The sequence below is a fragment of the Arctopsyche grandis genome, chromosome 2 (assembly GCF_051622035.1).
Source record: "Arctopsyche grandis isolate Sample6627 chromosome 2, ASM5162203v2, whole genome shotgun sequence".
In the NCBI taxonomy this organism is placed as follows: domain Eukaryota; kingdom Metazoa; phylum Arthropoda; class Insecta; order Trichoptera; family Hydropsychidae; genus Arctopsyche; species Arctopsyche grandis.
The window spans coordinates 13,713,198-13,785,286 of record NC_135356.1 but is presented as its reverse complement, the minus strand read 5'-3'; the positions used below and the strand labels follow the sequence as shown (position 1 = coordinate 13,785,286).

General features: G+C 32.6%; 2 protein-coding genes across 2 annotated transcripts; both read right to left on the bottom strand.

Annotated features, from left to right (window-relative positions):
- Positions 1 to 12,955: 12,955 nt before the first annotated feature.
- Positions 12,956 to 20,537, bottom strand: LOC143922280 (uncharacterized). Its single transcript, XM_077445505.1, has 2 exons — positions 20,526 to 20,537; positions 12,956 to 13,915 (listed from the first exon to the last, which is right to left on the bottom strand). The coding sequence occupies exons 1-2, from the start codon at positions 20,535 to 20,537 to the stop codon at positions 12,956 to 12,958; spliced, it is 972 nt and encodes a 323-aa protein (XP_077301631.1).
- Positions 20,538 to 62,402: 41,865 nt separating this feature from the next.
- Positions 62,403 to 66,285, bottom strand: LOC143922564 (uncharacterized). The gene is made up of 2 exons (XM_077445860.1): positions 66,111 to 66,285; positions 62,403 to 64,854 (listed from the first exon to the last, which is right to left on the bottom strand). Exons 1-2 carry the CDS (start codon positions 66,123 to 66,125, stop codon positions 62,566 to 62,568), a joined length of 2,304 nt encoding a protein of 767 aa, XP_077301986.1. The 5' UTR covers positions 66,126 to 66,285; the 3' UTR covers positions 62,403 to 62,565.
- Between the last annotated feature and the right edge of the window lie 5,804 nt (positions 66,286 to 72,089).

Below are 72,089 nucleotides of genomic sequence, written 5' to 3'. Positions count from 1 at the left end.
AAATCTTTTATTACATCAAATATCCGAAATTCACTACTATGATTCCAACTCCAATTTCATAGCTGTGTTTTTTTTTGTCATTTCGAATAAATGAATGTATATATATATGTATATACATTTGCCAATGTGGACAAGGGAAAAAAAGTCCGACCGATCACGATTTGGACATGCAAATTGATGTGTTTGATATTTTGTCGTTAAAAAAACCAAACTAAAATGTCATAGTAGGGCATTGTAAATGTTTTTCGAAAGTCTTTATCGTGATACGATATGTGAAAAAAAAAGTATTCATTTTCAAATTATCGAAGTTGTCTCTTTGGTTAATAAATGATTTGATAAATTAAAAAAAAGTATTTGCTGAAACTGTTTCTTAACGACTAGCACCATGTACGCCAACGTGTATATTATATATGTATTTGGGATCTACATACATACATACATATGTATGTATGTCATAGTCAAAGTATATTTTCAGTTGTAATTTATCCCAACTGGCGTTTTAGGTCATTCAAATTCAACTAGTAAATTATATATTTACAAGCTCAAATACACTTTTAACAATGTGCGCCAGTTGTAATATAATAGTTGAGTTTTGACAGTTCAGGTGTTTTTACGAATGCTTTAGATTTCAATAACGCGTTAGCATTTGGTTGGTATTACGAATAAAGGTAATGAGCACCGTATTAAGATAACTCTAAGAATGTGTTCAAAAAATTTAAATTCTAAATTTAAAAACTATAAATTTGACTTTTCAACTCAATTTACTAGTCGACTGTCGTACAATTTACTAGTCGACTTTCACCGAAACCTAACCTCTCCATTTAACCTGGTACCAACTTATAGTTGAACTGTATTTTCAGTTGTAATATATTTTGACTAGTTGTAATGTAATTCATATACATATGGATCAACTTACGTGGGTTAGACTTAATATATTCCAACTAGTCAAAATATGTATGTTACAACTGAAAATACACTTTAACTATAACAGTAGTTAGAACCAGGTTAGATGGAATATATTCCAACTAGTCAAAATATTTTACAACTAGAAGATACACTTCAACTTTAACTTATACACTCAGGTATCTTTTTTATGCGATAGATGCATTCCACGTGAAACCACATAAAAAAGACATGCAGAAAAATAATGGACGCATTCCATAATATTAAAGAAAATGTATGGATGCGTTTAAATATGCTGGTCATTAAAGTTTGGAAAGAAGGGAGGATATCACTCAAGTACCTCAAGTGTGCTCCGCATTGTACCAGCCATGGCCCAAGTTTGCACAAAACAAGGCCGGTTTGGCTTACCTTTCACCTTCCTCAACACGCACACGAATACATGACAACGTCACCTTACGACAAAATGCGAGAAATACATGAAAACAATTAAAATAACGGTGCAACGTTATATTAAAGACATCCAAAAATAATCTTTTATTTCTTTTTGTGAATTTTCATTGAATATAAACCGCTTAAAAAGAGACCTGTGAGTATATATCCATATGTATATGTATACCACATAAATTACCTTGAAAAGAATAACCTGAATTATTCCAGCATCTAAAAACTTAAAATATGATACAAATTCAAAAACGGACATACAATATATATGCACCAAGCCATCGATATGTTTGAATATACCAATATGCATAATTTTTGCATGAATGAAAATGGAAATTCACAAAATAAATATTACAATTATCAGTTCATAAAAATGTTGGAAGTCGCGCCGTGAGCACTGACAAGAACACACATACACGAAGGCACATATATACATACGCATGCTCATTTATACGAGGACGGCTGGGTGAGCGTGTATGCGTTGATTGAAAAGGTAGTGGAATAAGAAAGCGATGCGAATTTACTGCAAAGGTTGAACATGCTGAAACTACTAGCGACAATAACCTCGGGTGTGGTTCATGTATCAATTCCTTACCAAAACCACCCATTATAATATCAACGGGCACAACACTAGTTTACATACATACATACATATATTGCTTTCATTCACAACTTAATATAATCATTGGTCAGATGGTCTGAGTTGTTAATTATTTTATAATTTTTTTACAAATACGACGATTCATTTAGATTATTTTTAAATCAAAAGTCAACTACTAGCTAAATAAGTACACTGTTAGTATAATTAGATGAAGTCTCACGGTGCATTATAAATTGAAGAAGTGATAGTGGTTTGCGATAAAAGCGTACGTTGATGTCCACTGGACATGCCATTCACTGGCAACAGTAACTCACAACCAGCGACAGTTACCGTGTAATTACGTAATTTGTTAAACTGTTCGCTTTTTTTTCTCAATCAAATTGGTCAACATCAAATCTGACCGCGTCATTTATTTACGCATTTTAAATTCAAACTCGACATATCAAATTACGAACACTGACACGACGATTTTGAACTTCGACGACCGTTGCAATTACGGAAAGAAGAATTCTGCTCTCTTTTCGCTCGTATACATATGCATACATATATACCTACATACATATGAACGTGTAGTTAAATGTAAAATGTAAAAACCGAAGCCTTATATAATGACGTATGACTGCGGTGAAAGTCCACTGCCCACTACCGAATCCGATGCTAAACTCGTACGAAAATATGGTCACGAAAAAAAAACGGTGAGTAAAACTGACCATTACCGATGATCGAAGAGCAGTTCTGGTTGATTATAAAGTACAGATAAAAAAATCGCCATTTTTATTAAGACGGTGCCATATACGATTCAATCTACCCATTAATATCATTTCCGATTTGATTCCACTATGGAAATATTTATATGTATAATGAAATGAGAAACTATCATACGACATAATATTGAAAATAATTAATCTATCAACATTGAGAAGAATGAGAGGGGATTTTGTCGAAGTTTACAAGATTATAAATACCCACTTCATTATTGTCTTATGATTAATCTCAGACTCATAAAAATATATGTATTTTATTTATTTACTACAGATAAGCCATGGTGGCATAAAATATATATTCCAGGGCGTCACTTTAGGTAAGCATATTTATACATACATATGTATACGTGAAAAAACAAAGATATAAAAATGAAAATAAAATATCAATATGTTATTAAATATTAACAAAAATAACGCATAAAAATAGTGTATGGTAAAGAACAAAAATAAGAGACAAAATTTGTAAAACAAAATTAAATGTAAGAATATATTTACGATCTCAAACTAAACAATCCCTCAAACAGATATGAATATTGAAATGTGGGAACATGAGAGAGAGTATCCAATGTCTAATTGTATTCGTGGACGAACAATTAGACCCCAGATTAGGCTAACGGAACTCAGTAAGTGCCGAAACAAAGGATACGCCGGAGTTCTCATAGACCTGGGCGAGTGCGTGCGTAAGCAATAGACTTGACCTTTACGTGCCTAGACAATAGACACATTAATGGATCGAGGAAGCTGTGATGTGCAACTTGTCCTTTATATTATAAGGAGGTACACACTGTAGATCATATTATTCTGGAGTGAGCGGTCAATCCGTGTGGACTTCTTTAATCCTTGAATAAATGCTGTAAAGTGACTTTGGCCTTTCATTTGGATCCTGAACCCACCCCTACGCAACACATATTTTAGATTAGACAAATCCAAGTTTACAGCAATCTGGTTGAGGAGCTTGATGCCCCCTTACAACAGGCGGCCATAAAATTGGTACATGCCCCAGGAGAAGAGAAGAAACTGCTACATCTAATGTACATACCTGAGTTGGCTCGGAACATCGAAACTCAATTCTGTAGAATTTGAGGATTGCTCACTAAACCAACCAGTAATTTATAGAAATGTTTCCCTAAATATACTCTACGTCGTGCCTCGAAGAATTATAGCCTATTGCTCCCAGCAGATAAGCATTAGGATAGAGCCAAGGATAGCGTGACTATTCCAAAAATTCACTGTTTTCGATGTACCCTTATGTATAATACATATGTATTTATGTTTAAGAAAAGTATACGGCTTGTTGTCACATACATAAGTAACGTATTGACTAGTTATTTTTCTCGAAGAAATTACTACGACAGACAAATTGCTAAAGATTTGTATACGGACAAATTTATACGTGGATGGCCACCTTAAGGTACTTATTTATTATATGCAATGTATTTAATTATAAAAGAAAGTGTTGTTAAGGAATTATAACTTGTCGATTATGTTTATGCCGACTGAACATGGTTGTAATTAAATTATATGCAATAAATTCATTTTAATATGCAATAGATGGATTTTGAGCGTTTATTTCATTTATAATATTTACATTTTTTAAGCTAAGCATTCTCTTATAAGTTTGTAAGTAAAAAAGTCATATAATAATACAACTATGTCAGATACGTTGTAAAATTATATTTTAAATGCTCAAAACTAAGATCACCTTAACAAATTGAACTGCTACGACTTGTCTGCTGATTTATAGCCACCTTTAAAATGTGTATTATGATGAAACGCCAATTTAATCCGTTGATCCTACACTTTTTTCAGATTAGGCAATTTCGATTCTGACCCACAAAACTTGATACAATTATAATATTGTACAGGATATTACTTCAACTAGAAAAAAATCATTACAAATTCATTGAGCGTATTTATCATGTGACCTACTTACGCACATTTAAGTATTTACGAGCAGGTTGGGAAATTTCCATCACATTTTTACTTTTACACGCAACGTTTCGGAAGTCCAGCATCTTTCCGGAATCCATTTGGAGCAACAACATTTCTTTTAATTTCACCGACTCTTATCTCGACACGAGAGAGTATCAAAAAATAAAGCAGAAAAAAGCGCGTACGGAAAAAAGAGCCTCCAGAAGAAGCAACTGCCGGATAAATGTTCCTGTTGAAATACCTCCGACGTTTATTGACAGTCTTTTCAGTCTTACACAGCTGAAGTACCAAACGGGTACTACATAGACGTAAAAATAATCCAAAAGAAAATGGCCAAGGCTTCGCAAAATAGCATACCACAGAGCGGGGGCAAACTTTTTTTTTAGTATTCGGGTCATTCCAACGTTTGGGGTATAAACTCGAAACTTTCATAACACATAATCAAATTGGTACTCGGCATAGTAGGGTCCAAGACGTTTTGTCGAATCTGTCACTGTTTCCTAACTACATTCATATAGACAAATTACATATATAATATTAACATTTCTCATTTTAAATGAAATCTAGCAAAAGTATACTTAAACATAATATGAAGATTTCTTGTCAGTCGTTTCATTATTTTAGGTTTTGAAATACCATTCATATTATATATGTATATTAATATTATATATATATATATATATATATATATATATATATATATATATATATATATATATATATATATATATATATATATATATATATATATACATATATGCTTATGTATGTATATGTACGTTTACTAACCACACTCTGCACGTTCAAAAACCAAATTCGTCACATACATATGTACACATACATACATATATATCTAGTTTAAATGTTGGAAATTGTTAATGATTTTTATTTTATTATCAAAATTTATATAATTCTAGTGTTTTGTCCGTTGATATATCTATGTATGTATATCAACAGGCAGTTTTAAAAAGGAATTTATATATAGATGAGGTTGGTTTGAAGAATTGATTTATCTTGGTCATCCAAATGGTATAGCTTTTGAGTGGCAATATTGTATATATTTATGTAAATTATTTGAATCGATGTATCAAACGAAAACAAAACGAGAATTAAAAAATATTATCTAGTAGTCATCGAGAGTCTTTTGGGTGACTTGATATTTTTTATAAATTAGATATAAAATTTTGTTTATAAAAAATGAAACAAATCGTTAAATCAATTTTATAAAAATATTACAAAAAAAAATTTACCTGAGTTTAATTATTATTTCTCTAAAACGAAATACATTTAAAATGAAATTAGCGTTATTAAGGGAATCTTATTATTATTATTATTACAAGTGGCAAAATAACTTGGTCATAGGTTGTCGACTACTGCCCTACCTAGTAAATGACAATTGAGATATTGAGAAATTAATAAATATACATATGTATGTAGGTAAATATGTGTATACATATGTATATATTTACTTTCAGAAATAAATAAATATATCTACATACATTTATATATTTTCGAAAATTTAATAGTTTAATATAAAAAGCATACATAAAATAAAATTTTAAAAATCGTTTCTGAAGTAAGAAGAGGTTTGTTAAAAAGTACATATACCAGTTTTAAAACGTTCATTCCAATAATATAAAATTTCAACTGAGGTATTTTCGTCTCAATCGTAAGCTAGGGCGTGCGTAGTTCTACGCCCGTACATGGTGAACGAATCCGGTAATTTTTTTTTTAATTACACGGCAATAATCGTCGCAGGGCAATTTCCGAATCCGGATTAGCGCGGTCCGATTGGCGCATCCGGACGATTTCGAGAGTCGGGAAATTTGGGGCGCGCCTCGGCCCAGTTGCGATAAAGTCGAAAAAGTGAAAGTGATATAAAAATGCCGGTCGTGAAAGTGTCTGGTCTGAGATCGATCCGCGAATTTGACGCCCCTGGCCAGGGTTACGTTTCTGAGAACGGAAATTTTCGTCGGCGGAAACCTTTCGTCTCCTCAGAACCGGTACACACGACTGTAAAAATACCTCAATGTCGTAATACCGTACATACTACACGTACACATATGTGCAAAGGGTGATACAAAGTGTGTGCTCCAATCTGACCACTCGAGACTACAAACAATCCAAAATAAATCCACAAAACTATGATGTTCATATGAATAGTTAAAACTGTCATAAATCAAACTTCAATATATAATCAACATTTCCGATGCATTCTTTTTTTTTCAAGAAAAACTTCCGACATGACCGTTCAATCACCCGTTACATACATACGTATATACTTAAGTATACGGTAATGTTGTTTTCGATGCATCCTGTTCCAACCGGCTTTTAATTTTGGTTCGTAAAGTCTCACTTTTTTAAAAATTTTGAGATGAAGGATGTGTCAATTAAAATTTCGTTGACACATTGCCGACCGGAGCCTTAATTGCGCGCCCCGTTTACCGATTAGTATCCGGTGACGTAATAATAGACCGTCGTGATGTTTGAAAAAAGAAACTAAAAACGCTAAACGATGCAAAATTTCGTTCATGTACATATGTATATGCATGCTTACGAATTATGTATTACGTGTAATGCAAGCGAAATTCCTCGGTGATGGGTCATCCCGATGGTGTTTTTACGGTAATAAAAGCAACGATAGAAGTATTTACGAAATTTATAGTGCAACTTGAAAGCTTTCTAGTCGTAAATCTATTTTACTTTAAATAAAAAAGAAAGTTAAATACTTAATAAATATTAACAATGTATTTATGTACATATGTACAGTGGGCATACTTACGCATATACAATATGCATATGAGTATAATTTAAATTTTGAAAAATTGTATCGTCTATCTATCTGAAAAATCGGTTGAAATAAAATGATGATATTTTATTATTTTTATTTTATTTTACATGGATATACATAGAACAGGAAGCCCTAACAAGTAGACGCCAATGCGCCTTCCTAGACAATTAATGACAAAACATAGCAGCATTTTTATTACATGAATCGTATGTATTTCGAGAAGCTGAAGAACTCGAAAGACCATAGAGACAGATAAATTGGTACATATTGTACAAATTCAGATATTTGTGACATAACGGGTAGGATGATTTTTGCCAATTTGTTGAAGGAACCGTTTTAACAATGAAATCCGATAAATTGGCAAACTCTGATAATAAACAATTGACTTAGAGCCACAAATGTCCAAGTTTGACCAGCAGTATTAAAGATTAGCACGGGATTAAACCCGGTAAGCTCTCGGTGATAAACATAAACGTAACCACCGAGCCATACTGCATCTTTATAGAGCAATCCTTATATATGTAAGCATTTAATTATTGATTTTTAAAAGCATCGAATACACTAGGCTAAGGGCAAAAACACACTGAGTGGGAAGTGGTACGTGTTTTTTTAGATACCTTAACATGCGAAAAAAACGCAGCCCCCCTCCCCCCTAGTCTATATACATGATTCACAATCCCAAAAATCACCACCTGGAATGTTTTCGGTGATATTTTATCCTTGTATTTGTCCGTGCTTTACAGTGATCGATAACGGTGAATCCCATATTTGAAAAAATCTAGAAGAATCTTGTCGGTTGCATATGGATATGCATACACGTGCGACCTCCCAAACATATTCATTCTACACGTGCACAGCTGGAAGCTAAGGACACATGATGTCCCATACCACTCAGTGTGTTTTCTTCCTAAAACTAGAACCGTCATGAAGCTTTATATCGGCCTTGCGAAAGTTTAATTTTTTCCTTTTGTCGGTATTTACTTTATGTATATTCCTATATAGTTTGGCTTTTTTGATACCTTATTCAATTATTTTCATTGCGATCGGAAACTTCATAAAACAAATATTATTTTATAATTTTGTGAAAAGTATGAAGCCCACAATTGGGCTCTGGCAAAAATTTTTCTTGTTAATGTTGCACTCACGTGACTGATGTCTAATTGTGAGTATGTTTTAATTTTTATTGGATATAAAATATGTATAATATGTATATATGTGGCTTTGTCTTGATGACCTTGAATTTCATATGTATTCAATATATATAATATAAAAGTATATTTATATAATTAAATAAAAATAATATTCGATTATACCAATATTGTGTTTTGTCATATGGATAATTATAAGATTCAGATTGATCAACTCCAACGATATTATACTGTACATATATTTATTTATTTATATATGTAAAGAGCAGTGCGAATAAAAAGTTTGACTTGACGCCCCCCTCCCCCCACTCCCAATCTCAAAAATTATATTTAAACTTTTTTTACATACATATGTATAATATTATAATATGTAATAAAAATTTATTTACTGTTAAATTTTCAAATGACTCAAATAGAAGAGCATGATTACCAAAATGAATACGAATTGCAAATTACAAGTTTCTTTATATTAAAAAAATATTTTCCTTGCCATTAAAGAGGCAATATTTTACCTAAATCTATGAATTGTGTTACATTTTCTTAAAATAATTTCGACTATTTTAAGTTAACTGAAAAATTTTTCAGCTAGAATATTCAAGAAAACTACATAGTATGTACATATGTAGATGCTATCGTCATATTTTTTTAGTTGCAAATTAAATATATTTATTAATCGAAGGACTTCTACAAACGTATGTATGTATGTAAATGGTCTATTTTTTATTTGATATATTTTCAATCAAATGTGGGAAAAATATCTTTTCATTTATTATTTCACTTAAAATTTTGGGAATTTGTCGTAATTATTTTAAAATCGCATTTAATTTCGACACCCATGGTCCTCCTCCAGCCCCCCTTTACACGACTCTGTGTATGTATTTTTTTTTTTTTTTTTTTTTTTTTACATATATACCAGGAAGGCCTTACAGGTAAATCCCAATGCGCCTTCCTGGCCAATTACAAATACAAATGCAGCATTTTTATTATAAGTCGTTGAATTGCGAGACACTGAAAAAACTCGCAAATGAACGAGACATATATGAATTGTAAATAAATTTTTATTGTACATCAATCAAATTTCAAATAGTGGTGACATAGTAGGTAGGAAGGATTTTTAGCCAATTTTTTTTCCGGGAACCGTTTTAACAATGAAATCAGAGAAAATTGGCAAACTCTGATAGGAAACGATCAACCTGGAGTCACAAATCCAGGTCTGACCAACAGCATACTCTGAAAAATTCATTTTCATTCAGGGATAGAACCCTTCTTGACGGTAAGCAGAAGCTTAACGTCCGAACTATGCTGCTGGCTATTATATTATTTATATTATTTCCACTCCAGAAGGTAAACAGGAAATTATTATGCGAATTTTAGACATATAAGAAACAAATATTTGAATCATTCGTTACTTATATACGTACATTGAAACTGAACATATTAGTAACTAATAATTCTAAAAATATTATGTATCGAGTAGATTGATAGAAGCTTTTATCAGAAAATTACAGAACCACTTTTGTTGAGACGATTCTAGATGGTTTTCTTTGCTTAGCTAGACATTTTTATTTTTACAGATAAAATCTTGAAATCAATTTCGAACCACCGTTTACCGAAGCAATTACTTTGAAATTCGCTATACGTATCTATTTCAAATGACAATCTATCTAAATTTATCAAAATTTGAGTTGGCCAAGCCAATTATATAATCTTTGAATAGTAGTATGTAGTAAGGAACATAAATGAAACTTATAAAAAAAAATTAATATAATCTACAGATTAGACCAAATGTCAGAGCAGATTTTGTCAATATATTTGTTATAAAATAAGCCAATTTTAATGTTGGCATCCAATATAAATATTTTTTTTGGAGATTCATCTTGCATACTTTTTATAAAGGAAAACCAGTGAAAATATTGGAATTATATTTTCAAAGAGACCTGTCTATTATTTTGTGAATATTACTGAATTGAGATATATGAGATAGAATTTTTTACATATTAGTAGAAAATCATTTTAAAGTGTACATACATACATAGTTTCAATAGTATAGAGCTATAGCTCATACAATCAAACCAATCAATCAACAAAACAATAAAAATGAATGAACTTTTAGCATTCGGTTTGTTCCAGTAAAGATATCTAAGGACTTTCCCATTGAGAATATTTGTGCGGAAATTCGAAGCTTTGTTATGAAAAATGCAATCGAAAAAGAAACTTTCTTAAAATATATCATCTTATATATCTAAACAAAAACAAATTTCGATATATTCTCTGTGGAATATTATAGAAATTGATCCTTAAACCCAATTCTGAATTTTAGTTTTCCACGTTCTAGAACTTGCCTTTACAATATATGTATGTATAAACTATTGCAGTTTTATTGATCCACATTAATTAGAAGTAATATTTGGTAATCTTGAAAGTGTTTGAAAGACACTCTTTCTCAATTTTTCTATGTTGATATTTCGCTTAAGAATATCGCGAACCGTGCAAAAATACAAAGCTCCATAGAGTTGGTCAACCGTTACGGTCGCCTAATGACCAAATAATTACTTGCAAAAGGTCGCACTTTTACGATGGCCTCGATAGCGTAATGTATTCATAGATATTGATGGGAGGGGGGAGGCACAAAAAAAAATAAACACTAAATATTAATAAAAATTAATAAACGGGAGAATGTAAAGATGATGCGCGAGATAAGAGACGTTGCGAACCAGTAAAAGTTGTTTACCAGATGCCCCGGTTCCGCCAAAACAAGATCAAAAATTGCCACTCTATTGGTTACTCACGGTGTGTGCCAAAAACGAGACCGTTATTTCGTCATATTTACATACGTGTATGTGTTTTTTTTTGTTTTGTTTTTGTTTGTCGCTTCGAGAAGACAACGGTTGTCAATTAGAGGAATTTTAATTGATTTTTCATAGCACATACCTGCCGAACGTTATCTATTATGTTGCCATCATATTATGCCTTATTAAATTTAGCCGTCTGGATCAGATACTAATCACGTTTTAATCTTACAAATAACTTTTAGAAATATACACCTGGTGACAGCTCGAACAGGTGAAATTTAAAAAAAATCTTTAAAAAGGCTCAGAACCCTTTCAAAACCTACCTACGGTCTAAGTTAGGCTATCATGAAATTATATAATATATTAAATTTCAAATCTGTAGATTTGTATAATGTACAAACATATACACAAATATTAATTTTTGGTATGTACATACATACACACATATGTATGTACATATATTATAATTGATATATTTAACGGCTACCACTAATTTATGACATATTTTTGTAAGAAAAATTTCATTAACTTAAGAAAATTGATCCACTTAATTAAAATAATAATATTAATTTTCATTGTCCAAATATCAATAAAAAAATTATATTTTTTTAAAACCAAACTATGTATGTACATACATATGTATGGATAGACATAATGCAATCTTTCCATGTTGAAATGCCAAAAAAAGCTTTTAAAAAGTGGATATTTATATATTTATATCTCCATATACATATATTATATAATATGTACATATATATTATATTAATCTGTAATTGGACTCGGATGTTATATATGTATATATATTATATATTTACTCTTTGTTTTTATGCATTTCTACATCTTGTTGTCTGTTGATATTTCAATAAATAAAATAAATACATATACAAGCAATATACATATCAAACTTTTTTTACAACCATTGAATAAAATGCAATTTCCTATACATTGTTTATAATATATGTATATCAAAAAAAGGCAAAGAGAAACTGTTCTTGGATATTTCTTCAAATTTTTCAAATTATATCTACATATGTATGTACATACAATGTAACTATTTCATTAGAACAAATAAATTTTTTTTTTTTAAAAACATGTCTCAAGGTAAGATTTTTTATATATTCATACAAACATATGTAAAATACATACCTTTATATTTATCTATAAATTAAGAAAAAAAATGATTAAATAATTCGCAGACGCAATTAATATGAATTAAAATAAATTATTAAGTCGCTTATTTTCGCAAAGCAATTTTGGACTTATACATAAATTTCATTGTGTATTATATTATATTATATAAAATTTGTGTAATTTGTGTAATTGTTTGTAGTGCAAAAATTAAAATGGAACATTTTTTTTCATTTGAGAAATACTTCTCTTTTATTTTCGTACATTAAACATTTGTATAAAAAAATATAATTTCCAAAAAATAAACATAAATTATCTTTAAAGAGAAAAACTATACACTAGTAAATATTTACAAAATAGATGTATGATGTTTTTAATTTTTAATTCAAAAAAACAAAAACCTGGTGATGAGAATGAATGGCTTGGCGCGATGAAATGTGATTGTATACATTGACTTAGTGGATAGGTGATCCAGGAACGTGTCCAGGTGGTCCATATTGGCCAGCACCACCACCACCGATATCAAGCCCACCACCACCGGTACCACCGATTCCAGTACCACCGATGTGACCTTCGTCTCTTCCACCTCCGATTCCTCCCCCGATTCCTCCTCCGATTCCTCCTCCGATTCCTCCTCCGATTCCACCTCCGATTCCACCTCCGATTCCTCCTCCAATTCCACCGCCGATTCCTCCTCCGATTCCACCTCCGATTCCTCCTCCAATTCCACCACCGATTCCTCCGATTCCTCCTCCAATTCCACCTCCTTCCTTTTGGCTTCTGTACTTGATGAAGTAAACTTCTGGTTTTGAGGGTTGAGTAGGAGCTGGAGTTGGGATGATAATATCGGGTTGTTCTTCTGGTTTCTTGACCAAAACGTATACGAGGGTCTTCTCTTCGTTCTGTTGTTGCAGTGGGATGATTGGAGCGGTGGGTGCGGGTGGGGCAGGAGCCTTAATGAAGATGATCTTGTAATGCTTCTGGGCTGGTGCTACGGCTGGGATGTGTTGTTGTCTGTGCTCGACGGGTTCTGGAGGTGGGACGTGGACGTAGATGTGCTTCTGGATGATGGCAGATTGGTATCCTCCTCCGAAGCCGCTGGCGTATCCTCCACCGAAACCTCCATCTGAGAATCCTCCTCCACCGCCTCCTCCGCTGTGTCCTCCACCTCCGATGAAGCCTCCTCCAATACCTCCTCCGATACCTCCTCCGATACCTCCTCCACTCAGGATGTGACCGCCACCGCCTCCTCTTATTCCAATTCCTCCTCCGAGTCCACCAAGTCCTCCCCCAATTCCTCCTCCGATTCCACCACTATGGGGTGCTCCATAGCTGCCCGAGGGTTGAGGGTAGTCGTAGCCGATGGGGGGCTCCGGTCGCGCAGAGCACAACCCCACAACGGTCAAAGTCAATAGCTGTAAACAAAATTAACACCATCATATGTATACACAAACTAGTGGAAATTTACAGATACGCAGCTATGTATATACGTAAGATATATGTTTGTAATGTATATAAAGCAACGCATAACTTATGTAGAAATTCGCTACGATATGTAAGGACTACCAATTTTCAGTTCCATACGCACCTACTTTATTATAGAATACAAATTTTGTCAAGATAAGTCACTTCCATCCATTTAAAGATGGATGTTTTTCACACAAAAAATAGTTCACTATTGTCAATTTCTTAGAAAAACCATCCATTTTTGATCTCTTACTTTAAACACTAGTGGTGTGGTCTATTATTATTTTAAAAGCATTTTTCCAACGCTGATCTTTGGTTATACTCCTTGCTTAACTTTGTAAGCTCGATTCAGCTTATATACATATATGTAGATATAAAAAAATTTAGATCAGTTAAATGAACTAAAAAAAATTGTCTTTTTTTCCTTTCAATTTTTTTTATGGAACTATTTTCAATTTTCTTATAGAAACGATCTACATATGTACCATGCTATAAAGATATTCTCTATACTATTTTTTAATTAAAACCGTTTTCAGAATCAGTTTGTAATCGGATTTTTGACATTTTATAAACTATATGACATTTTATAAACTACAAACCCGTTTATATTTGACATTTTATAAACTACAAACCCGTCAGGCGAAATTATTATTTAAATCAATACTACTCAATTTTGGTCGCTTTTTTAATCGAATTAAAGTTTGAATACTAAACCGTCACATAACCATAAAAAACAGAAATTCAATCATATTATGTATACAATTTCCATAGATATTTCCCAAAAAAAAAAAACTATACAATTATTCTTTCTCCCGTTGACAAATCAACAGAACGTACACACTAATATGAACATATTTAAATCGAATTAATGAGAAGTTGTCCTTAAAACTTATATAGTCAAAAATCACATCTTCACTTGCGATATGTAATATATCCTTGAAACGAATCGAATTCGTAACACAGTTTCAGATGAAACAGATTAGAATTAGAGTCCTTTTCGGAAACACACGCGTTATCACAGATACACAACACTACAAAACCGAAGTATCCGAATCAGACGAAGACGCTGTAAGGACCCAAAACAAGGATATACATATGATACCGCGCAGAAACGATTCAAAAATCATCGCCAAAAGGACATACAAGTAAAAACAGAAAGATGTATACAGATACACAACGCAAGCGAACTTACCGCAAAAGGCTTCATTTCAGTAGTGAAAGTGGAGTGGCCAGATGCAGTTGCTCTGGTGAAGAAAGCAAGCAAACGGTGACTGATGAATCGAAGAAACGAGTGGCCGTTTAAGTAGCTCATCCCTATTGCCCCTTCTTTCACCGTTTCGCTATAGTCCTTTCTTTTTGCGGGCGGCTCACCGTTACCTCGACGCTGGACCGCAAAAAAAAGATGAAATAAAAAAAAAAAGAAAAAACATTCACAAGCACGCATACTCGAACCCAGAGGCGTGCACAGTTCGCCAAAATCATCTGAAGGCTCGTAACATCACTCACGGTTACGTTGCATCTCCGTAGACCACACATATCTCGTAGCTCGTAGATGTGTGGATTTATCTGCAATGAGATACATATATTCCGCTGAAAAACTAATAACTTATCTAATTGTATTGTTGGAATAGGATTCTGGGATGATAGTTAGGTGAATCGTCAGCGATTTGTAGAAGCTACATACATATATTGGATAAATAGTGTATGTTTACTCGTAACCCGAACATTTAATCAACGTTCATTATAGTGTTTTTCCAATACTGTACGAATGAAAAGGCCGTGTAACTTAAATGTTTTTCTTTATATATGTACATATGCATACACACATATGTGATTCTGAATGTAGCGGAAATTGCCATGTCAAATATTTATATTATTTTCCGTGTAGTGAAATTGTCTTGAGAAAGGTTTTTTTTATAATATTCACCTTATGTAGCGGAAATAATTAAGTATTTGAATGGTTTATGATTTTCGTAGGTAGTTGTTAATTTTGTCAATTTCGTATTTGCCATATTCCAATTCATTATTGTCGTATAAATCTGACAGAATACTAGATACATCTGGATTTCATAATCAACCAGAACTTGCCAGTGATGATTGCTCGTAATAATCCATAAAATCAAATATATTTTTCGATTGAGGTCTAGATTTGAAGCCACGACAATTCGACTTGTATATAATTGTTAAATCAGCGAACTGCGTTAGGTACATAAGCCTAACCAAATCGAAACTAATTGGTTTCCAAATAAATAATAGAAAGAGAAAAGATTTTTTATAATAACTACATATGTATGTAGATATTTAAATATTCTATTGTATGCATATTTTGCATAAGGTAAGAAATTTATTACATGACATATACATATTATATATGCTTGATGTTTCATTTTCTTATATAATATATTCTTTGGTCATATAAATTCGTTATTACATACATACATACTCGGACAATAGTTTTTCATATTTGTAGAAGTTTTTATGATAAATTTGAATAAATCAGTTTTTTTAACTTCATAAATCACAATATAATTCTAATCAAAGAAACATATAGTTGTATACATACATACATATGTATGCACATACGTTTATGTTAATTAAAAATTTAATAATTTATTTAAGTTTAAGTTTGGGCCATTTTGGTCCTAATGGAGTCCCTCGTGCACCACAATGGTCGAAAAAATACAGAGATGAGAAAAATAAAAATATATACATACCTATATACATATGTATATACACAAACAAAAATACATTTATACATAATCATAACAAAACAATAGCAAAAAAAGTAAAAATATCAAATAATAAAATACAAAGTAGTGAATGTCTTGCATCTTCAGTCAGCACCAATATACATATAAGAACCAGCCGCAAATATGTATATGTATAATATGTACATCCGTACTAGGACCAAATGGAAGAGACAGGATCAAAATTCCACTCGTACATCACATTCAATTATGAAAATAATGATGAGCGTAGACTATCACACAAATAGGCTAAAATAATCTCAGATAAACTACGCTCTGTGTTAATATTGTTGGATAAAAATCATGTTTCATTTCTTCATTACCGTTAAATTTTACTGAATGAGACTTCTTTGTAAATTTTAAGCTCATATGCATGTTAATAAACTGGATATTTATTTTAGCATCTTCGATTAGATCAGTATCCAATCATTATATCTTGCGAAGATGTTCTTTAAAATATTACAACATATTCATACATACATACAATGTATGTACATATACGCAAAATCATATAACTATGTACATATGCATATAACGTTGGATTTCAACAGTATCAAGTTTTCAGACTGCTTTCATACAATTCAAATGTATTGAATTGTATGAAAGATCAAGAAAGTTTTTATTCTTTCATCGTTCCAGTTTATTCTTTTAACATTAGACGAAAGTTTTTGCCAATTTAAGTTTTAAAGAAAACTCCAAACATATAGATCGTAAATCAGAGAACTGAACCATTGTACCATTTCAATTTGAAAAATACACATTTTTTTTATATATGTATGTGTGTAGATACAATACCATTACTATTTTCGTTATAGAAGAAATTTTACTTCATTTCGAAAGTAAAATTTTACCCATCGCTATTTTATCAATAAAAAACATAATTATTATCAAATTAACATTATTTTCTCATATTTCACTAGAATATGGCTTATAACTACGTATATAATACTTATATACGTATGTACGTTATTGGATTATTTATGATTTACATAGGTACTTTGCATGATTTTTCATTAAAAATTGCACACTTGCAATTTCACACGGTCGCAATTTCGGAACAGTTCTATTTTTTAATTGTATATTTTATGTACACAGATTGTTGCCACTCATTGTAAATTTGATAAAATAATTCTAAAAGTAGCACTTGATTGTTTGCTTTTACTTAACTGTAGTAGGCGATATGATGGTCATGAAAATGCTGTAAATTTTACGAAATACTTATAAAATATGTACATATTTTGAAGGCCAAACCAAAAATAGAAATTTTAATTTTATTAGAAATTCTACTATTTTATATATAACCATATAATAAGCGCCGTTGCCGAGGCAAATGGGAGTTGGTAATAAAAGCCTTCAAATGCTTTCAAAAACTGTCCATACTAACCCAGTAGTTGATTATTTAACCACTAAAAAAGAACGAATCAGTATACTAAATTCGGCGAACAGGGGTACATATAATAAAAACTGCAGAATCTCACAGTCGATAAACATATTTGCCAGGCATTGCCCGGCGTTTTTCTATAGAAGCCCTTTCATTCTAAAACTCCATATCTGAAAAGTCTACATTTATAGTCCTTTGCTGCAGGAAGACACTTAAGTAAAATGCACATGCTGTTCCTTTCACCCCATCTCGGCCAATAAATAGCATTTCGCACGTACAATGTTCTATTGTCTACACAAAATGCTATTGGCCGAGAGGCGGTGTAAGGGACAGCATGTGGGTTTTTCCCAAGTGACTTCCTTCAGCGGATCAACTATAGTAGCCATTGATTTTAAAACTGTGTAAATGTATTAATCTTTATAAATATTCACATTGTATATGTTTATACATACATACACTCTAGCAGAATAACCCAGCGTCGCTCGGGTAGTTAAATATTTTACATTGTGGGAAATTTTACCGAATTCAGTGTATATAACAAATATAAAGTATAGGATCATGACATCACGATCGTCTCATTTTACTATATAATGATAATTAATTGGTTATATAAAGAACCTCATACATTTTTCAATCGTTAATGATAAATATTTTCATATCATTGTACAGACATGTTGATTATGATTTAAATTTAATTGCGAAAATCAAATACCGCGTGATATATGTATGTACATATGTAAATATGTAACATACCACAGATCGACATTCGCCGGTCAAGATTACGTATGAGAGTTTTATTAATACGAATCGCTTTATCTTTTTTATTGTTATGATTTCATGTATTTCTCTCGGAGCACGGGAAAAAACGCAAACTTCTGAATAAAACACGAGAACGAACCGAATCGGACAAAATACGAGAAACCCGAAAACACGATTTACACACACAATACTTGGGTAGATTTTCTATTTTTTCGTGGAAATTTTTCCCGTTGAGAAAATATGTTGCCGGCGGTCGTAAATTTTTTTAATCAAACTTCGAATTAACACAACTAGGCTTCTCGGGGTGGGGGGGGGGTGGGGGGGGAGGGAAACTTTTGAATCTTGAGGGCATTCGAATCGCGTATAAAAGAGCGAGTCGTAGTTTCGAACATAAATCACACGGTCCATTTTGCTTCTTTTGACTACACTGTCCCTGTTTGCGTTTGATTTTATTTTATTTCCCCGCTTTTGCGATGCTAATTCTATAAAATTTTGCGCTTCGACGTAAGTCAGATCCAATTGTGGAGATTGTGGACCGTCCAAGATGTAATGTATATATAGATTATTGATGCCAAGGCGAATGTTAAAACTTTCGGCAAATTTTGTGTATGATTGCTCATCCATTGCTGGGCAGTTGCAGTCGAAATGTGTATTTTTGCAGTTTTTTTTTTCGCTTGTAATTTTGCTATTTATTGACTTCTTCGTAGATGTTGCGAAATAATCATCGTATTTGATTTGCGTTCAAGGATTTTCTTGTATTATTATAATACTACCAAATTCAAACATACATATATAATTGAATTACATATCCATATATCACTTAGCCTCATTCGTTTTGAAACTTTTACAAATAAATATTCATTGCGTTCTCACCGCACTTGAGGCGTATTTAAAAATTTTATCGAACAAGTTGATACTAATTATATAGCTTAATACTTTCCCAATATAATAAATAAAATCAGTTCAGCCACACGCAATCTATAAGGACATAGACACACAGAGTGGCACATTTAAATTTAAATTTTAAAGGTTTGCACATTTAAAAAAACGCTATCATGCATGATCTATGCCAGACCAAACCTCAACCCCTGAAGTGTTTTCACGGTTTCAAACATCCACGGTGACATCTATGGAGAAAATTTTGCAGCATTTTATAATCAAATTGGTAAACCTCAAGGTGCTGAATAACTTGAGATTAGCAAGAACCATTTCAGTGAAAGAAAAATTGGCAAACTCTGATAAGAAACGATCGACCTTGAGTCACAAACCAAGGTCTGGTCAGCAGTGGGACCCTAATGGGACTCAAACCCATGACCACTCTGCTCGAAAGCATAATTTATTTATTTATTTATTTATTCTAAACATAATATGCTAACCACTAGTCCATGTCGCTAGTTATATTATATTTTCCTTGTATTGACATAGGTTTGACAGTGATCGATAGCGGTGATTCCCATATTTTAAGAATTGTAGGAGAAACTTGTTAAAATAATAAGATCGTACGAATTAACAATCACATAAGACACGCTCATTCACAGCTAGAGTCTACCTTAGCAAGCCGTGCCGTACGATTATGTGTGCCTTTAGACTCTTAACAGCAAACAGTTTTAGGGCATTATATGCATACGTATATACATATGTATATTAACGCTGAATCCTTATGAGAAACACGTAATTTTGCATACACATATACATATATGTACATAGTAGGTATCACTTTTCTTATTTCACATGTTTGCACTTTTGAATGGGGCATTTTTTGCATATTTTACGTAATAATTATTATTATAAATCAAGTATAAAATCAAGACTCAATTTTTTTCATGTAATTTATTAAATTAGAACCTTCAAAATTTCATTGGTTGTTTGCGTCAATTTAGAATTATTATCGCTTTTGTTTAAATTAATTTTTTTATCTAAACGTCTCATAAATAGATTATTTGCCTTGAATAAATAAAATAGCTCTATTCTGATATTCAGAGAAAAGCGTGACTTTTAAATTTCAGAATAATAGTCATTTCAACAATTCACAAAGGTCAGCGTGTGAAATGTGCCCGAACTTTCAAATTATTATTATCTATTATCTGATTTTTTTATTATCCATATTTGCAATATACATTTAAGTCATACGTATATAATCTGCTGTGCACTTTCAGAAAAAAAGATGATGCTAAAAATGTATTGTCATTTATTATTAAATATTCCTTAAAATTAAAATCGTTTCTATTGACAGTAAAACAAGTTCATAAAAAAAAAATTACTATTCTCCATTCATTTTTATTTAAAAATATATATATTTACCATGGTGCCATTACAGGCTTTGCCCCAAGGTGACACATATGGCCAAATTTGTACATAAGTAGCTTATAACCAGCGGCGTGGACTAATGGTTAGCATATTACGCTTTCAAGCAGAGTGGTCACGAGTTCGAGTTCCACTTGAGTCCCGCTGTTGACCAGACCTTGGTTTGTAATTCCAGGTCAATCGTTTCTTATCAGAGTTTGCCAACTTCTCTGGTTTTCATTGAAAGGGTTCCTGTAAAAATGGCTTTTTCTTTCCTATCTCTATTGCTAATCTCAAGTTATTCAGCGTCTTGAGGTTCACCAATCTGATTATAAAATGCTGTAAAAATTTCTCGATACAAGTCACATTGGATGTTTGTATGAATTCGCACTGTATAAAATGCTTATATATATTGATTGTATCATATCTGTTGAAGTGCACTCGTCGCTTTGGAGCGATCTGTAAAGGCGAGTGTTCATGTTCTATGAAATCAAATAAAATACAAATTTATAATATTATTATTATGAATTTGAAAATATATTCAAATAATTGTGACAAATGAGGATACGTTGCTAACTTGTTTGGAACCGTTTCAACAATTAAATCAAATAAATTGGCGAACTCTGATAGGAAACGACATTTAACCTACGTAAACCTACATTTGGTCAAAATATAAAGCAAGTTTTGAGACTTATTAATAACTAGTTGTTTTAACCGGCTTCGCTCAGTATTTGTAATATAAACACCTTAAACATAGCGAATATAATAGTAAATATTCATTTGTTTTTGTATTAAATTTATTTTAATCGAAATTCGAATAAATTCAATCGGAATTCAACCAATCGAATCGTCGTCATAGAAACTTTGACCTGTTTTCAACGTTCCCAACAAAAAATACCGGGTTGACATGACGCGAGTAGCTTGAACGAGTAACTTAGACGTTTCTCACAGCTTCTCGATCGTTTTTTAATGTTTTGGACGTACGAGCTACTCATCCAAGCTACTCGCATTGTACCAACCCGATGTCAACCTACATTTGGTCAAAATAAAAAGGAAGCTTTGAGACATCTTAACTTATTCATATTGATAATACTGGGTTGACACGACGTAAGTAACTTGGACTTTACTCGCAGAGTGGCAATAGTTTTTGAGCGTTTTCGACGTCTAAATTACTCGCATCGTGTCAATCCGATGTAAACCTACATTTGGTCAAAATAAAAAGCGAGCTTTTCCTCATAAATGTCAATAGCTCTTTGCTTTAAAGCTTTTCACAAAAAATGTTTCGACTAGCGATGCAAATTTTTGAAAAATCGACACGTACGAAGTCACGAGTAAAAGTTCATAAATTCTTGCCAAAGACTCGTGTATATTCTGATTTCATTTTTATACTTACATACATATATAATATGTGTATCTGAAGAAACGAACTGTGTATATGTAAATAAATTATTATTTCACCATGCCGTTTGAGCCGTTGAGTCATCAAGCGCAATCTAAATTAACTCATTAAAAATATAAATCTGTGCCGATTGTGAGCGCGAGGTTTCTCGAGAGTTTTCACCGCTTCGGAAGGTCGGAAAACCATCACAATTTCCATCGCCGAAGATCACATTGTAATCGAATTAGAATTCAATTCCGATACTGTACAATATTGTGACGTCACGCTTTACGACAGAAGCGAACGATGGCAATTACATCTTTCGAGTCGTCATCGGGCACATCACACGTAGGAAGTTGGTGAAAGTGAACCCTTGCGATAAGTGACCAGTCGACTTGGGGTGACCACACCGTCAGCGGTACACACCTCGATGGCCTTCATACTGTCGTTACAATTTAGTTAGCGTATAAAATATAATCGCAGTTGAATTTCTCAGGCAAATATACATACATATATGATCCATTATATTCGAAAGCGAAATTGAAAAGTCTAATTTTCAGTTCCAAAAACACTATTTCTGTTTGACTTAATTCACAAATTGTTATCACTTATTTTGATTCGATATGTCCATAATCTAGGAAAAAACAGAATAAACGCATTACAGGCCACCACTGTTTTTAAATATTGTTAAACGCAAAACATAATATTTAATATTTTGCGAGATATTTCTTGAAATGAAGAAAATTGGACATATGCCACTTTCAATTATAACGAGTCATATATAGAATTAAGTGTCGATCATTTGTACAAATCTTCTCAATGCCCTGTCCGCTTCCGGACATTAGCGACCACTTCGTCGATTATTTGAAGATATCCGCATCGGTCTTCAACGATTCGGAACACCTCTTCGGCGCTCATATCGGTCCACATGCGCATGTTTCGAAGCCAAGACAACTTTTTCCTGCCAATACATTTTTTACCTTCTATTTTCCCCATGGTTATCAAACGGAGAAATTCGTATTTTGGACCCCGTACCGTGTGTCCGAGGTACTCGATCTTTCTCCGCTTGATGACAGAAACAACTTCATTTGATTTTTTTTTTTTTTTGGTCCATGGTATCTTCAGAACCACATCTCAAAAGCTTCGGTGCGGCTGATCATCCTGGTCTTCAGAGTCTACGTTTCACATCCATGTAGTAACACTGTCCAGACGTAGCTCTTCGCGAATCTCAAATGCGTACGAAGATTGAGATGCTTGTTTGTAAGCGACGCCTTCATTTTGTTAAATGGTCAAATTTAAATGAAGATTCATTTAATTTGGCTCACAGCAAATTTTTGTTCAAATATATGGGTTTAATAAATACATCCTGAATTTTTTGCAGCGTGCATGCTGTATGCGTCTTTGGTGTGCGGCCTAACTAACGCGTTATCATTAGCCACCAGATAGTCACAGTGCTATCCATTGTTCCATTGCTGTAAATCCTTTGTAAAAAAGGTTCGGAAAACCTTTAACAATGCATTTACAACCTTTGAACAATACGCGGCACCTTCTGGGTCCGGTGACTAGTTATCATATTCTGTAATGTCACTTTATTTATTACTTATATAATGATGAACACAGTGACTGGAATGTCACTGTGTCACATTCTGGTACAGCGGTGCACGGAAAATACTATTTTTCTATACATACTATACAGAAGCGTAACTTTAGACAAGTTTTAATCGAGAGCAAGGCAAAATCGGCTTACATATGCATTACAGTATCAATCAATATTGTCACGGTACGACGTTTCCGAAAATATTCATATGCACATGGGCACTTTCTTTAGTACGCGTGCACTCGCCACTATAACGTTTTCAGTGGCCCAAATTACCGGTTTTGTTTGATACATTACGGTGACATTTACTGTTGGCGTTAATAATTAATTATTGTCTCCGAAAATAATCGCAGCTGGCGTTCCGCAAGGAAGCTTACTTGGCCCACTCTTATTCTCCATATATGTATATAAATGACATCCCATTCCAAAAAAATGTATGCGATTGGGAGTGGCTTAATTTTTTTTAAATGGCGTATCTGACGTATGGTCACCGCATTCAATCGATCTCCGAACTGGTCGAACAGATATCCAACAGAGGCTCCACCGTTATCCAAGAGGAAGTTCTTGCCGGAGATCGTCTAATGGCGCAATTATTTAATGTGTACGATCGAAACAAACGATTATTCAAGATTCGAATGAGATGATATAAGAGACGAGTCTCGAAACTGGATTTCGAGCTTAAACCGCTTTTGAACAATCGCCTGACCCGCACGCTTGCTTGGTCACACTAATCGTACGAAAAAAATACATAAATATACACACGTATATGGGCTATAATGCGATGAGAGCTGTGTTTAGTGTTATGTCCAATTTATGTAAATTCTTTCGCTTGTTTTTCCGAACGTAAATATAGGCTCTTAAAGAAATTCACTATTTCCCATCGTGAAAAATTACCTCATCTTAATTTTATTTTATAGCATGCCTGTGGAGTCGGAATTCGAGTCGCGGAGTCGTGGTTTATTGGTTGAAGTCATTACAAATTTAGGTGACTCCAACTACTTACTTCATATTAACTAAGATTTAGGTGACTCCGAATACATATTCACTAAGGATGACTAAAAAATGCCTAAAGTATAATATACAGATCTGAGACTAATATCTTAGTTTTTTTCCTTATGCTAAGATCAAATTCTGATATTTGACAGATTCGTTACGCCAAAAGGTTTATTTAAGAATATATTATCCAGCACTGTACGTCAACAACCCGACACTAACTACTTCTATTCTAACTATACAGCAGCGCACGTTTGAGTGCAAAAGGCAAAATCGACTTGCATACATTACAGAGCGCGACGATACGGCACAATATCGTTTGCGTAGTATTGTCAAGTCAATACTGTCACAATATGACGTTTCATTCATATCACATGCACATGCGTACTTTCGCTGGTATGCGTTAATTCACCAATATGACATCGCATCATGTGTGAATACTTTAACAGTGGAAAAAAACCGTTTTGCTTGATATGTAACGGTGACATGTACTACCGTATATATGTACATAATATGAATAGATTGTGTCGACTGCTGCTGCTCCGTTTAAGCCACGTACATATTACGGAACAAATTAATGTGTCCATATTGAATGTTCTAGAGAATATTTTCGTACTGATTTTTCCGTGCAGTTTCCATTATGTGTAATTTCATTCAAAAATAAAAAATGCAAAATATTGAAAGGAGAAAAAGTTAAATTAAATGTCAATGATTTACTTCAGCTCACTATATATGTATGTATAACATGTGGGACATCCTGTATTAGCACTCCAGGGATATTGATAAATTAAGCCAATAGAAAAAAATAAATTTTTAAAATTCGATTCAGATTTGTAATCAAAATCGTGTTTTTTTTAACATCTTCACCCATAACCTCGATAAAATTAGACAAAAACTAAGTGTACAGAGTATTCCATAAATAGACCTTGATATAGTCTGAGAATCGAATCCTATGTAATTGAATTTCAGAGTCAAAGCCGGAAAGGTGGAGTCGTGGCACTTTGACCGGAGTCAAGCAAGTTCTATTACATTATGGCAAGTGCTAACACTTGCCTAACTGTGCTAAAAAAAATCCACTAGTCACTGTGCTGGACGCCAAGCATCCAGTTAAAAATGTGTGCTAAAATATTGCAAATTTTGCGAGGTTGATTATTCATTTTATCGTGTATTTAATGTCGAAGAATATATAATAAGTACAAGAAATAAATAAAATAACGATTGATACATCAACAGCTGATATCGCTCACACAATAACCGTTGAGCGCAGCGTACTGAATGCCTCTTATCTCTCTCTCTCTCTCTCTCTCGCATCTGTGAGGCACATGTACAAGGGGCTTCCCGCGAAAATAATTATTTCTCTTGATATTGATCATTGTTTTAATTCGATTTGAATCATAGAGGTTTTGATGAAGAATACATAAAATATGAATACCCTGCAATCAGTATATTTGGAGAAATAAAATAAAATATGTCCTGGACACTCGCTATCCACTACAGTGCGACACATGTTAAAAACTCTAGCGACTCCTACTCCTGTTCATCGCTTAAATCGATTTATTTTACTTAGTAATGTGAATGAATATTTATTTATAATTTTAAGTAAAATTGGCTATATATATGTAGGTACATACATATATATATATATATATATATATATATATATATATATATATATATATATATATATATATATATATATATATATATATATATATATATATGTGTATATATATATATATATATATATATATATATATATATATATATATATATATATATATATATGTATATATATATATATATATATATATATATATATATATATATATATATTCATATCTGAGACACATTGTCTTTGTCTTTTTCTCGTGTTTAGTTCAAATTGAGGAGAGGCCTGAAGAAGCCTTTTAATGACTTCACAGCCCTGTTAAATACTAATATATGGAGTGCTTAACTTTTAATCGTTTTTTTTTCCTCGAACTCTATAGATTACATTTTGTTTTTAATTGGCTTGAGAACTTTTCGTTATGGCCACATACAGCTCGATAATTAGACAAGGTCATGCTGTCGCCATTTAGTACACTTTGATGTATTATTTATTTGTCGAAAGGTCAAACAATGAATTAATCTGATTGTGAATTAACCAGTATTTATGTATGTATGAGGACGGTACTTTCATTTGTCGGAAAAGGTGAAAACGACTGTAATGAAATGGGTTTAGGAAAGTACTTTCAGTTCGCTGAAGATGCCATTGCATAATAAAATTAGTTTATGGGTAGAAGATGTGCGCGTACATGGCTATAAGATAATCATATAATTTATCGTTCATTTTGAAAGTGAAACAACTTTGTTAACATTTTCAACCGTATGCATATATAATAATATGTATAGGTACTTGAATGGACTTCAACTGTATTGACATTTTATGTTTTTAAAAAAATACTTGAAAGGGACGAAGGTATATCTGTCGCCAAAAGTTCACCTTTTTAAGATAATTTTATATTTAGTAGCGTATATATAGCGTATAAGTGGCTTTCACTTTTGCTGAAGAAAAATACATACACATAAACCCATTATAATGCGATAAATCGGTTTCCTAAGAAAACAAATTAAAACATATTACAATCTACCGCGTTATAGGAGTGTATTTGGTGTTTTTTTTTCTTTCGTTAGTAACATTATTGACTACTCCAATTCTTCACTATTTCCAGATTGAATAATAATACATTTATAGTTAAAACAATTACATAAATGAGTATCTTGCAGTAGAAGTCTTATATGTAGAAGTCTTATACTTAATGAAATATTATCGCATGAGTGTTGGCATATTAAGTTAATAAATAAAAAATCGATAAAAAATCGTTTGTCGATCCGTACGCGGTCGAATTTTTTTCAAATACCTTTTAAATACATATGTATATTTAATTTAATATTTATATTTAATTGTTTAATTAAAAAAAAATGATAAAAACTCTGCCTACCTAACTACATATAAACAATATAAAACGCCAGTAGAAAAAATAGAAAAATAATTATTTAATTAAATAAATTTTCAATATATGACGCTAAATGCTCAGAAACTTGGTGGTTGCGTTGATACTAAGCACCGTGAGGTCGCCGGGTTCGATCTCGTGAGCTGACCACGATTGAAAAGAATTTATTCTGAGTATAATCTTTAATGCTGCAGGTCAGACGGATATTTGTGACTTCAAGTCGATCGTTTCCTAATGGAGTTTGCCCATTTATCTAATTTCATTATTGAAGCGGTTCCTCGTCAAATTAGCAAAAACCATCCTACCCACTATGTCACCACTATTTGGATATGAATTAAAAATTTTATAATCTATAAAATTTATATACATATGTACAAATTTAATACTGTAGATGTCGTTTTTAACCCAATAATCGGTTATGCCACCTTTCCCAAGTATTAAATAAATAAATAATAATGGCGGACTTGATTTCCACATGCAAATATTGATGACCAATTCGAGCAAAATGGCAAAGTTTGAAAACGATCGGAAGTGTGGAAAAGAACCCAAATTTCTTCTGACTACAAATTGTAAGTGAAAGTAAGAAGAGGCTAGTAAAAATAGGAGTTTCCCCTCATAGTTAAGGTTTTAATCTCATCGATATATACATATATATATAATTAAACCATGCATTTTTGCTATTTATATTATACTATTTATATTATATATTATAATATCAACGGGCACAACATTAGTATATTTTATTATATGAACGAAACTTTTGAAGTTCCATAAATATTAAATAAAACGTATTACAGTGTACAACAAAATATCACATACTGTATAGTTCACTGTTATTAAGTTTTATATATTACATATGTACAAAAACATACTTGAAAAAAAACTACATCTGATTTTAGAAAATGAATTCCACAACTCTCATCGTATTTCTTGAATTACCCTAAAAGGATATTTAAAGAGGATATCAAGACGTCCTCGAAAAACTTTATTTGGGTTGAGCATAAACTAGCAGAACGAAAAAAGTGTAGTCGGATTTCTGTCATAGTCGTTATGGGTTTACCAACGTACATTCGGAGATTTCACTTACATTAGTTACAATGTGGATATTCGTATACGTATTTTATATATATATATATATATATATATATATATATATATATATATATATATATATATATATATATATATATATATATATATATATATATATATATATATATATATATATATTTATATATATATATATATATCATCATCATCATCATTTACAGCCATTCGCCATCCACTGCTGGATGAAGGCCTCTCCAACACGCTTCCACTCGTCTCTGTTTTGCGCAACACTCATCCATCTCATTCCGCACATTTTCCTAATTTCGTTCACCCATCTTCCTTGCGGTCTTCCTTTTACTCTTTTGCCTTCTCTCGGGTACCATTCAAGCACTTCTTTTGTCCACCTTTCGTCCATCCTCCTAGCTACGTGACCCGCCCATTGCCATTTCAATCTCTTCACTCTATCCACTATGTCCACTACCCTTGTCATATTTCTCACCCACGTGTTCCGCTTCCTGTCTTTCCTCGTTATGCCAAGCATACAGCGTTCCATACTTCTTTGAGTGCATTGGATTTTATTTTGCATCTTGGCGTTCAGTGTCCAAGTTTCACATCCATACGTCATCACTGGCAAAACGCATTGATCAAAGATCCTTTTCTTCAGGCAGAGTGGCATTTTTGATTTAAAAACAGCATTCATCCGTCCAAATGCACTCCACCCTAATTTCATACGTCTCTTTATCTCTTCATTTTTACTACCAGACATGTCAATTATTTGACCTAAATATAAATAATTATTTACTACTTCTACTGGTTTATCATCTAAGGGGATGCTATCAGGCATGCAATAACTATTGAACATTAGTTTAGTCTTATCTACGTTAATTTTTAATCCTACTTTTCTACTTTCCCTGTCCAGCTGTGTTAGTCTGATAAGTAGGTCAGCTGAATCACGAGCTACTAAAACTATATCGTCTGCGAACCGAAGGTGACTCAAAAAGCGACCATTGATGCTTACTCCGGCTGTATCCCAATCCAATTTCCTGAAAACTCCCTCAAGCACCGCATTGAATAACTTGGGCGAGATTGTATCTCCTTGTCTTACTCCTTTTCCTATGCTAAATCTATCTGTACCTGAAAAAATTTTAACCGAAGCTGTGGCATTCTTATATATTGCAGCTAACAGTCCCACATAGGGTTCCGGCACTCCCTGTGTTTTTAGAGCGTTAAGTACTGCATTATGACTAACTGTATCGAAGGCTTTCTCATAATCGACGAAACCTAGGCACAATGGCCGTTGATATTCGTTGGCGCGCTCGATTAGTTCGCCAACTACTTGGAGGTGGTCCATTGTGCTGAAATTTGCCCTAAACCCTGCCTGCTCTATAGGTTGGTTCTCGTCGAGGATATTCTTCAGCCTTTCTGTAATAACCTTCGTGAAGAGCTTGTAGACCGCTGAAAGTAGACTAATGGGTCGGTAGTTCTTGATATCGCTTTTGTCGCCTTTTTTGTGTATTAAAATGATAGTTGCGTTATTCCATCCTTCTGGTATAACTTGGTTCTGGATGCATTTGCTGAAAAGCCTAGCTAAGATATTAATTAGGGGGGGGCCGCCACATTTTAGTAAGTCAATGGGAATATTATCTTCCCCTGGGGTTTTACCGTTCTTTGCAGTTTTTAGCGCGGCCTCTACTTCGCTAGGCAATACTGCAGGAACCCTTTGGCCGTGTGTCGATTCCAGAGCGGGGAATTGGCCGTTGTCGTTCTCGTATAGTTTTGCATAGAACGTGTAAACTCTGTCTATGATTTCTTCTCTATTCCTAATTATTACTCCGCTCTCTGATCTGATTGCGATCATTTGGTTTTTGCCTAAGAAAAGATCCTGTTTGCACTTTTTCAGGCTACGGTTATTCTTAATGGTATTTTCTATTAGCTTGCTGTTAAAATCCCTGACATCCCTGACTATTCTCTTTTTAATTTCCTTATTTACTAGATTGTATTCTTGCTTATTATTATCCCTATCTAAATTCCTTTTATGCTTAATTAGGTTTTTTGTTTCCGCTGAAATTTTGCTTAATTTAATCTGTTTCCTGAATCCACCTAATTTCTTACCTGTTGAGGTTAGAACCGAACTAATTACAGTGTTCAATTCCTCGATGTCTGCTTCTGGGTTTAATTTCCCGTATCGATTTCCAAGTTCGAGTTCGAATTCCTTTTTCCTAGACCTTAGTTGAGCGAAATCTGGAGAGTTACTGCATCCTTTTATTAATTTCCTACGTTCGCAATTTATATTAATGGCCATCTTGGCACGGACTAATCTGTGATCGCTACCTATATCTACTTTACTTAAAACACTAACGTCTTTAACGGAGTGCAGGGCATTTGTTAGGATGAAATCGATCTCGTTTCTGTCTCCTTTAGGACTCTCCCAAGTCCACTTATTGTTGGTGTTTTTCCTGAAAAATGAATTAGTGATAAAGAGCCTGTTGTGTTCTGCGAATTCTATGAGGCGATCGCCTCTGTCGTTTCTTTGGCCGGTACCAAAATTGCCTACTGCTCTTTCAGTATTTGCCTTTTGTCCTATTTTTGCGTTAAAGTCGCCCATGATTATTTTAAAGTGGTGACGGCTATTATCGTATGCGTCCTGTATTTTTTCGTAGAAGTCTTCTATTTCCTCGTCTGGGTGGCTAGATGTGGGGGCGTACACTTGGAAGATTTGACAAGTGTACCTGCTCGAGATTCTTAATACTATATAGCATATACATACGTTCCGATATGTCGCTTATTTCTATAATATTTCTTTCTATTCTCTTATTGATAAGAAACCCTACTCCTCCTATTCTACCATTTGGTAGCCCTCTCCAGTAGAGACAGTTACCACTTTTTAGGATTATTTGGTTTTGCTGTTTTCGTCTTACTTCACTAAGTCCTATTATATCCCATTTGATATTTTCTAGTTCATTCTCTAATGCAAGCACACTTCCTTCACTCGATAACGTTCTTACATTGTACGTGGCTAAATACAGGTTTCTATTAGCTAAGCTATCATCCATCGTCACTCTTACCTTGTTGGAGGTTTGGATATTATTTTTCTCGCATTTATCCAAGATGTGTTGAGAAAAAGGCGGTACTTGAGAGAGATTTCCATTCAAGGAGTGAGTTCTTACCGCCATAGACTCTTCTCTGTGGTCAGCTTTGACAGATAGTCATCCTAGGTATCACTTGGATCACTTATGAGTTATTACATGCCATTTAACAGGGTTACTTTGTAAGTGAAAGTAGTTAGTTATGATAATAATAGATTAGCAATTGTTATACTACTTTTTTACAGATCTTTATCGTGAGACGCCTCTTTGGAGACAACGGATTTATATATGTGAGTGCGGTTTGCAATTTAATATTTTAATAATAAATTTAGTAAAGAATATAAAATTACACGAATTACTTTAATATAAATTAAATATGAAAAAGAACTATTAGACAGTTGGGAAACACCGTTTCTGTTTGCTATTATTCTATTAAGTAAAGTTCGTTAAAAATTTTTGTCTGAAAGCAATTATGTGGAAGATTTATTGCTTCTGTGGGACCGAATTTTGACTGGCGACCCTTATTTTTTTTGTATTCAGGTAGGGAGATGTATCTCGTTCGTATACGCTTTTGTAACTGACACAAAATTAACACAAAATTTTTCGCAATCACTGATATTAAAAACGCTGTTAACGGCCGATCGTCTGTTTATTTTTACACTTAAATTATACTAGGATGCAATTAGTAAAATAAGTGATTAGATGGTTAAATTTTTAGATTAAATTTCGTGCAATAGCCGGGTTTAAGCGAGTAATAGCGGGAAGAACGCAGAAGCACGTCTTCCCCGCATGACACGAAAGACCGAACTCACCATATATATATATATATATATATATATATATATATATATATATATATATATATATATATATATATATATATATATATATATATATATATATATATATATATATATATATATATATATATATATATATATATATATATATATATATATATATATATATATATATATACATATATATATGTACATATGTACTAGTTATGTCTCGTTGCAAAGTTTATATTCATGGGTTAACAAAACCCGTGATTGTGATTCAAAACTGTGATTCAAAACTCATACATATGAATGTATATATATGTATGTATAAATGTTTTGACCTCAATCACATAGAAGCAAATTTCAATAAATAATTGATTTATCATTTCGCATGCGGCATTTGAAACATGCCGGTTAATTCGATTTTAATCAATTTATGATACATTGTTCATGTTTATAGGGAAAAATACGAAATAGCACTTTATTCGTTTCATTAAATATTACAAATCGATGGCCTAGTGTCCAGATATTGTATGTCCATTTTTGCTGGAATAATTCAGGTTGTTCCTTTCAAGGTTACAACGAAAAACCTGATTTTTTCCAGCATCTACAAACTTAAAATTCGATACAAATTCAAAAGTGGAAATACAATATCTGTGCACCAAGCCATGGATATGTACATACATATATTACAATATTATGTACATGATGATATTTACATATACGTTTTTACAACGACTGTATAATTGTTCTTTTTTGTTTCAGGTGAGTGTTATTTTACAATTCCAATCAAAAATTCTACATTTGTAAGTTGATTATTATTATTGTTTCATATAAATTTGTATGTATGTATTTTAAAGTAAATAGTCATCGCCTTAAATGATGGCTATTTTTAGAATTGAATCTATTGATGTATCAATTTGACGGGTCATTGTTGCAGGCGTACACATACTTGCCGTTTTTTAATTAATATCCGTATACCTTAATTATATAATGTGTTTGGGTATGTACCATGATAAGTTAACCATGAAATAATTTTGGTTTCATGCATACATACGTTAAATAAAAATTTAAGTTACAAACAGATAAGGGTGGACGTGTAAGGGAATCGAGCTGTAATGTGTCGTAGGAGTGCAACCAGGTATTCAGAGACTGACACTATCCAAATCAGTTGCAGAACTACATATTAACCTATGTAGAGAAATCATTCAATGTATTCAATGATTACGATCTGGCAAGATCTGGATCCAAATCGACCGTTAGAATTTGACGTTTATTTAACTTACTTATTGTAAATGTAACTGAATTTGTTGATTGTTGCAAGCACACATTTTCTTGCGGTTTGTAATATTAATTTTGTATAATGTGTTTGGATATGTACAGAGTTAGCTATGAAATATTTTTTTTGTATTAGACCTATACATACGAACACATAAATTAGATTAATTTTTAAGTTAAGTGAACGTTTCAGAAACTAACACATAAGGATGGACGCGTGAAGGAAACCAGCTGTGAAGTTGTGTAGGGAGTCGACTGGGTATTCAGAAACTGACACTATCCGAATCAGTTGCAGAACCAGAATCAGAGAGATCGTGGGTCGGAATAAAATAAAATAAATTATTAAGTTGAGGCAATTTTTTAGGAAAAACCAGATAATGGTAGACGTGTAAGGGAATTCAGCTGTGAAGTAGTATGGGGGGTCGACCGGGTGTGCAGACAATTAATCAGTTACAGAACTACATATTTATTTATTTTATTCTAAACAGACCATTGTGGCATAACAGGAATTCCTAAAGCGCCACAATGGTCAAAAAATATAACACAAAAAAAAAAACAAAATAAGAATTAAACATAAATTAATACATAACGAAAATAATATACTCACCAATTATACATAAAAAAATACATTTGAACATAAACATACATAAATACATCCATACATAAACATAAAAAATAGCATTTAATAATAACAGATAAAGTAAAAATATCAAATAAAAAAAATATAGCATAAGGAATGCCTTGCACCTACAGCCAGTTTCAATAAATATGTAAGAAACAACTACAAATACAAAACATCCCTGTAAGGCCCAAATGGAAAAGATATTGATCCATAGCGTAGCTCACTAGTAGAGAGATCGTGTTATTATCCAATATTTTTAATGATTACGAGTTGACACGATCTGGATGGTTATTTTAAATCCATATCGTCCAGCTCGTGTTAAAGTTTGACGTTTATCTAGTTTAATTGTTGTAACGGTTCCAATGAAATCGACATCCTCTCCCGCAATTTCAGCTTGTCAGAATTTGTTGATTGTTGCAAGCATAAATTTTCTTGCGGTTTGCAACAGCATCATATAATATGTTTGGATGTGAATATATAATTAGCCAGTGTGGATTTTGGGTTACCTGTCATAACACTATGGTATTTTTTTTAAAAACTTTTTAGCTCTGTGTGTATGTTTTTACATTTTTTTGTCAGTGAAAATATTTGTCTCGGAAGATATTACAGCCGGCTGGAGAGGCGTGAAGCTTATATGGGAATTGCATATTTAATATGGCGATACCGCGGAAAATTTTCACACCAGGGGTGTACATCAAGCGGGCCCGTGCGACATCGCAAAAGTGCCCATTTCCCTGCGTGAAAATTTATTTAGCGAAAATTCGCACACGAGCGACACTCGTTTCCCGTCGAGCCGTGTCATTTCGTCAAAATGAACTCGAATGAATAAACCATGTGGGTGTGTGTGTTGACTTCTTGTTTGATTACATTTTCCGATTGATTAATTACTCTGCATGGAAACTGATGACTGGATCCGTATATTTGTATATATGGTCGGTTTGTATGAGTGGAAAATAATTGGATCGCATTTCACCCGGAAAACTGTGTTATTGTTAAAGCAGACATTCATTTCTCTAGCTACGTCATTATATAAAAAAATATATTTATATTTCAAACCTACATATATTTGTGTGGATATTACTTTATACTTGTGATGAATATTAACATAAAATTTTATATAACGATTACCAAGTCGTAAAAGTGATCTTGGATGAGCGCAATGTATGACTTGGATCTCAAACCAGTCTAAAATGGCATTCGATTTCAAAATCATGCACATCTTATTTAATATGTTTCAACATTTGATTAATCTATTAATGACAACAATTAAAAAAAATCATTGAAAAAAGTGTTCATGTAACTGTTAATTACATAAATATATATTACACTTTGAAAAGTTGACAAAAATAAACATGAAAAATCCATCATAAGATTTGTTTTCAATTGAACTTAAGTCCAAGTTTCGACACACTGAGCTACATTTTGTAGGCACTCGAACAAATCTTATTTTAGTGTTTTGCATTTAGATATGCCGATTAAACTTTCTACATTCTACTATAGTATATAAACCGATTATTTAATAGCAAAATTGTTCATAAACGACAGCATTCGAAATTATTGATAAGTTTAAAATGGGTACGCCATTTTCCGCCGATTCTTACTAATAATTTCAAATAAAAATTTAATTGCTTTTACATTTTAAGAATACAAATCACGACTTTAGTATATACTAATGCATTCAAGCCACAGCTCGTCTCACTGGTCGAGCGATTGTTTAACATTCGAAATTTATTCGATTTTCTCTATGATTACGAGTATGACCATCGCTGTTGGCAAGATCTGGACGAATTACAAAATCCAGATCGACTGTTTCCTGTTAGAGTGTGCTGATTTTATCTAACAATAATAAGTGACCTAGTATCCGCCACTTTTCAATACGAATACAAGTTAATTATATTCAATTTTTATCCAAAATGATCTCAAATGTCAAAGCTTCATCTCTTGGTCTCGAACTATAAACTGACTGTTACATTTCAATATGTAGTGCAGTGGCGTGCCGAGGAAATCTCTCTGCAGGATACAACGGGACTCGGTATGACGTCACCTAATCCCCTTGTATCCTACTCTCGCATTCGTAAAAATAAGAAATTGGAACCGGAATAGGAATTGGATATTGGAACTGAAATATGAAATGAAAGAGTGGTCGGGAATCAGAATTAAAACAAGGATCGGGAATCAGAATTGAAGCAGGAATCGGTAATCGGAATTGAAGCAAGAATCGGGAATCGGAATTGAAACAGGCATCGAGAATTGGAACTGAAACAGGAATCGGGAATCAGAATTGAAAAAGGAATCCGGAACCGAAAAAGCGTCTGACAACTGACATCACACTGATTGCTCGTGCACTTTAAATCAAGTGCACGAAAGCGTGCATTTGGTTACTAGTTGTACATACATACATACATGTATGAAGTAAAATACATTCAATAAACAATACCGGTTACATAAGCATCAGCGCTACGTATGAATTAGCCTTTTCGAAACAAACTTTCTTTCGTACAGCTAGGATAATTATACATCAAAGAAATTCACGATACCGACCGCATTCTAAATCGGGCTAAATTCTGCATTTTTAAATTCCTCTTATTGTGGATGCAACGATCCGCGAAGACGGTCATGCACGCGAGGCATGCAATTGCGCTCACTCTCGTTTGACCTCCCGGTTAACACAGTGCGGCCGGCCACCCGTCTGGGTCACTTTCACTCGCCTGCATTTTGGGTTTTCATACGAGAGACGGCTCGGACCAGTCCGTCGCCGTAAAGGCGTAAGCGACCCTCCGACCCGGACAAGACCATCGATGCTACATTGTATGACTATATCCAATAACACAACACGCTCTCTCGTATCTGCAGGTCAGGCATTATACATTCCCGTTGGGCAACAATCTACAATAGTCGACTCGTGTTGCTATTCACATAACTTCACATATATGTACAATATATGTACATGTGTATGTCTGTACATTAATGCGAATATCCAGAAACGATACCCTTTTCTAGAACAAATCTAGGACAGTTCATCAATGGACGACTCGTACATAGACTATTCATCAAAACATATGCATTATTGCTGGTTACGCCTTGATGATTGATCATTCCTTTACACGAATTGAAGTTTGTTGAATATATTTATACCACTTATATATAATTTCGAAAGATACTTTGTGTGTCAAGTTTAATGTAAGGTTTGTCGAGAGCATCGAAAACAAAACAAAGTTTATTTGACGAAGATATCTATATGGGTAGAATATTATTTTTTTTCGATTCAAATCTACATATGTATATATAAAAATGAATGTCTGTCTGTCTATGTGTCTCGAATAGGCACCTAAACCACTGAACCGATTACGATGGAACTTTCAGGATTTGTTGTATGCATGTCCGGGAAGATTATTGTGAAAAAAAAAACCGGGAAAGGAAACGGGAAAAACGAGAATGAGTGTCAATTTCAAATGTTTTCGTGTCGCGACCAACGTGTTCGCTGCCTGCGTTTTTCCGACAATTGGGAACGGGAACGGGAATTGCATGGGTTATTGTGGCATTGCAACGCATTCCGGGTTCAGCGAGTAAATTTAATAAAAAAACAAATGAATATTAAATATTAGTTTCGCCATGTTTAAGCTGTTAATATTAAAAATACCGAGCGAAGCCGGGTAAAAACATTAGTTTATAATCAATTTTGCCTCTTAAATGTATTTATTTATTCATATCAATTTTACATATTGATCTTATCGTATTTTACAAAGACGAGTGCGCTCAATTAATTAGTATTTTAATTTTGGTTGAAATTCAAATTCCAAACGTAATTATTCCACATTCCATTGATTAAAATTACGTCACTGCACTTTTTTTTGATTATTTTTAAATGAACAATCTATTTAGAGTTTCTTCACCGTGAGAAACTAAATTTACCGTCTGCCACATAGTGAAATTTCTAAAATTCCACTAAGGTACTTCATAAATCATCGAACAAAAAAATTATTTTATCAAATGCAATTTTTAGATCATATCAAAAAAACTTAGTTACAAAAAAAAGTAAAGGTGGGGCCACTGACTGAGATATATGTATTAAATAAGCCTCAGCATTTTTTTTTTTTTAGTTGATGATAACTTGCCTACCAAAAACTACCAACAGATACAGCTTTTTCCAATCATTAATGATACCGATTGACATTGCAAATTTGTCTAGTGATGTCGCCGAACGGAAATTAGCACTTAATCGCCACGCGTTTTTATACACTGATTCGATTATTTTATTTGTATTTAGTGTCAACCCTTGACACAGTGCCGGCCTTACAGCCATTGGTGCCCTCGGGAAATGTTTTCTAAGCACCCTTAGAAAAAAATATGAAAAACTGGATTACCATCCTCCTTTTTCCCGGCCTTGGGACCTTGCTACAGTTTCAGGCAGTGTCAGCAAAAGAATAGAAACCCAAATGTTTGGATATAATTCCTGTAAATTGTGCTGTTTTATAAAATTTAATACAATGAGTGGATTAATTTTACCTTGAACTTTATTTGAAAGAAAGGCTTTTAAATTGATAAGTTCATTGCTAATAATATCAGATTTTGAACTTGAAGATCGATTTTTTCCAGTAGATTGTTTGAATCGAATTTGCCGAGTAGAAATGTAGGACCTTTGGCGCTCTAATTTTAATTTAAAAGTGCTTTTGGCGCATCGAGCGACGCCCTAACTTATTTAGCGCCCTCGGACACCGCTTGACTCCCCCCCCCCCCCCCTAAAACCGGCACTGCCTTGACACTACCTCTTGAATATATAACAAACTAAGGAAAAATATTGACTTTTTTTAGTATCACAGAATATTTTTAGATGTCACTTTGAAGAAACCAAAATTGATTTCGAATCATAGTCTTAAACACGAAAGAGCGCGCACCGGTACGCGCTTGGTGATTAAGTAGTTAGGCCGATGGACATTTGGCCGAACAGACACTTGGCTGAATCAACATGGTAATAAATGGGTGTATGAATAAATGAATAAATAAAATAAACGAATCTTTCACTACGAAAAATTTCATAGCTAGCAACTTATTGCGGGATAAATTGCTGCGTGAATGGAAATTAATAGACTTTTATTCAGTCAAATACATATATATATATATATGTACATATGTACAATTGTACATGCCCACTTTTACCTTTTGAAGAGAATGGAATAGAAATTGAGTCGAAATTATGATACATAAAGAAACATAAACATAAAATAATATATTGAACAGGTTTTGAGCCATTATTCTAACTCTACGACCGTTGCCGTCTAACAAACAATATACGTACATACATAATAGGGATTTCAGTAGTGTAAATTTTCGTTTAATTTGTGTGTGTATATATTATACGTAGTATTTACGTACGTATGTGTACTTTATAATGTATGTATATTAAATGTGTATAAAGTTAGTTAGTCCCCGTTGGGTGTTCCGGTTGGCAAGTTGAGACCATTAAACGGTTCGAGTTGCGCCATACAGTTGCTTCCCATCGGCGCTCTTTATCATGATTACATCCGATGATTTCTCTGCGGCTCTCCCTGTTCTCAAGCCGTGGGTTGCGTATATCTTATCCCTCAGGACCCGTCCCAGAACTCTGCAGGTGTGCGCTCTGGATTCGTATTGTTTCTGTTCGCTTACTTTGAAAATCACTCAAAATAATCAAACGAGCCACGACACAGTTGTGCCGGGACATATGTGCCGGGACATATGTATTAGCTAATTAGAAAACAAATCGCTAGTATTATCTTTACTATAACAATAACAATCATATTATTGAACAGATTATACGCCTCGTAGTTACATATATGCAATACAATAGTATTATAAATATAATGTAATATTTTTGTATATTTTCATTCCGGCAAAAAGTCTTAAGCTAAGGCGTGTGTGTAGTTTTACATTTCCGCTGCATTAATTATTTTTTATCAATAATGTAATGCAATGCACTTTCCAATAATTATGATTCGCGGTATTGAAGTATGCACACGTCACGAATGCTAAATTTTGCGTTTAATTTCCGTACGAAATTGATAATTGTTTTGATGATTTCATAAATTCCAATGTCAAAAAACAAAAATGATTTTCACAAATTTTAATGTGATTGTTAATTAGCATGTAATTATAATCAGCGGTCGAAACTTTAAACCTTTTCGTTCTCGGATGTACTATGTAATTCATCGTTGATTTTATTAAATTTTACATCTTCTTCCACCTCCCCCCCCCCTCCCCCCCCCCCCTCCACGATTCATCTTGAAATATATGAATTTGTATTTCGCAAATATAAATAAGGTATAATTATTCCGTTGCTATTCATGTCAAAATAGTGACATATCAATTAATTTTTTTTTATCTTACGTTGGCGTATTTTATATTATGATTCGCCTTAATGAAAAAAATATATATTTTTTATCTCGAAGAACTTTTTTATGAATGCGTATTTGTTTTCTATATATTTAAATCCCGCCCTATAGAATTTTATAGAGATTTAAGCACTTGACGATTTAAATTATTATGAATTGTATATTATTATATTTTCGAATCTATGTAGCGGTAAAACGAAATGACAATAAAAATTTTGAATAAGGCAATTTCGATTTACGAGGATCAAGTCAACCGGAAAGTGGATTAAGTCCTCTTTCATAAGTGGAAAAAAGAACCCGAAGAATGGTTCATGAAAGTGACCTTTTTTCAGATCCGGACCGACGACAAATTGATATAATAAATTTACTTATAATTCAAAGTATTTCAATCCGGAATATATTGACCTAAAAAGAATTGAACTATGTAACAAATTACATCAGTTCACAATTTCGAAAATAAATTATATTTAAATTATTTACTTATCGTATATTTTTCATTGCGTTAGAATCAACTAGGAAATTAGATTATTTTTTACAAAATTGTGCAGGAAAATAAACCGAAATTAAAGCCAACCTCTTGGTAATAAACAGGGCTGTGGAGTTGGAGTCGTAGCATTTCTAACGGAGAGTCGTCGTTGGAGTCATAAAAAATCAACCGACTCCGGCCTCTTTTTACTAGTTATTATTTTCTTTAATTAATAGTGTCTGGCATGTATCAACTAGTCTCCAGTTATGGATATTGAATTATATCAAAATAAAATGTATACAGAAGTAAAACCATTGATAGATTGAAATTTAATAATTTCTTTATAAAAATCAAGAATTCAAATCACATTATAAATAAAATCGTTGAATTGCACTTAACTATGTACATATTTTGATGTATTTTGGCCTTACTTTTTGTACTTACTTTTTTATGTCAATAATTCAATAAATTAGGTTACATGTCAATTTTGAATGATTTTTTTAATTTCATTAATTTTCGCTATTATTTTTATTTAATAACAATTTAATTTGATTTAATTTGAGTTAATTTGATTTAATTTGAGTCGAAGGATTAAGTAAAATCACAGTTGGAGTCGGAGTCGGTAAATTTTGAAGCGGCTCCACTTAGCCAAAGAATATCAAAAGTCAATGACTTTTGGTATTCAAGATATATCGAAACCATTTCGAAAAGTGATCAAAAATAATTAATACATTCTTTTTAAATTTGATAGTATTATAATAATTATTTATTTAATTAGAACAAATTACCGATTTTAATTGCTGTTCCAAATTCAAATGTCAATTTTTGTATTAATATATTAAAAAAAAAATCACAAAATGATCAAAAGAAATTGCGACCTCTATAATTCCAACCTAAAATTATGTTAAACCAAAAAAATATTCAAATCGCATCTTCTTTCTAGAAAAATTAATATAAATTTTTAAATTAAATATAAAATATTCCATAGTTTCTTGGAAGAGAAAAAATATTTGCTTTGGATAGTCAACTTTTATAAGTTTTTAGTTAAACATAATATATGAATATAAAACTTATTATGGACATTTATAAGAATCACAAATAGGTTTTTAAGTTTTTTTCCTATTATACTGCATACAATATTATTAAAATAATACTAACGAGAAAAATAATATATAAAATAGATAATGATCACTAGATCAGAAGGTTTTAGAATATATTATAAAAATAATATATGAACAATAATGAGCTTTACAATGTATCGAATCAAATATAAATTTGGAAATAGCACAAAAAAATTTAAATACACACACACACACACACCTTTGCGTGTCTCGATTCCATTTTAATATTATTTTTATCAATATTTATTTCAACGAAGTGGGCATTTGAGAGACATTTGACCATGTCGTGTGACCGAAATAATAACACGAGCAAAAGCACCGCAATTTAAACAGGCCCGAATTTGATGTTTGTTTTCCGAGTACACGCGTGAAGATTTAGAGATTGAAATTAGACTGAAAAAAAAAACAATACGACCGCGGAACACGAATCCGTACGCAAGGCGACATTAGTGTCATGAATTAATATCGAATTCGACATTTGTTATGACCATCGCGGTAACTATAGAGACCCCATTGTCGATTCGTATCGAAATGTATTTATCAAAGGGTTAATTACGTATATTTTTCACCGGCCCTTTTTAAATGCACTCGCCCTTTTCGAGGGCGGTCACAGTTCGTGTGACAAATGAATAAAATTTCAACCGTTGGAAAAAGGTTGTCGTGCACTCTGTTGTTATTTTTAATCCGCTTTCGAAGACGCGAACATGATTATTATTCGCATTTTAAAAGCCAATGCATGCGTTCGCGTTTTTATTAATTACACTGTTAACCCTTTCGAGACCGTTATCTCGACGCTCGATTTTAAGCGAGTGCGACACGCTTGAACGCAAACGTCACTGATTATAGAAAAGTTCATATGTTGTATGAAGTTATTTTAAAAAAATGCTATTATGTGTTGGTTGAATTAGAACAGTTAAAAATTGGCTATTTTGAAATTTCTTATTTTAAAACTATAATTTTAATATTAATGGTTTTTTTAATGCCATAGTGCCATGACCAGGGCCGGCTGTAGACTAGGCACGTTCTTAATAATGCCATAGCTAGGGGGCACCCTTATTTTTCCTTTTTCACGAGGCTTTTCTTAGCTTCACTTGGCCTATCGGTCTGACAATATTTCCTACATTCTTCTGATCGGTTTGAAACTTTGCTATTTTTTTATTACAAATTCAAAAACTTAAGTTTACTTTCTTTGAACTTATAAAACATTTTAAATTTAACTTAATTTATTTACTTGAAGTAAAAATACTGAGTATCAAATATTATAATTTACCAGGGACGCAAGATGTCGACTGTTAAATATCAACGACGAATAAAAATATATAAACTGCCGTCGGTACAAATGATTACTGGAACTGTATTTCAATAAAATACTACTGTAACGTGACGTTAAACGAAATATGAAAGTATTGAATGTTGAAAATAACATGTTGCTTTTGCAAATTTTATTTTATTCCTTTTTATTTATATTATATATTGTTCATAAAACTTACCTATTTCGAATAAAAGTTTAATTTTATGTTTTTTTTTCTTTAACTTGCATTTTTCATAAAATGTATTGTTTAAAATAAGGGAGAGGGGGGGGGGCTGAAAATCAATCTGCCTAGGGGCACCATATACTTAATTGCATGTAAATAAATTTGCTTAATAAAACCAAACCGCATAGCTATTTTCGACAATCGAAACTTAATTTTTTGCACAGTATTGAAATGACCTTAAATTTTAATTTCAGTGAGTTTAAAATTTTAATACAATGTTCTTCTTTTTATTATATCATAAAATTTTATAAATTTGCTTTTATATTTCAAGAAATTGCGTTCGACAAAAAATTACTAATATTGGTCCATTGAAAAAACTAAATATATTCAAAAAAGCACCAAATCACCATTTAAGGTCAGTAAAAATATAAATTTGAACCGATATTTTTTTTATAACTTATTGAGAAATGAAAAATGGTAAACAATATAAGAAATTCCCTGCAGTATCGACTATTTTATTCCAAATTTCGCGATTTTAAATTATTACTGTTTCACTAACAAAATATTATTATGTCTCCAATTCTGATACAAAACAAAGAACTATGAAATTTGGAGACGATATATCAATTGATTAAAATGCATAATTGAAAAAAATATGCAAGTTTAATTGCTTTAGTATACTATGTTAAAATGCACAAACGAACAGATTAACACATCATCTTTAATACAACATATCGACCTAACCTAACGACCCCGTAAATCTAAATGTAAGAGCTTACACACATTACTCTAATATCCAATTACGTGGTTTCATCACTATAATTTTGTATCGAATCCGTTGCCTAATATAATATATGATAGATTATGCCAAATGTACGTTCGTGCGCTCTTGATTGGTCCAAACCGACACAAATTTTGCAACCGATTTGACATTATGCTCATCGTCGACCTAATTTTAAAATTGGCCGTCCAACTCGTACATCGAGTAATGACGTCATTAAAATCATCACACCTATTCGAATTTCATTAAACTGAAAGTTCATAGAAGCATTTTGAACGCACAAAATCAAGCAAATCAAACACATTCAGCAAAATCGCAATGCACAAATGAATAGATATAAAAAATATAAATACGCAAAAAACAAAACAAGAAATATGATTAAATTACCATTTTATTTTTGCAATAAATAAATTATTAAATTAAAATAAAATAAAAAATAGAGTGCGTATACGTACGTACGCAATAGTAGCACCTATAAGGGATATTTACACTTCATCATAAATGTTAACATTTCGATGAATTTTAAATGCATTTTTATTTATGTATGTGGTTCGATCTGATGTATACCAATTTGTTTGAGCTGATTTTGAGCTGTTTGATATTTACTGGAAGGCAGGAGTTCCATATTTTGGCGCTGGAGCTCCTCCACCTCTTGCCAAACTCTCAATGGAGATACCCCCAGAAGATCCACCTCCGATGATTCCACCAGAAGATCCACCTCCGATGATTCCACCCGAAGATCCACCTCCGATAATTCCACCGGAAGATCCACCTCCGATGAATCCACCTGAAGAACCACCTCCGATGATTCCACCTGAAGAACCACCTCCGATGATTCCACCCGAAGATCCACCTCCGATGATTCCACCCGAAGATCCACCTCCGATGAATCCACCTGAAGAACCACCTCCGATGATTCCACCTGAAGATCCACCTCCGATGATTCCGCCTGAAGATCCACCTCCGATGATTCCACCTCCTACTGATCCACCACTGACAGCATCCTTCTGGGTCTTGTATTTGATGAAGTATACTTCTGGTTTGGATGGAGGAGTTGGTGCAGCTGTTGGGATGACGACGTCAGGTTGATCTTCTGGCCTCTTGACGAGCACGTAAACCAAAGTCTTCTCCTCGTTCTGTGGCTGCAGTGGGATGACTGGTCTGGAGTAGGCTGGAGGTGATGGAGTCTTCACGAAGATGATCTTGTAGTGTTTGGTTGGTGCTTGCGCTTGGAGTGGAGCTCTGAAGGTCTTCTCTTCTGGCTCTGGTGGGGCTACGTGCACGTATACATGCTTGTGTACGATCGGTGCCTGGTTGCTGTATCCGGAAAAGCTGTTTGCGTACATCTGCTGTCCTCCAGAGGAGTAACCAGAACCTCCACCTGCCGATCCGGAAGATCCGCTAAACGATGAACCAGACGATACTCCGAAAGATGAGCCGGAAGATGATCCGAAAGATCCACCAGACGATCCTCCGAAAGATCCACCAGACGATCCTCCGAAAGATCCACCAGACGATCCTCCGAAAGATCCACCGGATGATCCGATGTTAACCTGGCCACCGGATCCGGCAAAAGATGAACCTCCAGATGGAGCATTGTAGCTGTACTGTCCACTGCACACAGCTATTAGTCCGCATAAAACCTGCACAAATACACATATGAAAAATTTCGAACAGTATAGTGGCTCAGAAGTATAATCCAAAACTTTAAAGGATTTGTAACCATTCGGGCAAGTATTTGTCTGTCGTAGCAGTATCTTACTAGACTAGCTACTTGTCTGACTTCGTTCACAGCACATCCTAGTGATCCTATAATCCATCCGCTATAGGAAGAGATTTAGTTAAAACATACACGTTATCTCTTTCAGCGCTTCTCGCCTAACAGCATTTCGCATAGACAAGAGAAAATTGTACATACGAAATGCTATTGGTCGATATGGGGTGAAAAGGACAGCATATGCGTTTTACCTAAGTCTCTTCCTACAGCGGATGAATTATAGCTGTGTTCGTTGCCACCTTTCAATAGCTCGAAATACTTTTTAATAATAAACCAATCATTTTAATCACAACATTTTTTTTTATTTTATCTAAATAATGAATATTTCAATGTTTTATATGACAAATATTATCCTAAAAACGCATTCATTATTTTTTTTGTTCGATAACTGATTCTCAAATACGAAATAAAAAATAATAGTTACGAAAAATGTATTAACCAGAGACTACGAGAGACTTATCTGCTGACATATCTCTACGTGAATGCTTTCTTTTTATATAGCCGATCGAAACAGAATCAAGCGACATTTTAAAATTTAACGGAAATTTATGAATTTACGGATAAAACTGAAACCCCTTAAATACTATCTGAATTCGCCTAGTATATAAAATGTATGCAATGATTTGACCTTGATACGTGTATTTACATTTCAATGGAATACTTATTTTCCAGACAAAGTTTTTATTTGATTCAACTTCCATAAAAGTGAAAAATTATCAACCGAATTCAAGCCAACTTTGTGCAATGCATTTTTTTAGCAATGATATGTAATATTTGACCCACTCGGAATGTTTTGAAATATGACTCGACATTTATGACGAAATCATTGGAATGATAATATGATAATATGAGGCCAACAATGGTTAAGATAGGCCTGCTCGAAGAGCAATCAGCTTGGCACATGTACATATGTCAAATCGAACTAGATCTGCCAATTGAATCATAGCAGTTTATTTTTAGATCTAGTATTTGGAGATGAACTTTACAATAAAATTTACAGTATAATTGTGTTCTGAGCGTTGTTTTTGCACATATTTTCCGAGGAAATAGCCTTTTAGGGTGAAAATATCAGGCTGATTTTAGTAGATAGATGCAAAATACGAAAATGATTTGAGTGGATAATCTTTTAAAGACGGAGATTATTTAGTATGAAACCGTCTCAAAAAATGATCATGAGATGAAATTTGCAAATGTTAACGGATTTGGATAATATAATCATCCAAATATTGTTAAAAGCGATATACATACATATACATATATATATATATATATATATATATATATATATATATATATATATATATATATATATCCGTATTTTAATACTGATTAATATTTAAATCGTTTAACCAAATGAAGTGTTTTACATAAAATCTTATCCATATGAATGATATTTCAATAACATACACTTTTCTATATATATATATATATATATATATATATATATATATATATATATATATATATATATATATATATATATATATATATATATATATATATATATATATATATCCGTATTTTAATACTGATTAATATTTAAATCGTTTAACCAAATGAAGTGTTTTACATAAAATCTTATCCATATGAATGATATTTCAATAACATACACTTTTTTAATGTATTTGAACCATGTGCATAAAATAATACAGAATACGATGAATTCGACATGTTCTCATACGTTATTAATAGGGTGGCCAGATTTGCGAAATGAGAATTCGGCACATTTTCGATGGAGCAATAGTTTTCAAATAAAACAGCATATTTGAAAGCTTTCACTTTTTTTATTACTTGTTTTGGATTGTCTGGTAAAATTATGTTTATTGGAACGAAATTTTCATTTCCATTAAATTTATCATTTTTTCTATATATTTGATGAAAATGTAATCCCTTTCAATTTTTAAAATTGGATGAGTGCATAAGTTCGTTCCCGATTTCCATTGTTTTTTAACGGAGCAGAAATGAACTTATGGAATCGTCTAGTATTTCTGCACTTGTTAAACTCTGCAGAAACCACAAAAAACACACTTAAAGGATTTTTGAAAAATTATATTAATTGTTTATTAAAATTTTAAATGTAAATTAAATTGAATGTAATAATTTTTTTTTTTAAATAAAAATAATATCGATAGTTATGTAAATGATGTTCATTGAAGAACCCCGGGAGACAAACTTTTACGGGATGATGGCGATAAAATATTTTAAAAATGTCCCGTAAACAGTGGCGTGCCGTACAAATGTCTCTGTTTTTTATCGCATAACCTTACTTACACGTGCGCGAGCAGGACACGAGAGAACTCAGTATGACGTCACCAAGTCCCTTAGTATCCTGCTTGCACACACATAAGTAATACTGAGCGATAAAAACAGAGAAATTTCCACTGCACGTAAATACAGGACGCACTAATTATAGAGGTACTTTTAATTAAAAATTGGCACTTAGAATACATTCAAAAAATTATATATTTATTCAACCCACTATAACACGGCAGGTTTGTTTTGTAAAAAGAAAATATATGAAAATTTAAGATAACGTGATTCCGAATAACAAGTTTTATTATTACATTTTCAAATCTCCCTATTTTTATCGCAATCTTACTTACATGTGCACAAACAGGAAACAGGGGGACTTGGTATGACGTCACCTAGTCCCCTTGTATCCTGCATGCACACGCGTAAGTAAGACTGTGCGATAAAAACAGGGAGATTTCCATGGCACGCTACTGCCCGTAAATACAGAACGTTCTTATTAGAGATACTTTTAATTAAAAATTAGCTTTTAGGATACATTCAAAAAAATATATATCCATTCAACCCACTATAACACGGCAGGTTTGATTTGTAAAAAGAAAATATATGAAAATTTAAGATAACGTGATTCAGAATAGCACGTTTTATTATATTTTCATTGTTTTTACTAAAACAATCTGCCGTGCTATATGAGGGTATAATCCTTATAGTTTCAGTGCCGACGTACACTTCGCGAATCTGTCCCGAGCGTTTGCACCGATCCGTAACACGTGTGTAAGATTACGTCGAACGTTTACCAAAACAATCCTCATGGTGGTGTCGGTTGCTCTCTTCACTCCGTCTGTATATAATGAACAAAGATGAACTATGACACAGAGTGCATCGTTCTCCTCTTATATAGTGAATCCCCACACGTAGCTCCCATAGTGTTGGATAACCGACGATTCGTTGACCTAGCTTTGCCCCGTCCACTCGTCCGAGATGAGCACAATTTTCAGCGACAAAAAAAATCTTTTTTTTTTATCGTCGGAGGCAAATAAATGGCCGCTGTGTGTCTTTTGTTGGTTGGCAAAAGGTCATCTTTGGCCGGCGAATGTGGCTCTTGCGCGCAAGTGTCAGACCGTGGGTTTCGCAAATGTGACGAGCGGCCAAAAGTGATCTTCACTTGAGCCTTGTGATGAATAGCGTTCACGCTACTGGGTGTTTCATCATTTCGACTCATCAGCATTAAGGCTTGACTTATTGCCCAAGCACTTGTTTATGGCAATTCTTTCAAAGTAGGTACCCACTAGACGGGCCGATAGTGCCACTAGTAAACATAGAAGGTACGCACTCGCTGAAAACTTGATTCGAATGTTTTATGTATGCATTAGTGGTTTTACCCGGCTTCGCTCGGTATTTGTAACATAAACAATATTTAATTATTTTATTTTAACCTTCTAAATTATATTTATCTTCTTGACATTGTATGTATATAATATTTATAGTAATGTTAAATAATAATAAAAAAATTGAACAAAATCCGACAACAAGTAGATCTTTTGTCTTCTGTAAGATTCCTTACATTTTCGCTAAATTTTGTATGGAAAATGCTCTCATAGTCGGTATATGTGAACGTGTATGTATGTTTCATTATCGAATTTTGGTTTTAATTCTTCTTATATTCCTCAAATACATAGATTAAGTCGTGGGTTGGTCACGTCTGGTTTTTTTTTTAACTTTTAGATATTGCTCTATGTAATGATTCAATTTTGGGGAAAAAATCATAAAACAAAAATTGATAAACTAAATATAAGGAAAAATGACGGGCTGAAAACCAGACTGCTAAAATAATAGCATTTCATATATGTTATTATTTTAGCACTTAAACCAGATTTTTTAAAAAATGTCACATGTACCAGTCTGGTTTTCAGCCCGTCAAATATGATAAGTTGTGTGCTATTAAACGTATATATGTACACACATATGTATATATGTATATGTAATCACATATATTAGCGTCAGGCAAGTCCGTACACTATGCCGATTTATCCTGCAACCGATGGAAAGCTGTTGACGAATTCATGATTTTTTATTGCAATTGACATTCAAAGAACTCGTTTGTGACATTAGAAAAATTGATTTTCGAGTAAACTTGCGTTCAAGCAATTTACCAAATGCCCAATTATGAGATTCCTCTTCAATCCATTTGTGGTTTGGAAATAATGTACATAAATACAACCGCAATATTGGAATTATTACTGTTGTAAACGATATTTAAACGAAATTATTGAAAAATTGGAATGAAATTAATGGTCCTTAATCACTAATAATGTCATATAAACATAAATTTGCAATTTAAGCATTTTTCAGTTGGTACATTCTTCGTCCAATACTTATTTTTCTTCGGCTTATTATTTTATTTAAAAAATTGTCCATTAGGACTCCTCTTCATCCTGGATCTTGTACTTGTGTATTACTATAAATAAGACTAATTAATTTTTAACAAAACACAATACAGTGCTATACTTTACACAAGATAAAGATTTTCTTTAATTCTAGTCCACTTAGCGCGAGTGTAATTCTAAAATAAAAATATGTACATATTATATATAAGATTTATTTCTGCTTATTACATAATTATATTTAAAGTATATCTGTAAATATTAAATACATGCTATGCCATTAAAAAACCCAGTTTTCCTACGAAAAATAATTCAAAAATATTTTATAAGAAAACATTATACACAAGACATAATAAATTACATTACTGAGAAAATAAGATATTATATATGTAAATATAATACATTTAAAAAGCGACTGTTTTTGAAAGCCTTCAATTTGGTATTGACATTGGTAATATAGGACAAATCAAATACAAAATAATTGAAACAATAACAAATGAAACGAAAGCTTTGATAAAAGCTCGCGAAAGTACATGAAAATATATTTTTTTTTTGTTATTTCAGTTAACCAGAAATGTTGTTTTTCTTAAAGTCTTTATTTCAATAAAACATCTTAAATTTCGTAATATAAATTACATATTTTTTGCTAAATTGGATTCAATTTCAGCAAAATTGAATCGGCTCGATCTTTTCAGACGAACAATGAAAAATAACAAAATATGAAACCTTTAAAAATGAAATTATTACATTAAAAGCATCTCATTCTTTTGTATACATATCTATATATTCTAATTTAATTATTTTGTACACATATTATATTCTCATCATTATTATAGTAAAAAATTATGTTATTTATACAAACAGATAAAATATTTGACCGAATCCAAAAACTTATTCTAATATTTCAATTAATTATGAATACTTTTCTTACAACTGAAGTGCCTAATATTTTTTGAATAACATTAGAAGTGATAATAATTGAATTTATTATCACTTCTAATGTTACATAAACCTTAAGCAATTCCGCTTAATTTTATTGATATTAAATGGGCTTTTTACTAATAGTGATATTAGATTTGTATGCTTTTCTACCATACAAATTCACAGTTTTCGACTTATACCATCAAATTTGATATAAAAACCATATACTGATTTTGAACAGGTTCAATGCTCTTGGAAAGGTGTTTTAAAATATCTTCTGCCTGGGCAATGCCGGGTGGATGAAAGTTCACTTTATAATACATATTATAACGTGAAAATCATAAATTAACGGTTGTAAACCAATACGAGAACAGTAATTTCAGCCAATGAAATAATTAAATGCAATTATTGAGACTTTGAAAGTTTACTTTACAAATGAAGTAGAGGAAATTTTATATAAATATGTATGGTATGTATGTATTAAAAAAAAATCTCATTAATTATTCGCATTAATACAATATTGCGTAAATAACCATTTATAATTGTGAACACGAAATTAATTAAAAATATATTTATAATACGCCATCTTCAATCAAATAATGTTATGTAATTTACTTTTATTGCCGATACGGATGAAAAACTCGTATCAAAAGAAATGTAATCAATACACCCTTCTGTATAGGCCAATTGAATTACCTTATATGTATAATATATTATACATACATATGTACCTATACCTCATTCGTCCTTCAACAGTCAATTTTAATCTTTATCAATACGTACGAACACAAATACGCATTGTATGAAATATGTATGTATATACATATATCGTTATTGAAACCGAAATGAAAATTTTCCGAACGAGGCCGAATTACATATTATAAGGTTTCAAATAATTAAGATTGATGTGAACATTTTTTTTTGCCACGTTTTAAATACATAAATACATTTATTTGAATACATAAATACAACCAGTGGTGAAAAATATAATTTTGTATTATTGGTTGCGTAACGTTGTTTATATAAGTTGATTAACGTTTTGTAAAGATGTCTCTATTATTATTTCTATTATTGTCTCTATTATTTATATGCCTTTACAAACATAATATCGTAAATTTGAAAACATGATTCGGGCAAGTATATGTAGTTATTGTATACAGAAAGTTTTGTGACTACATGTGGATATACATACATACATATGTACATATACTTTGTGTATACGTATATATATATATATATATACATACATACGTACAAAGCGTTTTTTATGCATGTATGTATATGTACATATTAATATATGAATATATGTATGTATCATCATCATCATCATCTACAGCCATTCACCATCTACTGTTGGATGAAGGCATAAGTATTTAAATATTTCAATCGGAATGAAATTATCAAAAATGAAATATTAGAGCCCAACTGCCATATGATGGGCTTACCACCTAGAAATTCCAAAAAAAAGACGACAATTTGAAATAATAATTGCTTTTGAATATATGAATAAAAAAACAATGCTTTTTATTGATCATAAATTATGTTCAAAATCATCTTAGGTGTATTCTAATAGCTACTGAATATTGATCTAGTGATCATCATTTTCTTTCTTGTTAAGATTTTTTGTATTATCTTATTTTAAAGTTAGAAAAAAAACGTATACATTAACGTTGTAACCAAAGATTTTCACAATAGTTACCTTTAAAAAAAACAATCTTCATAATAAATAAGGAGATATCATATTTATTAATTGTAATAAAAACATTATTTGAATACGTAATTCCAAGTATTATTTTATAATCACGCTTGGGCAATATTATGTTATTAATTGGCAATTCTCGTTCGTTAAAAAGCAAGTGGCATTTTTTTCAAGACGAACATAACATACGATATTCTCGTTTTAGGGATTGCACAATTCGACATGCGTGTGTGTGTGTGTGTTTGTGTTTTATCTGTAGTTTGCACAATGTTCGGTCATCAAGAGGGCATCAAATCCTATTGCGATGGTGTCTAATTGAAGACGTTAGAGCTAATCGATGCTGGAGGTCACCAAACACGATGAGATGGTCATATTTGGAAAGGTCTCCTTTTTCTTTTTTCGTGTTATTTTTTTTTTTGGGTGAAATCAAATTGGTACGTAAACCTTGCAAAGACACTCGATAAGATTTTTCATTACTTACTTTATGTATATACATATATACATATGTACATACATATGCATGTACTTGAATCGTGGATTCTTAGTCATGGGTCCGTAGACCGCTCAAGGATCTATTTAGGGTCTTCTTAAACCGTGTGAATCTGGGTATATCAATAATTATAATTATTTTGTCGTATTTATTATCAACTACAACCACTATACAAATGTTAGATCGTAGAGTTGCCCATAAATCTATTACTCATTATTGAAAAGCAACACGACAAATAAATTACCAGACAATTTTTCATAATTTTTTTTTGTTATTTTATTTTTTTACGTGACAATGAATTTTTCTCGCGTACCATAGGTTTGATACTGCTGAATTTTAACTGAGAAAAATATTTAAAAATATTTTTTTCAAACACTTCAACTCAGTGTCAACTATTTATGCACTCACCAATTGACTGGATTTTTTTTCACACTGTTGAAATTCTCATAATGAGTGTATTTTAAATTATCCTGATATTTAAGAGGTAAATAAACTCAATGAAAACTGGCTTATAAATGAATAATAATTAGCACATATTCTGTTTTATTATCTTTTCCAGTATATTAATCACATAATTATTTTTATTATTAATTATGTTTAATTGTTATTTTGTTTTTTTTGTGTTATATTTTTTGACCATTGTGGCGCTTTAGGAATTCCTGTTATGCCACAATGGTCTGTTTAGAATAAAATAAATAAATAAATTATTATATGTATTCATTCAATTCATGCATTATTTACCTTACAATACGTATATTTGTTTAAGTGGATAGAAATAGGGATTGTACTATTATTCTTATCGTTTGGATTAAAATTATTATTAATTATGTATAATTATACATATGTGTGTATGTATGTATGGCTTAATATTATATTTGGTATTTATTACCTAACCTGATTTTTTATTAAAAATATTTTTAAAAACAAGAAAAATTACAACATACAATATGACTTTTATAATACAAAAACCTAAATTTATTTAATATTTATTACTTTTCGAATGACACGCTTTTATGGACGAGAAATTTATAGTTTAAACACTCCTTTTATGATGTCATCATTGTTGATTATGATTTCACAATGCTCTGTTTTTAACTGAATACTAAACTTTAGGTCAGGTCTTAGTCTCATTTGGATAGTAACTTATTTGGATAGTAAATGATAGTAAATGGATAGTAAAACTCATCTGGATATTAAATGATCAATAACTAGAACTTATGTTGTGCCCGTTAATATTTCAACGGGCCCGTTGATATTTCACTACATGAACCACATCCGAGGCTATTGTCGCTGCAGTCTCAACTTCCACAGCCCTTGCCGTCAATTCGCATCTCCTTCACCCCACTTCTTGCACTCACTCTACTTCTCATTCCATCTTCACACGCTTGGCCGGCCGTCCGCGTACAAATGAGCATGTGTAGATATTTTTGCCAGTGGCTACGGCGTGATCTTATGCATTTTTATGTAGTCCTGTGACTAGCCTGTCCGTCAACATACAAATGAGCATGTATATTTGCCTTTGTGTGTGTGTGTGTGTGTGTGTGTGTGTGTGTGTGTGTGTGTGTGTGTGTGTGTGTGTGTGATCCTGTCAAACTTCACGGTGGAACTTCTACATCATATGAACCTCTGATAATTTAAATGTTTCTTTATTGAAATCTACATAATTGTCCATACATATGTACATATATGATATATGTATGTATATACATCTCTTCCGTTTCATTTATATTATATTATTTAAAAAAAAAAGCAGTACGAAAAATATTCTTTAGTACTTTCTAAATGGACACATTCATATATGTTTCGTAATTTCGTAACAGCAGTATCCGACAAAATCTATTCATGCTGTACAGCAGTACATGTCACCGTGACGTATCAAACAAACCCGTTTGTTTGCCACGACCTGACCTCATAGTGGCGAGCGCACGCTTACTAACGAAAGTGCGCATGCGCATATGAATATTTTGGGAAACGTCGTATTGTGACAATATTGATGTCCACAAGCAATATTGTGTCGTATCGTCGAGCTCTGTAACGTAGATGGAAGCGGATTTTGCCTTGAAATAGGCCATTACTTGTCTGAACGTGCGCTGCTGTATAATATGAATACAGTATAATATGAATTCTGTATAATATGAATGCCTTGCGATGCTGGGTCGTATGAATAGACCTTTAGTCCATTAATTCATCAGTTATGTCAATAAATGGAATCAATTTATTGGACTGACCATAAACATTTAATTTTTTTTAAATTTGCTAGTTTAATAACTATGCATTATTATCCTAAAATCATATTATTACTTTATATTACATTCATTATTTCATTGAGGATTCCATATATGTAAATATATAACATAATAATGTAAAATAAATAATACACACTTCCAAATATAGGATATTTCATCCTCATTCTGAAACGAGACCGTGACTTCAAAGGAGTTTAAGACCCCTGCATTATATTTATCGTATATAGATATTTTAAATCGTCATAATAACCATTTCGAATTCGACGACATTGAACTCATTTTTTTAATAAGAAAAAAATGATCGGTCCATCCTTCAAATCAGCAAGTGGTTCTTTACCTCTCGCATATGAACAATATTGTATTGTACAATACATAATCATACATATGTAACATTTCATTGTGAAATAGACACTATTTATTAACGTAAACAATGCAAACTTATTTTCTCACATTGTATCGAACTTAATCCCTTAAGATTGTGTAATTTTTACGTATCGAACTTTGAACCTAAGCTTTCACTTGCTGCTGTAATTTTACTACTTTTACAATATGCCATGTATGTATGTATGTACGTGCTAAATTGAGCATTGTACATCTTTATTACACGCGATTCTAATGTCCAGACAATATTTTTCAGGGCTTCTCAAACTGAAAAAAATACAAAATCGGTTATTTCTTACCATTTTCTTTAGTATATCTTAACGCATTATCAAACTTTAACATTTTAGCTCATTTTTAAAAGATTATTTAGTATATTTTGACTTAATTTCATATACAAATATGTATTCGGTCTTAGAGAGGTTGAACAACTATGTACATACACATACATACATATATGTACATATTTCATTATATTACTATAATATTATAAATTATATACATATATAATGATTCGGTGGGTTGAAAACCCCCCCTCTGCTTTGAATATGTAAATACATACATATATTGATAAATTGAATATGAATATTGATAAATTGTTGATTGAAATCAATCAAGTCTGAAATTGACGTGATTGCAATTCGAAAAATAATTGGCCTTTCTGTGAATTTATTCAAATACGATCATAATACTGTGAACATAATAAATTATATTGAAAAGTTATCGCATATTTTATAATTGTATAATAAATTTAATAGATTTTCAAGGATATATATGTATAAAATTAGGTATGTATATGTACAAACACACTTTCAAATTCATGTAAGATTATAAATAAATAGCCAGATGACTCCAATGACAGTAAAAGTCTTCGAACATAGAATAAACACGCGTTGCATTATGTGAAATTGCATAAATAACGGAATGCAATGATGACTTTCGAGATTTTATGAATTGAAAAATGTTATGCTTGCAATAAACGACTATTCTTTTGAAAAATTGAGTTTTGAAAAGTTTTCCCATGAACAATCAAAGAAAGACAATGATATTGTTTCTAAAAATTCTGATACATACATTTACTATGAACAATAATTATAAGAATAGTAAATAAGCTTTTGACATTTTTTTTCTTATTTACTACATATATGCACTTTCATTAAAATAGGATAATACTCTAAACATTAACAAGAAAAATAAAGTGTGAAGTAAGTAATGATCACTGGATTACTTCTTAATAGTCTTCCGGTTAACGAAGAATATAGAATCCAACTTACTTCAAAGTTACTTAATAGTTCTATTTTAATAAAATTAAACAGAAGATATTATTCATGGAAATTCATTTCAACACTAATTTCTACATGAATATTAATAATGCTTTTGGCAAAAACCATTACGAGGCCGTAAAGGGAAATAAATGAACATTTATTCTAAGACCATAGAGTTGATTATTATCAGCGATATAACCGAGGGTATTACCGTTGTTTGAATGGATGAAATTTCACACACGGAACGTACATACATACATACATATAAAATAATCGCATTGAAACTGAACAAATTCTTCAAAATTCGGACTTGATTCCCTTTTTGATGGTACGCGAGACCGAAAACCCGCACCTTTTGAATTCAACCGACAACTCGTACGCGAGTCAAATTATTTCTACAGTCTCGCACAACAATACGGGACTTTGTCATTCTGTCTATTCCACTCCGCGAAGTTTAAAAGGTCGAATTTCCATACATAAGCCTGGCAATAATCCTCGAGGGCTTTATAACCGACGTTCGCGTACCGCACTTGCCGCCGAAATAAACCGGAAACTTACACAAGTTCCCTAGAATACTACACCGATAAATTTATTATTGAAATTTCATCGTCGTTACCTGCTTTATTGCTGTAGAAATTCGTTTAAATACACATACTCGTAGAAAATACCCAAAGCTACTAAAAAACAAATGTGCTATCATATTATATTATATACATATATGTATATATATATATATATATATATATATATATATATATATATATATATATATATATATATATACATACATATGTGACTCGAACTCAACCCACTTATCCATACAATGTATGCATGCGGATGGCGTCTTCCTGACTGTGCCACCACATGAAGCAAAAGATGAATTTAAAAATTACTACCACGGAAATGAGACGAAAGACTCAAGCATTAGAAATCGGCATTTAAACATAAACAATAAAAAATGTTAACAAAATTGTTTTATTTGACATTAGAAGTTAAAATTTAAGTCACTTGTGAATGGCGGGCTTTGCTCGGCGCGCTGCCTCAATTAGGTTTTTATACCTTAATTCTGATAATTGGCAAAACCTCTGCATGAGTGATATCTTAAAAGAAAGGGCAATAAGCAGGCATGTTTTTAAAAAGGTTTTTACATCTTAAAGAAAATTTAGTTATTTTTTTTTAATACAAAAAAAAATATCAGATTTTTTCTACTTGTGACTCTCTTATTTTTCTCTGTCGACACAGATGGCTGTATTTGTTTTTAATTGATTGGATAAACATTCGAAAAACAAAAAAAAAATTTTGACTGACATATACCACTTTTAACTTGGGCAGTATTAGCAATTAACTGTGAGATTTTGGTGTTTTTACTAAAAATCTTTAAAAATCAAATTAAAAAAAAACCGTAAAACTTTGGAATAAGGTATGTGTGACTCAAAATATTCTAATCAACTATCAACCCTTTAAGGCTTTGCACTTAGCTTCATAACACCCTGCATAAATATAATATCTAAGGTGCCCTTACGTCCCGTTTTAGCCAGGACTATTCCGTTTTTTACGTGCTTTGCGTTTCTCCCGTCGTTTTCGTAAATTTTCCCGTCGTTTGATTTGTCGCGTTTTGTTCATAATTATTTTTAAATAACTGTAAAATACAATACTATATTATATCTGAATTTCTTCTTACGTTCTGGTAGAAATTATATTGCTCAAGTAAAAATCAAAATTTTCAGTTCCACATAATTTTAAACTTATTTTATTTACTTAAGCGCACGAACATCGAGTATTATAATTTGTATCTTTTACATTCTGAAAAACTAAACTGTACATTCTGGAAAAAAATTAAAATTCATTGACAATATTGATGGTTATTTAAGGGAAAATTATTAAATTTTTGAACGTGAAACTCTTTTGTTTCATTTACGGAGGCTTTTCTGCGAAGCGTTTCGTTTTGAATCCTGGGAAATATGTTCACCCTAATAATAGTGCATTTTTCATTAAATGAACAATTTTACGAATTGCGTGTAACAGAATTCTTTAATCTATATCTTTTAACAATATATGTGCCGAAAGTAGTTTTTTTTTATATTCCAAACTCTTTCTGGATAATTTTAAAATTAATAACTAATACAGAGTAGATTTACAAGGACTATTGTCGAAAAAATATATACAAGGACTATTGTCGCAAGTCGTTTCCGGCTCGCGGCCTGCATCTTCAAACAACTTAGGAATAAAAATAGCAAATAGTACTTCAATTATCTTTTCATGTTTATTATTCATTGAAATATTTTGAGTAAAAAATAAATCTGTTATATTGTAAAGGGCCTGGAAAAAGGACCTTTATATGATTTATGATTATAAAAGCATCCTCAAATCCATCTTCAAGTTGACAAAAAATACCTCTTCAAACAGGCCCACTCAACATTGTCATTGTTGATATTGTCAAGTAACGTAAGAAGTACGGTCACTACATAATTTCAGAAATAGGTTTTCACTAAAGGTAATTTCATATACAAAATATTTAAATTTTGATGAAATTTATCACAGAATGAAAAATTTGCTTACAAAATTAATTAATTAAATTAATTTTAAAGCAGGTATGTATATTCATATAACATGTACATCAGTGGTTGCCACGCGGGCTTTTTTCGGGCGCTTTTTTTCCGTCACACTAAATTTTCGTATGCGCATTTTTTAAAACGGTGATCACTTTTTATTATAAAGTGCACCTGGTTACTAATCAATTAAAAGAAATGACATGGCTAGGAATAAAAATAGCAAATAGTACTTCAATTATCTTTTCATGTTTATTATTCATTGAAATATTTTGAGTAAAAAATAAATCTGTTATATTGTAAAGGGCCTGGAAAAAGGACCTTTATATGATTTATGATTATAAAAGCATCCTCAAATCCATCTTCAAGTTGACAAAAAATACCTCTTCTTGATATTTGTCGTAAAATAATGAATCGCTCACTTTTTTAGATAAATCTCGCATTTCTGATTTAAACCCAAATATTTATTTCAAAATTGCAATTCAATAAAAAATTCATGATGATTTATGAAATTGCAATATGATTTCATATTAATTTATTTACTCACCTATTCTTTATTCTTACCTTTCGTGGTACAAAGCATTTTGTTAAGTGATGTAAGAAGATACGCTGCCTACATATATAAAATTTCATATTGCTGATAAATGCGTTTATTTATTTTTTTACTCTTTAAAAAAAACGTTTGATTTCTTTTTAGTAACATACTGAGATTCCTTTAAGGGAAAAAAACAATTTTTTACTAATTATTTTGTAATAGAAATCTGATTCCAGTTTGATTATCAATTAAAATTCAACAATAACATATGAAAAATTAAATATGCTAATTTTAATATAATATAAACATAATCTGTTCAGTTTTTGTGACAAAATTTTATAAAATATGAAACATAATTATGTTACGTATTAAAAAAGTTATAAAATTACAATTAAAATATCAAACAGACTATTTCGCTTATTACGTATAATATAAAATTCTCACAGAAAACATTTCAACGCAATAAATGTAATATTCGCAATAGCAAAAGCGATCTCGCAATGTATGGGTATTATAATTGAATTTTCAACAGCATCATTCGCACAATAGTTTCAGCTTATCAATTAACGACCGCCGCTTGAAACACGCTGTATACGATTAAATATAAAAGAAACGCTCGAATTGACAATATTAATAACGATTATTATGATTGCGTTATATCATACAATTACTACGAGCTCGCATAAAAAATGACATGTTTTTCGCATTCGCATAATTTTCTCAGCGATCATCATCGAAGCCTTGGCCTCGTATGTGATGCAATACAACACCAATATAATATACATATGTTTTATACCTCTTTTTATTTATTTCAATAATGAAAAAAAAATCATAATTTAAATGCCACAAGTCGTTTATTTCACAAATCGAATCATACTGTGTGGAATGTAACATTTCCACATACAATAGTTATCTGTGGATTAATTTATATGTTTATGTTTGACTTATTGTTTGGGAAGTCCATACTCGTCGAATCCTTGTTCGGTCTTATCGTCTGTTGAGTAGTTGATTGATTGGATGGTTTGATCTTTGTGTGAACTGGAAGCGCCGAAGCCATCGGAACCGAATGATCCAGATCCGGATCCGGTCGAACGGAACGAACCGGATGATCCAAAAGATGTACCGGTTGAACCGAGTTTGCTACCGGATCCTGATGAACCTGAAGATCCGGAGGATGTTCCAGATCCAGTTGAACCGAAAGAACCGGATGATCCGAAAGACGTACCGGTTGAACCACGTTTGCTACCGGATCCTGATGATCCTGAAGATCCGAAGGATGTTCCGGATCCGGTCGAACCAAACGAACCAGACGATCCGGAAGATGTACCGGTTGAACCGAGTTTGCTACCGGATCCGGAGGATGTTCCAGATCCGGTTGAACCGAAAGAACCGGATGATCCGGAAGACGTACCGGTTGAACCACGTTTGCTACCGGATCCTGATGATCCTGAAGATCCAAAGGATGTTCCGGATCCGGTCGAACCAAACGAACCAGACGATCCGGAAGATGTACCGGTTGAACCGAGTTTGCTACCGGATCCGGAGGATGTTCCAGATCCGGTTGAACCGAAAGAACCGGATGATCCGGAAGACGTACCGGTTGAACCAAGTTTGCTACCGGATCCTGATGAACCTGAAGATCCGAAGGATGTTCCAGATCCGGTTGAACCGAAAGAACCGGATGATCCGAAAGACGTACCGGTTGAACCAAGTTTGCTACCGGATCCTGATGATCCTGAAGATCCGAAGGATGTTCCGGTTGAACCAAACTTGCTACCGGATCTTGTCGAACCGGACGCTCCGAAAGATGTGCCGGCTGAACCGAGTGTGCTACCGGATCCTGTCGAACCAGATGCTCCGAAAGATGTTCCGGTTGAGCTGAACTTGCTACCGGATGTTCCAAAAGATGTGCCGGTTGAACCGAGCTTGCTGCCAGATCCTGTTGAACCAGATGTGCCAGTCACACCGAAACTTCCAGATGTTCCGGATGAACCAGATGATCCGGTGGATCCAAATTTGTTGGTCAATCCCGATGATGAACCGAAATTGCCGGACGATCCGGTCGCTCCGAAGAGACTAGAAGCGTCGAACGAACCACCAGATCCGGACAATGATGAAGATCCCATCAATCCCGATTGCAATCCTTGGTTTGCCAACTTTTCGGCGACCTCTTGAGCTTCCTTTTCAGACTTATATTTGATGAAGAATACTTCAGGTTTGCTTTGCTCCTTGACTGGAAGTTCAGGGATGTTCAACTTGGCCATGTCTTCCGGATTGCTTACCAATACGTAGACAATTGTCTTTTCTTCATGTTGTTGTTGCAAATGGACAGCTGGTGCAGAGACCTTGGGTTGTGCTACTTTGATGAAAATGATTTTGTAGTGGGTTTCCGGTTGTTGATAGATGGTTTCACGGAACGCTGGCTCTTCGGGTTCTTCAGGAGCGCTGTGGTAGTAAAAGTGTTTGAAAACTTTAGGTTCGGCCGTTTGGATGTTGTAAGAATTATATTTTGAACTTCCACCGCTGAATCCAGAGCCTTGAGAAGCAAACTTGTTGGATTGGAATCCTCCAGTTTGAGAGCCGAATCTTTCACCGAGACTACTTCCGGAACGGGAACCAAGATTATTTCCGGAACTGGAACCAAAATTGCTTCCGGAACTGGAACCAAAATTGCCTCCGGAACTAGAACCAAAATTGCCTCCACTAGCAAAGCCTGTATTTGATGAGCCGCCGCTAGTTGAATATTTACCAACGTTTGAAGAACCACCCTTGACACCACTCGAACCAGAAGAACCTCCAAAGGAACTGAAACCTTGGTTAGAGCTTCCAGAACTACCGATTCCAGCAGAATCATATCCGGAATTGAATCCACCTCCACTGGATTGTGATGATCCGGTGAAAGATGCTCCAAAACTGGTGCTGGGAAGTGCTTGTCCACTGGCAGGGCTAGCAAAGGATGAGGAGTCATATCCAGCGCTACTCAAACTAGCGTCCAAGTTGGAACCACTGGCGAAAGATCCACCGAAATTGTTCCCGGTTTCAACCCTGGGCTTGTACGAGACCGTTTGCTGCGATCCGAATGTTCCGCTCTTCAACGATCCGGTGGAGCCGGAATTGAATCCCGAGTTGGTCAGCGCGTACTGATTTTGCAGAGTATTTCCATCTTGAAATTGATTAGATGGGGTTTTGTATTGATATTGACCGTGAACGGCGACGGCCAACACTACCACCAGCTGAAAAAACCTCAAATTAACTTTGGAACATATGTACATACATATTATATTATATAAATGTTTCAATACAGTCAGTATATGAATCGTGAAACTGCCACGTAGGTTTAATAAAATATTATAAAAATAAAATAATAATAGCTTAACATTTGAAAAGACAAGCATATAAAATAACATAATGCATTTTATGAAATAATAAAAAAAATAATGCACATACATATGTTTCTAAAAAAAATATTTTTTAAGTGCGGAAAAACTTTAAGCTCACGAATTTTCGATATCTGGATCTAATTTTAAATTGGCAATAGAAAACACATTATTGTATGTATACAGGGTATTATGAAACTAAGCGCAAGGCCTTATAGGGTTTATAGCTAATATCATTTAGAAAATTTTGAGCCACATATACATTCTTCAGTACAAAGTCATATGGTTTTTTTTTATTTAATTTTTAAAGATTTTTAGAAATAAACATCAAAATCTCACAGATAATTGCTAATACTGCCTAAGTTAAAAGTGGTATAGTAAATAATGGTTTATTTAATCAATTAAAACCAAACATCTTTGTCAACAGAAAAAAATATTAGAGGCACGATAAATTTTCAAAAAAATTCTCAAATAGGAAAAAACTCATTAAGGTTCACTATTTATTTTAATTAATTTATATAACTGTTTTTCTTGAATTTTAAAACTACCATAAAAAAATCTTTTTGTTCCATAATTTTATTTTTTTTTTGATGATTTTTTTAATAAATTTTATTTTAATTTGTGTAGTTATACTTCATTATATTTTTAATTTGATGTTAGAAAACGAAGAAAAAACAATTTTTTTCTAAAAATTATTTCGTTTACCCCAATCAAAATTCAGTATGTCTCACTTTGTAGGGGATGTTTTTTAGCATTCCAACAAGTCAAAGATTTATTATATTTCTTCGGTGATAAAAACAGCATAACAATTTCAAAAAAATATTTTAATCTTTACCCGGATATATCATTTATTTTCTTCAAAAAACTTATTTATTTTAACAATTAATATATTAATATATTTTAACAATTAATTTCAAATCTTTCTACCCTTCATCTACACATACAATTTTTCAAAATAAAGATTTTGAAAAATTGTAATTAAACACAGAACAATTTTTTTTATATCTAACTAGTTTCCTTTGTATATTTTTTTTTAAATAAAAGAAACAAGTAATTCTTCGATTGCGTAGATAATTAAAACCACCCCTAGAAAATGAACCACATGCACATACCAAAAACACCCTCATGTTAGTGAAGTTCAGTTGTCGTCTTCAACGGCCTAAACCCCTGAACTGACCGCTCTTGACAGCCTCCACGTATATTTATATGCGGAAACCGATTTAAGAATAAGACTTCTTGACACATGTGTGTGAGAATAATCAATCGGCAATGTTCGTTACAAAGAGCGAGATGACTTCACCCGAAATTTAAATTTACCTAAAATTGAAATTCAAATATGTGGTTGACCTTCGACGGCGGTTACGATCGCCGAACTTCACGGTCGATCACGCCAAAAAAAAAACTTTTTTATTATAATCGCAAACGACGCATCGCGAAAGATGCACCCAGGAATGTGCACCTGTCAGGAAGAAACTTCGATGACGTGCGCAGCGTCCGACGTCATCAGTTTCGGGAAAACTCTTCGAGTTTTCCCGGCTTCGACTATTCTCGCACACGAATTGTAAATTTCAAACATGTTTTTTTCAACTTTTTGTTTTATTTGTGTATGAATGTAGTAACTATAGAAAAGTTTTGTAATCACGAACAAAATTGAGCTCGTAATTTTGACTGGTTTGAACTCAAAATAATCAATGGTTTTTTTAAATGTGTCTCCATGTTTTAAAGATAATCCAAACATCATTAATCTTGTCAAACTGAAACTTATCTCCGTTTAAGACATTGAGCTGAAATTTTTACTTTATCTATAGACATATGTAGGTAGTAACAATAGATGAAGTTTGATCATGCGAAAATTCAAACACGAGATTTTGACTGATTCGAACACGGAATCGATCACTGGTCCGTTTTCATAAATTTTTAAGTTGACCGGAAATGGTACCTCCCTTTATAGGTGTCACATCCAAATTGTCACATCTAATATAAAGGTATCATTTCGAAAGAGAATTTTTACAAAAAACATATGTATGTATGTTTTTTGTTTGTTTGGTTCGTAAAATCTGTGACTTTCAATTTTATAAAAAAAAACAAATAAATATTCAAATAAATTTAAATAAAATAAAACTAATCAAATCTTTACTATTAGATTAGCCATTTTTAAGAGGTTTATATTACAAATTCCGAGCGAAGCTGGGTAAAAATATTAGTATTTAATATTTAGGAAAACAATTATCATAGCATTAGTATGTTTAACGATATTATATTAAATAAAAATTATAAAAATATTAGGTAATTATAAAAAAAGGTTCTCTAGAATAAAAAAAATAATTTCAAAATTGTTTAATTTTTAATAACAAAAATGATAATTTTTAGGGAGAAGAGTCAAGCCTAAAAAAATACTGCAATCCCTGATACAAAAATGAAGCTAATACATATTTGAATAAATATTACATACATCATCATCATCATCATCATTTACAGCCACTCGCCAGCCACTGCTGGATGAAGGCCTCTCCAACACGCTTCCACCCGTCTCTGTTTTGCGCAACACTCATCCATCTCACCCCGCACATATTCCTAATTTCGTTCACCCATCTTCCTTGCGGTCTTCCTTTTACCCTTTTGCATTCTCTCGGGTACCATTCAAGCAATTCTTTTGTCCACCTTTCGTCCATCCTCCTAGCTACGTGACCCGCCCATTGCCATTTCAATCTCTTCACTCTATCCACTATGTCCACTACTCTTGTCATACTTCTCACCCACGTGTTCCGCTTTCTGTCTTTTCTCGTTATGCCAAGCATACAGCGCTCCATACTTCTTTGAGTGCATTGGATTTTATGTAGCATCTTGGTGTTCAGTGTCCAAGTTTCACATCCATACGTCATCACTGGCAAAACGCATTGATCAAAGATCTTTTTCTTCAGGCAGAGTGGCATTTTTGATTTAAAAACAGCATTCATCCGTCCAAATGCACTCCATCCTAATTTCATACGTCTCTTTATCTCTTCATCTTTATTACCAGACATGTCAATTATTTGACCTAAATATAAATAATTATTTACTACTTCTACTGGTTTATCATCTAATGGGATGCTATCAGGCATGCAATACCTATTGAACATTAGTTTGGTCTTATCTACGTTAATTTTTAATCCTACTTTTCTACTTTCCCTGTCCAGCTGTGTTAGTCTGTTAAGTAGGTCAGCTGAATCACGAGCTATTAAAACTATGTCGTCTGCGAACCGAAGGTGACTCAAGAAGCGACCGTTGATGCTTACTCCGGCTTTGTCCCATTCCAAGTTCCTGAAAACTCCCTCAAGCACCGCATTGAATAACTTGGGCGAGATTGTATCTCCTTGTCTTACTCTTTTTCCTATGCTAAATCTATCTGTACCTGAAAAAATTTTAACCGAAGCTTATATATTGCAGCTAACAGCCCCACATAGGGTTCCGGTACTCCCTGTGTTTGTAGAGCGTTAATTACTGCATTGTGGCTCACTGTATCGAAGGCTTTCTCATAATCGACGAAACCTAGGCACAATGGCCGTTGATATTCGTTGGCGCGTTCGATTAGTTCGCCAACTACTTGGAGGTGGTCCATTGTACTGAAATTTGCCCTAAATCCTGCCTGTTCTATAGGTTGGTTCTCGTCGAGGATATTCTTCAGCCTTTCTGTAATAACCTTCGTGAAGAGCTTGTAGACCACTGAAAGTAAACTAATGGGTCGGTAGTTCTTGATATCGCTTTTATCACCTTTTTTGTGTATTATACATTCATACATATGTAGTTATCAAACAGCAACAGTCATCAATTTTTAAAAAAGTCGTAGATATGTAAAGCAACAGTCATCGCAGAAAGTTTTGATTGCCTTATAACGTGAATCGATTTGAGAAAATAGACTGAAAAATATTCAAAATTTACAGTTTAAAATATTTTTCGGATTTATTGCTACTTCGCTTTATCTATTTTCATTTTCTCAACTCATTCAGCTTATAATCACATTTGACAAATTTTTGTGCATATGATTAGTTATAAATAGTTCTGCACAAAAGTAAGCCATTATAATAAAACAGGTTAAAATAAAATCATCCAAACACGTATGGCTATTTTTATATTTGAAAGTAAAGCAATATTTAAGCTGGAACTCACATATTAGCCTTGCCGATAGTAAATTAACAAAAATCTGAATACTAAGGATTAATTAAATTCCTTGAATTTAATAATATCATGTTACAGGAGGTACATTTAGGACAAAGTTTCGAGTAGCTTAAATGAGTGATCCTCTCGTCGATGTAATGATGATTTCGAACCGTAAGAAATCAATAAGTTTGAGGTTTTCGCCCGAAAACACTCACTGTGTTATGAACCTTTTCGATTTCAAAATATATTAAATTTTCCATTATTTGATTTGATATTTCCATTCATTCCATTAATAATTAAGCCAACTTTTTTGTTTTATAATCTACATCGTATAAAGAATACATGACGTATCGTTTCAACTTGAAATACTCGCTTAAGTCGCACCTCCCACCACTATTATGACGTCACAATCGATCGTTTTACATTTACTTACACACTTACTCGCCGCTCACTCGCAATTTATTTTGCAAATTGTGGCCTTAACTGTCAGTATTATATATTACTATATTAGCATACAAGTTCTATAATTTCATAGTGGGCTAAGGGATACGAGCTTTCAACTAGAATAATTTATTTGATTTCAATTGTAATCATTTATATAGTGATATGTGACCAACTTTATGTCAGCAGTTGCTAAATAATCAAACCAGGCAATTATTGTGTTTTTCTGCTTAATGAAATATTAATAGTGTACTTGATGATATTATTCTGAATATATTATATATAGCAGCTAATTACGGCCGCCAACTTGTTATCGAATCACTGCTAAATAATCAAACCAGGCAATTATTGTGTTTTTCTGCTTAATGAAATATTAATAGTGTACTTGATGATATTATTCTGAAAATATTATATATAGCAGCTAATTACGGCCGCCAACTTGTTATCGAATAACTGCTAAATAATCAAACCAGGCAATTATTGTGTTTTTCTGCTTAATGAAATATTAATAGTGTACTTGACGATATTATTCTGAAAATATTATATATAGCAGCTAATTACGGCCGCCAACTTGTTATCGAATCACTTACATGAAAATAATTGATGATGATATTATACATATCGATATTATGACTGAATATCAATGCTTCGTCACAAGATTATGCGATAGGAAAACAATATTCAAATTGATTTTGAAATTGAAAAGAGACTCAAGTCTGATTTTTTACCAATCTATACACATATAATCATTGGAGTGTTTTTGATCTATTTTTTTGAAATGGAATACGATGCTTATTTTGCACATCGATATTTGCAATTTAAATAAAAAATGTGTCTTGACGTTTGTGAATCCCATGAGATACAAATTATGTAATTTCTGGAAGATTTCCCTGAGCTATATTGATGGAAAGATATATATATATATATATATATATATATATATATATATATATATATATATATATGGGAGTTCGGTCTTTCGTGTCATGCGGGGAAGACGTGCTTCTGCGTTCTTCCCGCTATTACTCGCTTAAACCCGGCTATTGCACGAAATTTAATCTAAAAATTTAACCATCTAATCACTTATTTTACTAATTGCATCCTAGTATAATTTAAGTGTAAAAATAAACAGACGATCGGCCGTTAACAGCGTTTTTAATATCAGTGATTGCGAAAAATTTTGTGTTAATTTTGTGTCAGTTACAAAAGCGTATACGAACGAGATACATCTCCCTACCTGAATACAAAAAAAATAAGGGTCCCTGCTCGCCAGTCAAAATTCGGTCCCACAGAAGCAATAAATCTTCCACATAATTGCTTTCAGACAAAAATTTTTAACGAACTTTACTTAATAGAATAATAGCAAACAGAAACGGTGTTTCCCAACTGTCTAATAGTTCTTTTTCATATTTAATTTATATTAAAGTAATTCGTGTAATTTTATATTCTTTACTAAATTTATTATTAAAATATTAAATTGCAAACCGCACTCACATATATAAATCCGTTGTCTCCAAAGAGGCGTCTCACGATAAAGATCTGTAAAAAAGTAGTATAACAATTGCTAATCTATTATTATCATAACTAACTACTTTCACTTACAAAGTAACCCTGTTAAATTGCATGTAATAACTCATAAGTGATCCAAGTGATACCTAGGATGACTATCTGTCAAAGCTGACCACAGAGAAGAGTCTATGGCGGTAAGAACTCACTCCTTGAATGGAAATCTCTCTCAAGTACCGCCTTTTTCTCAACACATCTTGGATAAATGCGAGAAAAATAATATCCAAACCTCCAACAAGGTAAGAGTGACGATGGATGATAGCTTAGCTAATAGAAACCTGTATTTAGCCACGTACAATGTAAGAACGTTATCGAGTGAAGGAAGTGTGCTTGCATTAGAGAATGAATTAGAAAATATCAAATGGGATATAATAGGACTTAGTGAAGTAAGACGAAAACAGCAAAACCAAATAATCCTAAAAAGTGGTAACTGTCTCTACTGGAGAGGGCTACCAAATGGTAGAATAGGAGGAGTAGGGTTTCTTATCAATAAGAGAATAGAAAGAAATATTATAGAAATAAGCGACATATCGGAACGTATATGCTATATAGTATTAAGAATCTCGAGCAGGTACACTTGTCAAATCTTCCAAGTGTACGCCCCCACATCTAGCCACCCAGACGAGGAAATAGAAGACTTCTACGAAAAAATACAGGACGCATACGATAATAGCCGTCACCACTTTAAAATAATCATGGGCGACTTTAACGCAAAAATAGGACAAAAGGCAAATACTGAAAGAGCAGTAGGCAATTTTGGTACCGGCCAAAGAAACGACAGAGGCGATCGCCTCATAGAATTCGCAGAACACAACAGGCTCTTTATCACTAATTCATTTTTCAGGAAAAACACCAACAATAAGTGGACTTGGGAGAGTCCTAAAGGAGACAGAAACGAGATCGATTTCATCCTAACAAATGCCCTGCACTCCGTTAAAGACGTTAGT